Source organism: Nicotiana tomentosiformis, chromosome 10 (assembly GCF_000390325.3).
Source record: "Nicotiana tomentosiformis chromosome 10, ASM39032v3, whole genome shotgun sequence".
NCBI classification, from domain to species: Eukaryota; Viridiplantae; Streptophyta; class Magnoliopsida; order Solanales; family Solanaceae; genus Nicotiana; species Nicotiana tomentosiformis.
The window spans coordinates 64,757,965-64,830,053 of NC_090821.1; the positions used below are offsets into that span (position 1 = coordinate 64,757,965).

The 72,089-nt window shown below is 36.1% G+C and overlaps 1 protein-coding gene across 1 annotated transcript; it reads right to left on the bottom strand.

Annotated features, from left to right (window-relative positions):
- Positions 1-25,861: 25,861 nt before the first annotated feature.
- LOC104106280 (ACT domain-containing protein ACR4) lies at positions 25,862-29,253 on the bottom strand. The gene is made up of 8 exons (XM_009614784.4): positions 29,107-29,253; positions 28,527-28,602; positions 28,283-28,328; positions 28,072-28,186; positions 27,908-27,975; positions 26,973-27,566; positions 26,750-26,854; positions 25,862-26,370 (listed from the first exon to the last, which is right to left on the bottom strand). The coding sequence occupies exons 1-8, from the start codon at positions 29,108-29,110 to the stop codon at positions 26,029-26,031; spliced, it is 1,350 nt and encodes a 449-aa protein (XP_009613079.1). The 5' UTR covers positions 29,111-29,253; the 3' UTR covers positions 25,862-26,028.
- Positions 29,254-72,089: the final 42,836 nt, after the last annotated feature.

Genomic DNA, 72,089 nt, shown 5'->3' on the forward strand with positions numbered 1-72,089 from the left:
TCGACCCTATTTTTAGAAGTTTAATTACCTTATCTCTTACAAATGTGTGTTTTACCTCGGATTGAGGTCTTCTTTTTTGCTTCATCGGTTTGAACCTAGGGTCCAAGCTTAGCTGGTGCGTTGTTATCGATGGTGGGATCCCTGTCATGTCTAAATAGGACCAAGCAAAATAATCTATGTTATCAATAAGAAATTGAATAAGTTTTTGCCTGAGTTCGGGGGTTAACCCCATTCCCAGGTATACCTTTCTCTCGGGTAGACGTTCGATTAATATAATCTGCTCCAGTTCTTCGATCGTTGACTTTGTGGCATCGGAGTCGTCAGGGACGATGAGAGCTCGAGGTGTCGGAAACTCTTCCTCATTATCTTCTATTTCCTACTTCACCGATTCGGTCGAGACTGGTTGCTGTGATTGCTACTTGGTTTCTCGCCTATCTTTTGTGCTCGACTTTTCTGAGGATGATAACATTGGTATCAGTGTTATCTTATCGACCGCAAATATTTCCTTCACAACATGTGCTCCTCGTACACTGTCTTCACACCGTCCGACATAGGGAATTTCATCACTTGGTGTAGAGTCGAAGGCACTGCCCTCATATTGTGGATCCATGGTTTTTCGAGTAGGGCATTGTACCTCATATCGCCTTCGATTACGTGAAACTTGGTGTTTTGGATGGTTTCAGCTACATTTACGGGCAGAATAATTTCCCCTTTATTTGTTTTACTGGCCATATTAAAGCCGTTTAAGACCCGAGCTACGGGCACAACTTGATTTTGTAAACCGAGATTCTTCACTACCCAAGATCGGATGATATTCGTAGAGTTACCTGGATCCACTAAGACATGCTTAACTTTAACTTTATTTAATAGGATAGAAATTAGCAGAGCGTCATTGTGAGGTTGAGAGATGCCCTCGGCTTCTTCAATTCCGAATGATAAAGTGCCTTCGGGTACATAACCTCGAGTTCATTTTTCCCCTGCGGCCGATATCTTGCCGTATTTGAGCATGGGTCCCTGTGGAGTATCGACCCCACTGATGATATATGAATGATATATAGAGGTTCCTCTTGTTTATATTTTTTGCTGGCATCCCTTTCTCTAAAGTGATTCTTGGCTCGGTCACTGAGGAACTCTCGAAGGTGGCCCTCATTGAATAGACGGGCTACCTCATCTCTCAATTATTTGCAATCATCGGTCCTGTGGCCATGCGTACCATGATACTTGCACATCAAATTCGGGTTCCTTTGGGAAGGGTTGGTTTGCATGGGTCTGGGCCACCTAGTATCTTTGATTCTTCCGATCGTCGATATAATGCCCGATGCATCGATGCTGAAATTGTACTCTGATAGCTGAGGTGCTTCTATAGGATCAGCATATTTATCAAAGCCACTCTTGCTTATAAGCCCCCAAGAATTTTGTCCCCGATCATTCCTTTGATTGTTCCGAGCGGCATTGCGCGTTGACCCATTGTTCATTCGATTTGCCATGTACGGTTGATATCGGTCTCTGTTCGACCTTTGCTCTCTGTCGATGTCCATCTGGTTTTTAATAGCTGTCATGTTCTGATGCATGGATTCGGAAGGAGCTCCTAACTGGCCGTCTTCGACTCTAATTTTTGACTGATATCGATTGTGTACATCTGCCCAAGTTATTGCTGGATACTCGATCAAATTTTGCTTCAGCCGATGTGATGCTACTGAACTTTGTTCGTTCAACCCTTGGGTGAAAACTTGGACGGCTCAGTCATCTGTGACCGGTGGCAATTCCATGCGTTCCATTTGAAATCGGGACACGAACTCCCTCAGCATTTCATTACCTCTTTGTTTTACTTTGAAGAGGTCCGATTTCCTTGTTGCAACCTTTATGGCACCAGCATGTGCCTTTACAAACGAATCCGCTAACATGGCAAAAGAATCAATGGAATTTGGTGGCATATTATGATACCAAATCATCGCTCTCTTCGAGAGGGTCTCTTCGAACTTTTTCAATAACACAGATTCGATCTCATCGTCTTCCAAATCGTTACCCTTGATGGCACACGTGTAAGAGGTGACGTGTTCGTTGGGATCGGTCGTACCGTTATATTTGGGAATTTCGGGCATACGAAATTTTTTGGAGATTGGTTTTGGGGCTGCACTCGAGGGAAAAGGCTTTTGTACGAATTTTTTCGAATCCAGCCCTTTTATCATTAGTGGAACTCCCGGGATCTGATCGACCCTGGAATTATATGTTTCTATTTTTTTATCATTGGCTTCGACTCGTTTTGTGAGTTCCTCGAGCAGTTTAGTAATTTCGGGAGTAGTCCCCGATTCTTGCTCGTTTGACTTCACTGTGGCTGGCTCCGTTCTGTGGGTGATTTCTCGAAGTGGATTGGGCTCCGACCTGCTTTGTACCTGAGTTTGGCTCTGCAACTGAGCTATCGCTATTTGCTGGGCTTGTAATATCCCGAAGATCATCTGTAAGATGACTCCGATCTCCTCCACGTTATGGGTGTCTCGAGCTACGGATCGAGTACCGCCCTGAATGCTTTTTTTCGGTTCGGAATGTTGGTTCGCCTCAAGAGCCACTTGTGAATTGACATCTAGCAGTACTTCGACTCGAGCTTCGGTGACATCGTTAAGTGGCCTTCCGGCCCTGGGTATCAAGTTGTTGGTTTCATCTTGAAGGCCGACTTCGTGGTCAATAGGTAAAGTCATCAATCGAGGGTTTGCCATTGTTGATTCGAAATTGTAAACTGGTGTATATTGCAGATTTGTATCAAACAACCACTGTAACCCTTAGCCCCACGGTAGGCGCCAAACTGTTTACCCGAAAAATCGGATATAGTTGAATTTATTAGTAGTTCTAAGGATATGTGATATAGCTTGACATAAATCGTACGTAGAGGTGAAAATATTTAGACTCTTGGCTATAAAAACGAGATATGAATTATTGAATAAGAAGAGTGAGTATGCTAAGTAAAACAAGCTCAAGAGATTTATTCGTTAATAAGAGAAGTAGTCTTTTCTTATAATGTGCCGACCTTCCTGTGCTTACAAGAATTCTTCCTTTTATATTAGGGGGATCTTACTTTATTTACAATAAAAAATATATAATGGAGAACCCATAATGAATTGTCTCTTCCTCGATTCCCGCCAAGATTCTCTCCCCTAGTGTGGTTGCAACGACTCTTGTCTGCGAGCTCGATACTGACTCGAGCTCGGTATTGGGTCGAGCCCTCGGCCTTGGTTCGAGTTCGACATTCGGGGTGAGTGTTAATCGGCCTACGCGTCTCCGACTATCTTCATGTCACCTTGCAGTTCGATTTGGCCATGGGCTCGATAATGATACCGAGCCGACTTCTCAATCGGTCTTGGAGCTCGAAGCTTGTTTGTACTATCTTCGGAACTCATCTCGAAGTCTTACTTCAGTCGCTTACCATTTGAACTCGATCAAACGTACGAATGCCGAAATCTATTTCGATCGTATATAATCATATCTTATAATTCACTTATAGTGTAAAAAAATATTTATAGTATCAATGAATATAACTTAAATTATTTTAATTTTATTTCAAATCTCATTCATTTAAGACAAGAGATGTCGAATTTTAAGATCAACAATAACAAACCTAACTTAAATCATAAGTGGGGTCTGGAAGGGTAGAGACCTTAAGAAGATGGAGAGACTGTTTTCGGTAGATACTCGGTTCAAAGCAAATTTTAAGATCAATTAATGAAAATTTATTTGAAAGTTGAAATTATATTTGAACATGCATTTTACGGAAGAAAAAAAATAAATTAAAGTTTTGTGAGTGAAACTGATTATTCAACTTGAAATATTTCTCAAACTATTTTTTAAAATTTCAAATTCTCTATTTTAAAAATGAGATTCTTTCCGAATTCAATTTTGTGATAAGAATAACTATTGCTTCTGCTACTCTTTAATAATGATGATGATTGTGAGCTTAGACTATATTTATGTTTTTGAAATTGTTCAATAGTAGGAGTTGGCAACATTAGTAAGTAATATTCAATAATAAATTGAAAAAGCTTCTGTTCTTACAATTTATTGAGGTGCAAGAGGAAATAAGTAAGGATCTTCAATTATATTGTATTGTCAGGCTATTATGAATTGGGGTGATATGCGATCACCTTCGGGGTATGTGCATGGTAAAGTTACATAATGATTTGATGGCTTTGGAACGACTCTTGGCACGTTCGAGGATGAACGTATATTTAAGTGATGGAGAATGTACCGACCCAGCCGATCGTTTTGAAAATTTGCATTCCCTTCAGTAATTTGAAGTCTTGATTAGCTTCAGATGATGTATTATGACTAGTGTGAATCGTTGATTTTGGTTTTCGGGTGATTCAGTTGGAAGAATGATTCTCAACTAGGAACCTTAAAGTTGGAAGAGTTGACCAAGTTTGACTTTTGTATATTTAATCCCGGATCGGAGTTTTGATGACTCTGTGAGGTCTGGATGGTTATTCTTGACTTGGGCGGATGCCCGAATTTGCATTTGGATGTTTCTTGAAGGTTTTGTTGTTAACTGGTGTAACTTAGCAATTTGAAGGTTAGAATGTTCATAAGTCTGACTGGGAGTTGAATTTGATGATATTTCTGACTGGGAGTTGAATTTGATGATATCGGGCTCGGATTGTAGTTCCGAGAATTGGAATGGCTTTGTTTTGTCATTTGGGATTTGTGTGAACAGTTTGAGGTCATTCTGGATTGGTTTGATATGGTTCGACATGAGTTTTAGAAGTTGAAAGTTTAAAAGTTCATTAAGTTTCATTTGAGGTGTAATTCATGATTTTGATGCTGTTATGCATTATTTGAGGCCTCGAGTAGATGTGTATTATGTTATAGGACTTGTTGTTCTATTCGGACGGGGTCCCGAGGGGCTCGAGTGAGTTTCGGACGTGTTTCGAATTATTTCGTCTCATGTTTGCATTGCTGATTACAAGTGTTTCAGTTGTTCTTCGCGACCGCGAATATTAGGCCGCGATCGCGAAGTGATTCTTAGAGCTGGGTACCATTTCTTCTCCGCGTTCACGATAGAATGACCGCCTTCACGTTGTGTTAGGGCTGGTCTCCTTCGCGTTCACGTAGTGTTGGCTGAGCTGGGTAGGTCGATGGTTTACTCTTCACATTCACGATGTTCTTCCCGCGTTCGCATAGGTCTGTCAGCTATGTGCATAGTGTTTGCGAGGCTTGTGCCGCGAACGCGTAGAGTTAATTGAGGCACTGTAATTTTGTTCATCGCGAATGCGAGGATTATTCCGCGTTCGCGAAGGGATCACCTGGACAGTGTGTCACGACCCAAATATCCCTCCGAGTTACTTAAAAATATCCCTACTTTCCAGTTATTTAATATGAGATTTCTTAAGTTCTTAAACATCTTCCGATGTTCCATTAATAATACTTTGTTTCACAAATATTAAACTTTGATATTATGTGGTGTGTATCAAGATTATTTTTCAACCATTATATTTTCCAGCTATCAGCCTATCACTAAGTATAATACATAAGTCAAATTATTTCTTAAATCCTTATGTCTAAACATTTATCATCACAAAAGTAGAATGGATAAGGGTCAAATTGATATCAAAGTATTTGAAATTGTGCAACTTTATCTTTGGTTTAAATTTTAGTCCAAAATAATCTCATTTAAACCCTTCAACAAACAAGGATTTTAATAGATCCAAAATTATACCAGAGGATAAATTTGTTCGATTTAGAAAGACTCATCATTGCGGCATTAGTTCATTTAGTTTATGTCAGAGAAAGAGAAGAAACGCAGCAGAAGGTCAAAGAGAAATGGCTAAATTTTAAATGCAGTGCAAACTTTGACTAGTTTTAAATAGTACCATCAAAAGTGGTTATATGGTGTCATTTCAAAGTAAGACTGTGGGCACCCATACAGGCCGACTAATACCTTCCCTATTGATTTGGATAGAGGGCCGCTAGTCTACCAAGAAACTTATGAAGAATTAACCTAATAGCGCTTAAACTTAAAATAATCGGCGGATGTATAATACATGTATAATTTATATATAATATGTGTATAACAACCGTATATTCGGAAACAACCTCTCTACCCTTCGTGGTAGGGGGTAAAGTCTGCGTACAGACTCCTCTCCCCAGACCCATTAGTGGGATTTCACTGGGTCGTTGTTGTTGTTATTGTTGTATAACAGTATATAATATGTATATAATTTATATATTCCGGCTAAAAAAATAAATAGTGAATCTGCCTGGTTATTTGTATAAAGATCTCAAGAATTATGGACACTAGAAAACGTTCTTTTGGGCTTTAATTAATGGGTCAATAAACATCCCTTTGGACTATGTAAGATCAAACTGATGGAAGCCCAACCTAGCTGGATAAATCTGATGTAGTCAATAATTTGTACACCAAGGGAAAAAAAATCATTTGTATACCAAATTATGAGGTTTAGCTTTACCGGAATGCAATTCATAGTGTGGCATGGGGGTGTTCATAAAAACCCAAAAATCGAACCAAACCGACCAAAAAAATCGATACCTTTAGGTTTGTTTGGTTTTAGTTTTGAATTTTAAAAAATGATCAAGTTTTGTTTGGTTTTGGTTTTAATAAAAAAATAACGAAAAAAACCGAACCAAACCGACTATAGAAGTAGCTATTTAAATTTATTATTACACCTATATATATGTATATTTTTATATAAAATTTCTAAAATTCTATTGTACATATTAGTCGTTTATATTTTTAGTCTAGTTTTTTTTTTATTATAATAATCTAATTTTTTGCCTTTACATTCTAGTTTGATTAGTAGTTTTCTTTTGCTAAATACAAGAGTTTATTTCATGTAAAAATGATCAAATTTTAATTGAGTACTTAAATTATTCATCACTATTTGATTCAATTATCATCAATATATCTTGGTAAATGATAAATTTCTCAAAGAGCAATTAGTTTGATAGTGTTACGTTGAAAAAATATAGTCTCTAGAATATGTGTTTGGTAGTGTATGTCTCATATTTAAGAAAAAAACAGATAAATAACCGAAAAAATCGAAACCGAGCAAAACCAACAAAAATCGAATCGATAAAAAACTGACTTAATTGGTTTGGTTTGGTTTGGTTCCAATATTTGAAGAACCGACTTAGTTTGATTGATTTCTTTTTAGGAAAAAATCGATGCAAACCGAACCATTAACTCTATTGCAAAAGATTCACATTTAACAACGATCAAATTGCGGTAACATATTTTAATTTTAGTTGTTAATACACTAAAACTCTTAATGCAACATTGACAAGTCTTAATGCCTTTATACTTACAACTAGACAATAAGGTATATCTCATTTGCAATATATATATATAGAGAGATAGAGTTCAATATAGTAATTTTGATCAATATGAAACTTTCCACGGGTAAGAGGTGAGAAAATTTCAAGGGCTCCTAAATAGTAAATTAGTCGAGGCTACAACGTGACTTATGTAAAATTTGTAGTAGTACTGAACAAGGTGAAAGGTTGAAAAGAAAACAAGGTGAAAGGCAAATTAAACAAAAGCTAGTAGTATATGTTTATAAAAATTCCATTAAAGAATTAAATTACTCGTAGTTGCCTGAATTTTAAATATTACACTATAGTGAGAACGGCGTTGATACAATAATTAGTCCAAAGTAAAAACATAAAAAAGAAGAAGATAAATTTAGAGACGGATTTCGTTGAACCAGTGCTCCCTAAAGATTTTTAGTATTTATGGTGCCAAGTGATTTAAATTAACCATTTTTAAAATATACATATATACGTATACAAAATTTCTATCGAAATTTACAGAGTCCGATAACCTCTTAAATATTACATATATGTAGGTCCGCCTCAGGATAGACTCATAGACATAATATATAACCTTCAAACTATTACGATTCCCCTAATTTTTCCGAGTACTATTTCAGTATGGTTATAAATTAAGTAACGTATGTTTAAAGTATTGGGTTTTTTAATTAAAAATAGTGTGAATGGAAAATGGTGGGAAAAGAAATGAAGAGAAATGAAATTTTGAATTAATCCCTTTTACAAAGAAACTTTGTCCCTCATTGGATAGGAAGAGGAAAATTCTTGTGCTTTTATATATATATAAGCACTTCTTTTAGCTCTCAAAGAATTGAGAATAGAGTAAGCCTCGCGCCGTCATTGTTGCTTGCTCGGCTTGGCTTCGGATTTGGTTAATTATTTTGATTGATAATTATTTGGACCAAATTTATTTTCCATTTTCGTCATTTAATATTTTCTTTCCTAATATTTTTGCACGGAAAAAAAATATTAAATTCGCGGCATTATTTCCAACGGTCAAGTTCGCGACAAGCCATTCCGTTTAACAGAAATTATGTCGAATAGATACCCCTTCAAACGAACAGGCACCTTTGTACCTGTTGGGACTCAACTCTGTTGGCTATAAATAGAGAGGCTTAGCCTCATTTTTCACCACCGAAATCTGAAAATCTCTCCCCTCTATCTTCTGCATTGTTTTTTCAAAGCAAAAACATAACCATTTTGTGTGATTTGTAAGGGTGTCAATGGATATTTAAAAACCGACTAAACCGACCGAACACCGAATCGATTTTTAGGTTTCTTTTAATAAAACCGTAGGTTTTTATATAAATCTATAACCGTACCGATAATTAGGGTAGTTTTTTATTTTATGAAAATAAACCGAAAAAATACCGAACTATACCGAATAAATTTACAATGTGAAAAATATATTTATATATTAAGTTTAAAAATAGTAAAGCATTAAATTTTTTCTTGGGCCTTGGAATTATGAAACAGTTACAATCCAACAAATAATTAAACTCAAAATCCTAATTCCCAAACCTATTATGCTACTTCTATTGAAACTAAATTATTTCCAGCATCTTCACTAGCAAGACACAAGGTATTGTAGCGATTATGTGTAGCAAACTACAATGTATTGAATATGTTTCCTTTCGTATGATTTGGATTTATCTTTTTGAATTAATCTTCTATAGACTTTATTCTTGAATCCCAATTTGGTTAATATCTTTCCACTCGTGTGATTAATATTTTTTTTGTATTTGCTTAGCTTCTTTTACGATGTTGTAGAATAGTTGATGGACCTATACTCTAGCCATCTTTCATATTTTCTTAATTCATCACCTTTTAAACTGTAAAAATGTCTAGAGAGTTTTGCTAAGTCCTATAAAAGTACGTATGTTATTGCATTTTACTTCTACTAGGGACTTTTACATGATATTTAAAATAAATACCGAAAATTAACCGAACCGTACCGATTCCGAAGAGAAATTGACATAATTGGGATGGTTTTGAAAAGTCTAATTTTGGTTATACATAAGAGAATAACCGAAAATTGGTATGGTATAAATTTTATAAAATAACCGTCCAAACCGAACCACTGACACCCCTAGTGATTTGCTCCGCCATTTGAGTTTGTCGAAGTTCTGTGATTTGAAGTGCCGCTATCACATAATAGTTATTCCGTTCTATCTTGGGAGGAATTAATTCGAAACCTTGGACAACTGTGAGAAGATTAAATTTCTTAAGGATACACAAGAAATTTGTGAGCTCGAAATTTTTCTGTTTTGTTTTCTTAAACTAACGTTTCTGATTTTCTGGTTTTGAATACACAATACTAACAAGGTGCACTTATCAGCTATAAAGGTACTGATCGACCAATGCATGTGAAAACTTAAGTGTTGGAAAATAAAAGAATGAGATTGCATAAATTATTCATCCATGTGAGGCAAAGAATCAGTATTTTTTTAAATGAATTTACTTTGAAATAAACTTTACAAAAATCAGTATTAAAGGTTATTGTAGGATAGATAGGATCCCTTTCCCTAGAGGTCTTACGTGAATGAAAAAGACCTCATGAAAGGAAGCTACTTTCTTCTTACGTGACGCGAAATCTATAATTGGGGCTATAAAGTAAGTATTGAACATCGGATGAAAAATAAAAAATACTTTACGAGAATCAATCTTATATATTATTTCTTTAGGTTATTACCTTTTATCAGAAAAGAAACAATGAATCAGGGCAATGAAAATTTCGTATGGCATGTGATAGAGTGACTAATTAATTAGTCAGATCCTTACATTAAATTTCTACTGAACTTTGTGATCGGGATTTTGCAATCACTATATTCAGTTTATATTTTCTATGTAGTATTTGACCATTGACTGATGATTAATACAAGAACCACTAATTATCGATCTGAATCTTGGACGAATGATATTTTTTATGCAATTATCTGAGTATATTGTTGAAGAATATGCCCATGATTCTCAACTTATTACAATAAGATCAAAATGTTCACTTTTTAATTTAATAATTAGTATAATACAACAGACGGCAGACACACTGACTAGATGAAATATCTTCATATTTTTCACTGATAAATTCCTAGATTCTTTTCTTCTTCACGAGGTAGTTAATATTACTCCATCCGTTCACTTTTAATTGTTCAATATTATAAAAATAGATTTTCACTTTTACTTGATACTTTTAGAATATCAAGAGAAGATAATTTCTTTTTTCATGTTATACCCACAATATTAATTACTCACTTCATATCATTTTCTCGAATCCATTAAAAATATGGGTTCCTATATTGACTTCAACTAAATTTACAATAATTATTGCGTTCATAGTCAAATATTTATAGATATTTAGTGGATTTCTTAATATATAAACAGAGTTTGAGTAAAAACTATTGGGTTCCCGTGAACCCGTATGTCGAACTCCAAATCCGCCCCGAGTTTGCGTCGTACGCCGACTCTACCATTGACTATCGAGTTCGCACTACCTCTCGCCAACATAGATATCGCATAATTCTATCCACAAAACATAAATAGACAAGCAGAAATCTTTCGTGTTGTTCTCCTTCGTCCCTTCGTTTTCTGGAATTAATTTTCTTTCTTCTTTCTTTTATCTTTTAGTCCAATGACTTCCAAAGCGACCTTTCATAAAATTCTTCTTTTTTGTTATTTTTCGCTCGGTGTCTGCTATCTGCATTGAGGACCAACTATTTTAAATTCGCGCCGCATAAGACCCATTAAACAGAAAAGCGCTTTTTGCTATGATTTTTTCTAATCTCATTGCTCGATCCAAAACATCTAATTAAGGGTATGGAGGCCAGATCATATTCATCCTACCGGTACCTTAATAGTACTTGTTATAAAACCCTATTATACATGTTACCATATCTTAACCTATAGAACAAATGAATTTTTTTAATCTTAACCTACGAAGATTCCCTAATTAATCTGCTTTGCTACAAGATTCCAACTCTAATAAAGTTAATGGTTGTGTTTGATAACCCAATATACTAATACATCACAAGAGTGGTCCCAAATTCCATCTAAATTAAGAAAGAGGTTGGCTTATACCATCACCACATAAGCTAAGCATATAAGATACATACAAAGGCATTTAATCCCATCTGGCATTATCTGTATTGGCACCATAGGATAGGATGCCAAGTGGCAACACCCCACGTCACCATATATCCTTAAGTAGAGCACCAAATCGACAATGATGATTCAATGAATTTAGGTTATATACACTGACAACATAAAATTATTTTATAGGATTAATATAATTTAATCGAGCCGTGGAAGTAGTTATTAGTGTAATCGAGCCGTGGAAGTATTTACTAGTGTAATCAAGCCATGAAAGCAGCCATGAAAGCAGTCACTAATGTAATCGAGTCGTGGAAGCAGTCACTAATGCTTGTATTAGAGTAGAATGTCTACATCATATCTTTTGGATTCGGCCATTCCTCGAACCCTGCCTGAATATGAGATACTTTATGCATCACGCTCCCTTTTAGTGTAATTTAATCTATTATAGCGGTTAGTTATTTTTTATTAGATTATTAATTATTGTAATCATGGAGATTTACCTATATTTACTTTATAAGTGACATGATTGTGTAAATATTTTTACATTGTCGATGCAAAGAAACTTAATAGACGTTTGGACATAAGAATTATAAAATTTCAGAAAAAAGTAAAAATGGTATTTGAAAATTAGAGTTGTGTTGTTCATGAATATATTTTTTTGGCTGTTTCTGAATTTTGTGAATGATTTGAAGTGATAATTTTGATAAATAACTTTTTGAAGTTTTTCAAATTGCAACGACCCGACCGGTCGTTGTGAGTACTACAATCCCATTTTCTCATTTACTGCTCAAATTGGGCTTTACAGTTGTTGTGTGACTTGCCGGGGCAATTGGTTCGGGTCCGGTGAGGTTTTGGAATGAATTGGAACATTTAGTTCCAAGGTTTAAAGCTTAAGTTAAAATAGTGACAGGATATCGACTTATGTGTAAATGACTTCGGAATTTAATTTTGATGATTCCAATAACTCCGTATGGTAATTTTGGACTTAGTAGTATGTCCGGAAAATTATTTGGAAGTCCGTAGTGAAATTAGGCTTGAAATGCCGAAAGTTAAATTTTTGGAAAGATTGACCGGGGTTTGACTTTTTGATATCGGGGTCAAAATCCGATTCTGAAAATTTGAATACCTCCGTTATGTCATTTATAACTTGTGTGCAAAATTTGAGGTCAATCGGACGTGAATTGATAGGTTCCGGAATCGTTTGTAGAAACTAGAAATTTCAAAGTTCATTAGACTTGAATTGGGGTGTAATTCATGGTTTTAGCATTGTTTGAGGTGATTTGAGGGTTCGACTAATTCCGTATAATATTTTACAACTTGTCGGTATATTTGGTTGAGGTCCCGAGGGGTTCGGGTGAGTTCCGAAGGGTTAACAGATCATTTTAGGCCTTGGTGAGATTGTTGATATTTGTTGCTGCATTTTTCTGATTTTCTCTTTCGTACTCGCGAGTGGGCCCTCGCATTCGCGAAGAGTGTTTTCTGAGTATGAGGTTTTGTTCTTCGCGTTCGCGAAGGGGAGGACGCAAACGCGAAGGTAGGGTCTGTGTGTGCATCGCGAACGCATGAGAGGTGTCGCGTTCGCGAAGAGGAGTGAGGCGATTAGGGACCCCGGGTTCTTGTTCTACGCGTTCGCGAGGTGGCGGTCGCGTTCACGAAGGTGTGAGCTGGTAAAGCTTCGCGTTCGCGAAGCCGTGGTCGCGTTAGCGAAGGGTAAGATTTGCAAAGCTTCGCATTCGCGAAGAGTTAAATTTGTGGGCAATCGAGTTGTGCTTCGCGAATGCGAGGGACCTGTCGCGTTCGCGAAGAAGAGAGGCATGGACAGAAAGTTTAAGTTCAGAAAATGGGATATTTTCCATTTTTAACGATTTGGAACTCGGATTGAGGCAATGTTTGGGCGATTTTCAGAGGAAACAACAGGGTAAGTGTTCTTAACTCAATATTTATTAAATTACCCGAATCCATGGTTATTTTTATCATTTAATTGGTGAATTAAGTTGGAAAAGTTTGAAAACCCTCTTAGTTTAAATTGAGGATTTGAAGGCCGAGTTGTGGTCGGATTTGAGTAATTTTGATATGGTTGGACTCGTGGTTGAATGGGGGTTCGGATTTTGTAATTTTTACCGGATTCCGAGACGTGGGCCCCACGTGTGATTTTTGGGGTGCAATTTCGGATTTTTGGAAAATATTAGTATTTTGATATAAAATTAATTCCTATAATTTTTGTGGACTAAATCAAATTATTTTGACTAGATTCGAGCCGTTTGGAAGTTGATACGCGCATAATGGGATTTCTGGAGCATTGTTTAGCTTGCTCGGCATTGGATTTGGCTTGTTCGAGGTAAGTAACTCTTCTAATCTTGGAGTTGAGGGTATAAACCCTGAATATATATATTCTGTAAATTATTGAGAGGTGACGCACATGCTAGATGACGGGTGTGTGAGCGTGCACTATAGAAATTGTGACATAATTATTTCTGTGGAATTTTATAGTTAAATGATCTTGGCATTTTTCATGCGATTTTATGAGTTAAAAAAATTGAGCTGCAAAGCATATTAAAAATTATGTTGAGGCTATGTGCCAGTATTATTGGGACCCACAGAAGTTATATTATTGTGAAATATTTATTTTAAATTAAAAATTCATACTTAGTCATATTCATTTCATTGCATATCATATCTCAGTCTCTGTTGTTATTTATTGATACATCATATCATCATTTTTGGACTATTCTCATAATTTTGTGAGCCCATGAGAGAGATACTAGAGAGATTGATGACTGAGGGAGGCCGAAGGCCTGATTGTGAGGATATTTTTGGGATCGGGCTGTATGCCGCAGTAGGCCATGTTGGCTTTATATTTATTATACTATTGCACGTGAATTGTCCATGTAAATTCAGGTATTGATACCATAGCACGTGAGTTGTCCGCGTAGCACGTGAGTTGTCCGTGCGGATCCAAGTATTGATACCATAGCACGTGAGTTGTCCGTACGGATCCAAGTATTGATACCATAGCGCGTGAGTTGTCCGTGTAGTACGTGAGTTGACCGTGCAGATCCAGGGATTGATATTATGGCACGTGAGTTGTCCGTGCAACATGTGAGTTGTCCGAGCTTATAGCGCTTCGGCTGTAGGAGCCCCTCATGAGTCTGTACACACCCATAGTGAGCGCAGTCGACTATTAACAGGGATCGGGCTACACGCCGCAGAATGTATAATATTGCGCTGAGTGATTGAGTGTGTTGAACATAGTGAGAGAGAATGCGAGACAGTGAGATTGAGTACTCTGAGAGTGTGAGTACATGAGTATAATCGCTGAGATACATTGCATTGACATGCACATATGACATATATGCAGAGAGATGTATTTTTTCTCATGCTGTACGGTATCACATTATTCATGATTTCTCACGCATGTTGACAGATGTGCATTTGTTTTACACGGGTTATCAGGAAGGAAAATGAAACATATTGTTTATTATTGAAATAATTTTTGGAAAAAATTATTGTTCTTAAATTATTCATAGTTTTGGCAACTTCGGTAAACGATTTGGGTTTTCACTGATGTATTTGAAAGGAAGAAATATTATTTTTAAAATCATGATTTGGCTGAGCATTTTATCTCTGTGTTTCTTCTGGTATTATTTGCTTTATGTTGTTATGGACTGTTGTGGACTAGTTATTTTGGAGCCGGACTTGGTAGAAGCTCGTCACTGCTTTCAACCTACGGCTAGGTTTGTTACTTACTCAGTACATGGGGTCGGTTGTACTGATACTATACTTCTGCACATTGCGTGCAGATATTGGCTGTCGTTGTTGCTGTGCTCGATGGTTGTAGGATCTGAAGATGTACCTACGTTCCTGTTGTAGCTGCCTCTTGTTCAGGGTAGCCTTAGATTTATAAAAGCTCTGTTTATGTATTATTCAAACAAACTATGTATTTATTTCATTTTCGCTTTGTATACTCTATTCTTAGAAGCTCATGATTTGTACTACCAGTTCTTGGGGAGATGTATTGGTTTTAGATATTTTTTTTAATTAATTTCATTGGAATTGGATAGTTGGAAATTGGCTTACCTAACGGGTTGGGTTAGGTGCCATCACGACTAGTGGTATTTTGGGTCGTGACAAGGTGGTATTAGAGAACTAGGTTCATAGGTTCTACAAATCATGAGTAAGTGTCTAGTAGAGTCTTGCGGATCGGTATAATGACGTCCATACTTATCTTCGAGAGGCTACAGTGCATTTAGGATATATACTTCCCATCTTTCTTTCCTTATCGTGCGATATTGATTCAGCTTGAGACATAACTCTTTGAATTCCTTCCACGTATTCGTATGCGCACATGAGCGCTCAGTATCAGCTGTGCATCGCCGGCTTGTGATTCTATAGACGAGGTTCGAGATGTGTACTATGTGTTTTGGTGATGGACCAGTCTAGAGGACTTGAGGCCAAGTTTAGACCGCAACTTAAGCTCGGTAGTTTCTGTTGTGAGAACTTATACATTTGGACTCGTATGTCCGATAATGTCCCTACGAGTGGAATTTGTAGCTCGATGAGTGGCGGAATAGCGGTGTGATAGGTATGATGTGACCGCGGGATGTGTTAAGATGATTGGAATATGACGAGAAGTGTTTCCTTGAAATGTAAAGGAAAGGCCATTGGGTGCTTGATTTTCGATTTGCTATGACGAACAGTCTCGAGTAACGAATGTTTTGAAGGATCTTTCACATTGTTAAATTTTGGGACAGACCAAATTCTCATTTCTTGTTAATAAGTTTGGACTTGGAAAGATTTAATGATTGCGTAGAAATTGTGACTGCTAAAGGGTATAACAAGATACTAATTTAAGGTTAAGCAGGTGGGTTATCCCCTGCGGAGTAATCTACATAGGTTTATTCCTTATGACTTGAGTAGAGAGTTTCTTTTCTGTCTATGCGGCGTAGGTGTAGAGATTTGAATTTGAATCTGGCTGAGAAGGTTGACTTGATTGTCAGGAGAATAAATGCAAGCTTAGCGGCTGAATGGGGTATTTTTATGGTTGGCGTTACATGAGTTGGAAAAGAAGTTTCGTTGAACTGACGATAATATTATGACAGTAATAGAGTATGGGTATTGTGAATTATGGAGTGTTTTAATCTATGGCTTTGAGCCAAGTGGGGGAGCCTGCTATTGACAATTTGATTTCATGGTTAGGTGTTAAATTTTAATTTTGGTCTGAGGAATACTAGTATGTTGTTGGTTTCGGAGTAGTCACTACGATCAGGAATGGTGCTACGAGTATGCGAGTTGTGTAATATGTTGGTTGATCATATCCGTGTCTATAGTTATAGCTCGATGCAACTTGTTCGGACTTATACGGTGTGTAAATGTAAGATTTGTATCTTAAAAGAAATTCTAAAGGTTGAAAATTAAACTCCAAGGTTTATGGGTTAAGGATAAATTAATGATTTTCAGTTGTATTGTGTAGTCAAGCCTATGTGGAATAAGGTGACATCGGTTCACCCCCGAGTACGTGTGTGGTAATATGAAATAGTAATTTGATGGCTTGGAAATAACTCTTGGCGCGTTCGAGGACGAACGTATGTTTAAGTGGGGGAGAATGTAACGACCCGGCTGGTCATTTTGAGTACTACAACATTCCCCATTTACTACTCAAATTGGGCTTTACAGTTGTTGTGTGACTTTCCAGGGCAATTGGTTAGGGTACGGTGAGGTTTTGGAATGAATTGGAACACTTAGTTCCAAGGTTTAAAGCTTAAGTTAAAATAGTGACCGGATGTCGACTTATGTGTAAACGACCTCGGAATTTTATTCCGATGATTCCAATAGCTCCGTATGGTGATTTTGGACTTAGGAGCGTATCCGAAAAATTATTTGGAGGTCCGTAGTGGAATTAGGCTTGAAATGCCGAAAGTTGAATTTTTGGAAAGTTTGACCGGGGGGTTGATGTCACGACCCAAAATACCACCACAGTCGTCGTGATGGCACCTAGTCTCTAAGACTAGGTAAGCCGATTTTCATTACATTTCGAAGTCATTTTTTTTATAAACGAATCAACAACGGAAATAATTATAACAACCTCCCAAGACTGGTAGTACTGAGTCACGAACTATAACATAATACATGAAATGATCTCAATGATCGAATACTCAATACTGTTTGATTAAAAATTAACAGTAAAATAAAATGAACAGACTTCAAGGGACAGCGACGACCAAACAGCTCTACCTTGAATCTTTGCGATCACACTCTAACTCTGTCCGGTCCGATACCTCCAATACCTGGCTCTCCACAAAAATATGCAGCAGTGTAGTATGAGTACACCATGGTCGGTACCCAGTAAGTATCAAGACTAACCTCAGTGGAGTAGAAACGAGGTACAGTCAAGACACTCACTTGTTAAATAACCTGAACAACATAGCAGTATACAATAGTACTGGAAAACAACTAGCAATGATAACAACAAACTCAACCAGTGATATAACAACAAGGCAATAAGAACATCATAATTTTTACTCAGGCGAATAAGGAACACAAGTACAATCAACAAGTCAAGTCCTTCAAATATAAATCCTTTCACATATTATTCTTTAAGATTAATATCTTTCGAATATACTTCTTTTGAATAATTATCTTTCAAATATAATTCTTTTCAATAAATATATTTTCAAGTAAAAGTCACCATGTGACACCTCATTTCACAATCATAAAAATTACAAGTCTCAGCCCACTTTTATATTTTTCATGGCACCTCGTGCCCATATTTCTATCACCATCACACCGACAACTCACGTGTCAATAATAAAATCATCATATTTTTCTCCGGCACCTCATGCCCATATTATTTTTATAACTACACGGATAATTCACGTACAAAAATATCAATGTATATAAGATCCGCATGATCAATTTATTTTCAATAAAGTAAGGTTAAAAATCTTTAAATCAAGTAAGAAATCAACAAAAAGATAAGTTTATTTTAGAAATCGTTTGAGTGAGGAAATATGACATTTTCATTAAAATAAAGCATCAACTAAACTACTGATTTGGATATAGAATTTATTAAATTAAACATACTAAGAAATTTTCTTTTATTTAAAACAACTCAATCATCAAAAATAAGTACAACCGAAAAATACAAATTCTCAAAGTCTTGTACGAAAAAGTCAAGGTCAACACAATACATCAAGAAATATAAAACACTTAATATTAAGTCAAATAATACATAACGGAAAATACAAGAATTTACAAATTACGGAAAAAACAAAATAACTAAAGGCAAGTCCATCCATAGAAAATATCAACAAAAAGGCACTCCCGAAGTACCGCCTCGTAGTCCCAAAAGTAAATATGCAAGACAGGAGGGATCTCCCGGAATACCGTTCCGTAGTCCCAAAGTAAATGTGCAAGAGATTCTCCCGGAATACCGTCCTGTAGTCCCAAAGTAAATGTGCAGGGTAATCTCCCGGAATACCGTTCCGTAGTCCCAAAGTAAATGTGCAAGGGAATCTCCTGGAATACCATTCCGTAGTCCCAAAGTAAATGTGCAGGGGAATCTCCCGGAATACCGTTCCGTAGTCCCAAAGTAAATATGATTTCAACAACTGCACATCAAGTGCTCACATATCACAACTTGCCACAAAAATCAACAATACATTATTTTCCATAATAAGGAGCCCATGGCTCGACCATAATGTGTACAAAATCTTAACAAAAATATATTTTACATAAATTCAAGGTGGAAATCACACCAAATCATCATATAGAAATAATTTCAACAAACAAGGATCTAGGCATGACAAATAGAGGATTTAATAAGTGCCAATAATTTCCAATTTAATACATAAGGGCATCTAAGGATTTTTAATCAATGAAATTCGCACATATAAATCAAGTACGTACTCGTCACCTCGCGTACATGATTTTCAATTATACAATTTGCACATGAGACTCAATGCCTAAGGGGAAATTCCCCCACTCGAGGTTAAGCAAGACACTTACCTTTTTGAAGTTAGGCCGATATTCCAAAATTGCCTTCTTGCTTGAATTGACCTCCGGACGGCTCCAATATTTCTTGAGCCTTCCTTACATTACTACGAGGTTACGAAAATTCTAGCAACTTCAATCTATTTAGAAGCATAACAAAAGTGAACCATAATTAGGAAGATTTTCATGGTTTCAGCTCATTTGAGCATTTTATCAAACACTAGGTGTGCAAATTTGGTTACAAGGTTCTTCTACAAGATTTCTTTCATTCCACAACCCAATCTTTACTTAATTGATCTCAACAATCTTTCTACAAATCTTATTGGTACAATCATATATACATAATACTCTTACACCCAAGAATCATACTCCCAATCACCAATCTTTTACCCTAAACTCGAAATTAAAGACTAGGGGTTGAATCTTACCTCTTTGATGAAGATCTTGTGATTAGCTTCCTTGATTCTTGAAGATTGGATGATTAGAATGTTAAGTTTCCTCCTTCTCTCTCTAAAATGCTCTTATCTCTCTCTAAAACCCTCAGAAAAATACCCCAAAATAAGCCCCAAAGCTTATTTATCAAAATGGGGTCGGGTTATGAAAATAAAAAAATTAACCCTCCGAAAGCAGGCTTGCGGTCGCATAATGGACTGCAGAATGGGTATGCGGGCCGTCAAACTGATCGCAAAATTGGTGCCCAGAACTGGGCTCTTCTGGTCCATTCTGCGACCAGTTTGCGGCCGCAGAAGCAGTTTTGCGATCGCATAACTATTTTGCGATCGCATAATTGGTCGCAGAATTGTATTTTTTCAGCCTTTTGGTCATAACTTCTTGTAGAAATATCCAAATGACGAACGGTTTAAAGTGTTGAAAACTAGACACATAGACCTTTCGTTTGATAGGTAATACACTATATAACTCTTCATATCAAGAGAGGTATGCTCGTTTGAAATTAGGTCTTGTGCGAACTCACTTGAAACTTAGTCTATTATGAAATTTTCAACTTCAATATTCGATGCCGAAACCTATCGAATCAAGTCCGATTGACCTCAAATTTTGCACACAAGTCATAAGTGACATAACGGACCTATTCCAATTTCCAGAATTGGATTCCGACCTCGTTATCAAAAATTCAACCTTCGATCAAACTTTTCGAAAATCGTCTATTTTCCAACTTCCGCCAAAATGCGTCGAATTGTCCTACGGACTTCCAAATCCAAATCCGAACATGCGCCTAAGTCTAAAATCACCATACAAAACTATTGACATCATCAAAATTCTATTCCGAGGTCGTTTGCTCAAAAGTCAACTCTTTGGTCAAACTCTTTCTATTTAAGCTTCAAAATGAGAATTTCTCTTTCAATTAAATTCTAAATCTTCCGAAAATCAAACTCGACCACACCCGTGGGTCATAATACATATTATGAAGTTGCTCGGTACCTTAAGTCATTGAACGAGGCTTTAATTATTAAAACGACAAGTCGGGTCATTATAGTTGACTTTTTGATATCGGTGTCGGAATCCGATTTTGAAAATTTAAATAACTCCGTTATGTCATTTTATGACTTGTGTGTAAAATTTGAGTTCAATCGTATGTGAATTGATAAGTTTCGGAGTCATTTGTAGAAACTAAAAATTTCAAAGTTCATTAGGCTTGAATTGGGGTGTAATTCATGGTTTTAGCGTTGTTTGAGGTGATTTGAGGGTTCAACTAAATCCGTATGCTGTTTTAGGACTTGTCGGTATATTTTGTTGAGCTCCCGAGGGGCTCGGGTGAGTTCCGGGGGGTTAACGGATCATTTTTGACCTTTGGTGAGATTGCTGATATCTGTTGCTATATTTTTCTGATTTTCTCTTTCACGTTCGCGAGTGGGCCCTCGTGTTCGCAAAGAGTGTTTTCTGAGTGTGAGGTTTTGTTCTTCGCGTTCGCGAAGGGGAGGACACGAACGCGAAGGTAGGGTCTGTGCGCGCATCGTGAACGCATGAGAGGTGTCGCGTTCGCGAAGAGGAGTGAGGCGATTAGGGACCCCGGGTTCATGTTCTACGCGTTCGCGAGGTGGCGTTCGTGTTCGCGTTCGCGAAGGTCTGAGCTAGTAAAGCTTCGCGTTCGCGAAGCCGTGGTCGCGTTCGTGAAGGGTAAGATTTGCAAAGCTTCGCGTTCGCGAAGAGTTAAATTTGTGGGCAATCAGGTTGTGCTTCGCGAACGCGAGGGACCTGTCGCGTTCGCGAAGAAGAGAGGCCTGGATAGAAAGTTTAAGTTCAGAAAATGGGATATTTTTCATTTTTAACGATTTGGAACTCGGATTGAGGCAATTTTTGGGCAATTTTCAGAGAAAATAACGGGGTAAGTGTTCTTAACTCATTATTGGTTAAATTACCCGAATCTATGATTATTTTTATCATTTAATTGGTGAATTAAGTTGGAAAAGTTTGAAAACCCTCTTAGTTTAAATTGAGGATTTGAAGGCCGAGTTGTAGTCGGATTTGAGTAATTTTGGTATGGTTGGACTCGTGGTTGAATGGGGGTTCGGATTTATTAATTTTTACCAGATTCCGAGATGTGGGCCTCACAGGTGATTTTTGGGGTGCAATTTTGAATTTTTGGAAAATATTAGTATTTTGATATGGAATTAATTCCTATAATTTTTGTGGGCTGAATCAAATTATATTGACTAGATTCGAGCTGTTTGGAAGTTGATATGCGCATAATAGGATTTCTGGGGCATTGTTTAGCTTGCTCGACATTAGATTTGGCTTGTTCGAGGTAAGTAACTCTTCTAATCTTGGAGTTGAGGGTATAAACCCTGAATATATGTATTCTGTAAATTATTGGGAGGTGATGCACATGCTAGGTGACGGGCGTGTGAGCGTGCACTATAAAAATTGTGACATAATTATTTCTGTGGAATTTTGTAGTTAAATGACCTTGGCATTTTTCATGCGATTTTATGAGTTAAAGAAATTAAGCTGAAAAGCATATTAAAAATCATGTTGAGGCTATGTGACAGTATTATTGGGACCCACAGAGGTCATATTGTTGTGAAATATTTATTTTAGATTGAAAATTCATTCTCAGTCATATTTATTTCATTGTATATCATATCTCAGTCTTTGTTGTTATTTATTGATACATCATATCATTATTTTTGGACTATTCTCATGACATTGTGAGCCCATAAGAGAGAGAGACTGAAGAGATTGATGACTGAGGGAGGCCGAGGGCCTGATTGTGAGGATCTTTTTGGGATCGGGTTGCACGCCGCAGCAGGCCATGTTGGTTTTATATATATTATACTATTGCACGTGAGTTGTCCGTGCGGATCCAGGTATTGATACCATAGCGCGTGAGTTGTCCGCATAGCACGTGAGTTGTCCGTGCGAATCCAGGAATTAATACCATAGCGCGTGAGTTGTCCGTGTAGCACGTGAGTTGTCTGTGCGGATCCAGGTATTGATACTATAGCGCGTGAGTTGTCCGCGTAATATGTGAGTTGACCGTATGGATCCAGGGATTGATATTATGGCACGTGAGTTGTCCGTGCTTATAGCGCTTGGGCTGTAGGAGCCCCTCATGAGTCTGTACATACCCCAGTGAACGCAACCGACTATAAATAGGGATCGAGCTGCACACCGCAACATGTATTATATAGCGATGAGTGATTGAGTGTGCTGAACATAGTGAGAGAGAATGCGAGACAGTGAGATTGAGTACTCTGAGAGTGTGAGTACATGAGTACAATCTCTGAGATACATATGACATATATACATAGAGATGTGTTTTTCCTCATGCTGTACGGTATCACATTATTCATGATTTCTCACGCATGTTGACAGATCGGCATAGTGATGCATTTGTTTTACACGGGTTATCCGGAAGGAAAATGAAACATATTGTTTATTATTGAAATAATTTTTGAAAAAATTACTGTTCTCAAATTATTCATATTTTTGGCAACTTCGGCAAATGATTTGGGTTTTCACTAATGTATTTGAAAGGAAGAAATATTATTTTTGAAATCATGATTTGACTGAGCATTTTATCTCTGTGTTTCTTCTGGTATTATTTGCTTTATGTTGTTATGGACTGTTGTGGACTAGTGATTTTTGACCCGGCCTTGGTAGAAGCTCGTCACTGTTTTCAACCTACGGCTAGGTTTGTTACTTACTCAGTACATGGGGTCGGTTGTACTGATACTACACTTCTGTACATTGGGTGCAGATATTGGCTGTCGATGTTGCTGTGCTCGATGGTTGCAGGATATGAAGATGTACCTGCATTTCTGTTGTAGCTGCCTCTTGTTTAGGGTGGCCTTAGATTTATAAAAGCTCTGTTTATGTATTATTCAAACAGACTATGTATTTATTTCATTTTCGCTTTGTATACTCTATTCTTAGAAGCTCATGATTTGTACTACCAGTTCTTGGGGAGATGTATTAGTTTTAGATATTTTTTTTAATTAATTTCATTGGAATTGGATAGTTGGAAATTGGCTTACCTAATAGGTTGGATTAGGTGCCATCACGACTAGTGGGATTTTGGGTCGTGACAAAAATTTTCAAAAAATTTAAAATTCATCTTCAAGTAAAAATCAAAAATTTCATGGCCAAATACTAATTTCGAAAAAAAGTAATTTTTTTTTGTAAAAATGAATTCTTTTTTATGGCCAAACGGGCCTTAGACTCATTATGCAAAAGGTTAAACCGTTAAAGGAAAGGGAATTGAATTTCCTCCAAATTTTCCAAAAGGATATTGAATTTCATTTTCCTGATTGGATTGGAAGACCATTCTAAAAAAGGTGACTTCTCTATCATTTTTATCTTCTTTTTCCCATTTTACAAGTCTTGTTTAATTGTGTGCATTGGGGATTCAAACGACACCATTCCATATGCATTATTTGGTCAAAAGGAAATTCGATGAGATCACTTTCCAATTTGAGCTATCATCTTTTCACCCTATTTAAGGATCGGACCTTTCAGATTGGCAAAAGTGCCATGTATTTTTCATGTATTTCCTTTTCCTCCCTACTTTTGTTTTCATTTCATTGGGGTAACCATCAAAAGGTAGTATTTCTTTGGCTTATAACTTTTTTAAAATTGGAAAACCATTTTCATTTCTTTTTTAGGACAGACCAATTTTGTCCCTTTGTCTTTCTGGTTGAGGATTCACATAATTCTTTTTGTTTTTCTCATATCAATGGTGTCTGTGCCAAGTACTCGTAAGTTAACTATTTTAGGAGCACTAACTTGTAACCTCCAACAAGATTAAAGGCTCAATGTGAACAATTGACCTAATAGACAACATGACAAGCCCTTAGGTTTGAAATCCTTATCAATCTTCCAAAAGTGGGGATTAGTTACAAAAAATTTGTCAAAATGCCAAAATAGAGGAACCCCAATTTCAAGAAATAACCATTAACCAAGAAATGCACCAATAAGATTATATTAGAAGTAAGACCATTCATACACAACATTAATATAACAAATCAAAACTCTTCACAAGCCAAACCGTTAATAATCATGTGTCCTCTTCTTAAGGTTATTAAAAGAGTTTAACTAGTATACAATGATCGCTCAAGAACAAATTTTACATCATCAGATCACCTAAAAAATAATAACAAGCAACGTCCATAATTAAGTGAGAATAGTAATTTAAAAAATTAAGTAATTACAAGGTATGAGTTACAACATATTAAATACACTACTAACATAAAAATATTACTCCCTCTGTTCACTTTTACTTGGCATGTATACTAAAAATAGATTTTCATTTTTACTTGTCACTTTACGCATATCAAGAGAAAATAAATTTTTATTCCTGTTATACCCACAGTATTTATTACTCATTTCAAATCATTTTCTCAATTTCAATAAAATATGCATCAATTAATATGGGTATCATGATAAATTATGCATTTCATTTATTATTTCTTAAAGTCGTGAAAAGTCAAAACATGCCAAGTAAAAATAAAGAGAGAGAGTATCTACTATCAATGTATATATACTTCTAATCATTATTAAAATACTTGGACATGGATCTTGAGGAAGCATCTTAATAGTAAATTCATAATTAAGACTTATGATCTCACAAGCCGCCCCAATTAATTGGCCGACTAAACCAAGAAATTAGCTAGTCAAAGTTGGATGGCTCTAAGAATTTGAGAAAAATACTATATATCTAACAACAAACTACTTGAATATTTGACCATTCCAAGGTTCATTATTATTCTTCAAATTGTAGAAAACATCAAGAATCAAGTCAAATTCAAAACAGTTGTCACAAGAACCAAACATAGGACAAGAACAACTTCCTGCTAGTTGCTATCAACACAAATGAAAGGCCAGATTTGACTGTACAGCAATCAAGAAAGTAACATCTGCATAAAAGTATCAATTTTGACACGGATTTTCCGCAGCGAATTGCTAAATGATTCATGATTTTTCAATTAGCTTCAACTTGGTCAACAAGGTGTTGAATCCATTACCAAAAGAACAAAGCATAATATGATCAAGAATGTATATTTACAGACACTGGTAGTAATCAACTTTTGCTAATTAACCATCCCTAAAACCTAGAAAGAGCAAATGGGAATATACAATGGATGAGAACTATAGCTAGTGATTTCAAGAGTAGGATCTAACCAAACCAAAATTACAAAAGGATCTGGACTTGAACAAGCCACCAAAAAGGAACCTAGTTGGAGATTCTTGTTGAACTGGATTTAACTCTTCAGGATTGCCTTTCACTCGAAGTATCGTTTGTCCAATAGTTTGTCGAACAGATTCGATGATCTTAGCATCAACAGGGTACCCTGATGAATCGCTAACGTAGAATGTATTTAGAGCTTTGCCTGCTCTTGTTGTCACTTCTGCTCGGGTGACAGTGAGGCTATTCTCGCGGAATATTCTAGTAACATCAGATAGCAGCCCTACTCTGTCTGTGGTACATAATTCTAGCTTCAATCCCTGAACAAACACAAGGCAAAATGATCCTATTAGAAATGAAATCCTAAGCCTACAAGACAAGAAAAAGGCAGTATAAAATTGTCAAATACTAATATGACTCAGGGCAGTTAATTAAAATGTAAAATAAGACAACAGGAGAGACATAATCAGACAACTAATAGACAGATACAAAGTTAAGAAGCATATTTTAACTCAATAATACAATTAAACACAGTAGGATTCCCTCCTCTCTTTTTTCCCTTTGGCCTACCACAACAACAAACCTAGTGTAATCCCTTTTGGCCTAAGAGACCTATTAGTTATTACATGAAGGAGCTAAGCTAGAACTGAATAATTGAACCTAAAAAGATGTCTAAAATAAGTAAATCAGAGTTCTAACCTCGGATACTCTTCTTTCTATTGCTGCTTCAAGACATTGAATCACTCTTTGTCTTTCTGCATCTGATTTTACAGGAGATCCATCGATATGCCTTATGCAGTATTCCTTGAAATGCAACAAGAGTTTATCATTAAGTCCACAAACACAGAGATAGTAAAATTCAGGTAGGGGTAAAGCGATAAAACAATAAGAAATTTCTGAAATACATAGGAAAGTGTAGTACCTGGTAAGCTTCTGGTCCTTCAGTATCAACATTGCCATGGAAAACCACATACTGCATATCCGTCATAGTACAAATCGTATCAAACAGAAGTTTTGGTCTATCCTTGCACCGAATTGTCACTACAGAATAGTCCTTATCTTGCCAATTAACAACATTCACGTTCGGCCTTTCTTTATCATCTGATCCGTCACCCATTGCACGTTCATAGTCCCGGTCTGCAAACATCAACTGATGAAGCCTTCTTTCAGTATGAGTAACCCCGTGAGAAACCAACGTCTTAGCATCTCTTGATTTATTGCTACCCCTAAGTACATTACATAACAGTTTCTTGACCATAGTCAACCTCTCGAGGTCAGAAACTGCACCCCCGTTTTCGTCATCAGTAACTTGCATTATAGCTGCTGCTCGGGTGTTATGGGTCCACACTTCAGCATTCACCACATTGCATCGTAGGTTGGTAAGGACAGCACTTACTTCAGATAGTAGACCTGGTCTATCACTTCCAATTAACTCAATTGATGTGTGGTTCATTCCTGTAGTAACCCCAACTGATCTTCTCATAGAAGAGGCAAAACAAGAATCTGGACCAAGTGACTGAAAATTTAAACACCCCCAAAAAAGCAGTCAGCATCAGTATTAATAGATAAAAAGGGCAGCCCCGTGCACTAAGCTTCCGCTGTGCACGGGTCCAGGGAAGAGCCGGACCACAAGGGTCTATCGTACGCAGTTGTACCTTGCATTTCGGCAAAAGGCTGTTTCCACGGTCATGACCTTGGCAACAACTTTACGCAGTTGTACCCTGCATTTCTGCAAAAGGCTGTTTCCACGGTCGTGACCTTGGCAACTAACTTTAGCAGTTACGCTAAGGCTCCCTTTTCATCAATATTAATAGATATAAGCAAAAAATCCCAAATTGCACACAGACTACAACTCACCTTCATTATATAATCCAAGATCGGTTCTTCTGTAATTTTATTCCCTTCTTGATTAGTGACATTGAATACTGCCAACAGAGGACAACTCATTTAAATTCCATTTTCCAAATTGAAAGTAAAAATGCTATATTAAATGAGATAAAAAAAAGGTAAAAAGTTTTTACCATCCATGAACCAACCACCATCAGAGCAAATATAAGCCTTGGTAATAGTAAGGTTAAGATCAGTAAGAACTTGTACCACCTCAAGAAGTATACCATGTTTATTAGCACTATCCACCTGAATCAAGAAACCAAAGATTCACAAAATTAGAAAAAATCCCATCAAATTTCAAAATTTCAGAGTAAATCAAGACAACCAAAAACAAAACATTACCTGTATAACAGTAGCATTTTTGCAAGATTCATTGTCAATTACCACTCTGACAGAAATAACCAATGAAGTTGGAGTAAATGCTATGAATATTAAGATTGAAGTGACAGTTAAAGATTAAAAAAAAATAGCTTGGTGTACTAAACTCTCGCTATGCACGGGATCCGAGAAAAGACCGGACCACAAGTAAACAATATGGCTTGAACCCAGAAATAATAAAATTATTATTAATAATAATAACCAGTACCTTGGTGGATTCATTCTTCTAATAAATTTTTCATATTCATCATCCATTATGTTCTGAGAATAGCTCACAGTAGCTTCTGAGTAATAGGAAAAAAAATACAAGAAATGTCAGATAAATAAAGAGAATCAGTATTACCAATCACAAAGAAGATACTAGAACCTAAGAGTGAAGCAAGTAATTAACAATATTAAAAATAAAGCTAAGTAATTAAGAATTAAGACTAGCCCCCAAAAAAGACATAGCAACAAACACTTCAAAAATTGTAAAACATTTCAAAACACATACAAAGAAACATAAAACATACACAAATATCAAAATCCACCAAATCCCATAACAAAAAAAAAAAAAAAAAAAACTGAGAAAAGTTCCCTTTTTTTTTTTTTAAACTCAGAACTCAAGAGAACATGACTTAGAACAAAAGAACAAGATGACCCACAAACACAAAGACACTTATGTTTTCAAATTAAAAAAACAATATTTTTGGACCCCCATATGAAATCATAAGCTTTGGGAAGAACCAAAGAACATAGAAAGGAACAGAAAAAGAGAAAAGGGAGAAAAGAGCAGAAATGGCACGTACCCATTTCTGAGGATTGGTGGTGAATTGGGTCAGCGAGATTTTCTTGATTCTCTAAAAACAAGAGAGGGCTAAGCTTATGACTTATCAGAAGACCTCTCTCCGACCAACGATATGGAAAGTGAATCTTGACCAGTCCCCTATTATATAATACTCTAGTACTAGTAGAATCAAAAATAAAATTTTATTTTATTATTTCTAAATACATACATATACTATAATTGTGTGTATTTTTTCCTTATATGTAACACGCACCAAAATAAACAAGGTCACTATTGCGTTGGGATATGTAAGATTTTTATACTTTTAATCACAGGTATTAAGTTCGAGTTTCTAAAAATAAAAGTAAAAATAAAAATGGAGTAGGAAGGGATTCCCCTTTCAAGATTTTACGACAGAATTCTAATATTGGTATAGGACACTAGGTGAAAAACTAAAAGAAAAAAATTCTAAAAGTTGCAACCTTCTAAAATACCATACACACATGATACATTATATATGCGGGTTCGATCAAATCCATTAACTTTAGTCCAAATTTTATATTTATCTTAATAAATTTATTTAATATGTACAAATTAAAATAACTTATAATATCTAGAATTTCAAAAATCCAATAAAATTTAAATTGGCTCCGCTTTTGACCATACACATCTCAAAATTTTACATAAAATACTTTGCTTTCTTTTCCCCCTTTCTTTCATATGCATAAGAAAAAGATTTTTTTTTTTCAGGTTATATGTGTATTTAAGAAACTCTCACTTTCTGGCTTTCTAGTTTTAGTTCTTCTTCGAAATTCAGGTTTTAGTACTTAAAGAGAAAGTTCCCTAAATGAGGGTGGGGTGGGTGGGGTGGGGAAGGGTAGGAGGTGACTCGGCGTACTTTAACGTTTGGTCAGTGAAGTTTGGTGAAAGAGGGGGCAGGGTAGAGCTAAAATGCGCTGGCAGTAAAATGCACTAATTTATAGTACTACATTCTAGGGTCAATTTTCATAAAGTCAAAAAGACGCCTCCAAGGTTCGTGGAAATTTATATTCAACGGAGTAATAGAAAAAAAAAGAATATTAGGTTCGAACCTAATATACCAAGTCAAATTTAATTATAATTAGTTAATATGCACTTGAACTATAATTTGTGAATCTGAAAGTTAAGAGTACTCTATTTCTATTAAATTTTTGATTTTCGACTTCAAATACTTTTTATCAACTTCAATTCATATGTTGTTCATCCCTCTACTTAAGTTGGTCTAAAGTTTTTTTTTTACTAGAAAAATGACATTTAACTTCCAACTCCTATATTTTATAACGGCTGTTACATTAATGTTCTATTGGAAATTAATGACCTCTTGATTGGTGTAATGCTTCTATTTTCTTTCCCAGTTAATTAGTTATAAGCTCAATCTTAATTTAGAAGAAAAATAGATTAAGGAAAGTGATTGATTCTTATATGATCATGTCTAATGGGGTCACATGACCTTTAATTTTTAGTCCATCATTTTTTCTTAAATTGCACGTGACCCTTTGACATAAAGATGATAGCTAGTGAATATAATACTCATTAGTATAAGATACGATTAATTTTGTTGGATCCTAAACAAAGAACTAACAGAAATTTTGGATTGCGTAAAAGTACTCTAATACAGTAACTTGTTATTTGTGAACAATATAATAATATCAACTCTCAATAGTATATATATACACTAGGTACAAGTGATAAATACTTGTTGGTATTTAATGTTTGTACCAAACCAATCAATTTAACTATAGAAATTATCAAGGAATACATATTATTTGTTCATGGTTAAGTGTTAAAAACTAATACAAATAATAGCACATATCTTGTATTTATTAATTTGACATAAATATCAACGGGAAATATTATTTTTTTTGGGTCTAAGCCCTCAACAGTCCGTCTATGTCATGATATAGTTAAACCATTTGAAATATATTGGAATCGTATAAAAGGAAGAAGAAAATGAGAGAAGTAGGAAACTTGAAGTAAATGAGGCGAATTCAATATTTAAATTTTATTGGTTTAACTTTTAAGATTTTTAATATTGCACCTATTATATTTTTAAAGTTATGAGTTTATATCTACTACTATTTATTATGATTTATTGAATTTTCACCCATAAATTTATACTCTACGTTGAAAGTACTGATTCAGTTGAACCAGATAACTCTAAGCTCCGTCCACCCTCGAGGCAGATAGAACATAAAGAAGAATATTTATTCTCCCACATGTTTGATTTTAACATACAAAAAATAACAGAACAATGTATATAATTCGTATATGCAGGAGTATCTTTTTTCCTTCATTTGTAAATCAGATCCATTAGGTTTAAGTATGGGTATCTGAACTAAACTAACCTAGAACACGCGCATTGCATGGGAGATTCCCAATTAGCTAGTTCATATGGAAATTATTTTTTTTAATTCTAATACTTGTAGAAATAGTAAAAAAGGATAGTTCGGTGGAAAAAGCATCCCGCGTCCACGAAGAGTTCAGAAAAAGTCACATCCCAAGAGGTATGATGTACGCAATCTTCCCTAATACAAGCGTTAGTGCCTGATTCCACGGGTCGAACTCGTGAACTATTGGTCACTCGGAAACAATTATCGTTACTCCAAAGCACTCTTCCACATGAGTGATTGTAAAATTAAAATAACACCAACTTTAAATTATTAAGAAACTAAACAAAATTCTAGTCACCGTTCACTTTGCGTCTTTGCCCCTTAATCCTGCTAAAAGTCACCTTACTCCGCTCGCTAAAAGTTTCCCACATAGTCGTGTTTCTCCCGTTCCATTGCTACCCCCACAAAAATTAGTTAATCAACCTATATAAAATAGTGATTGACCACCAAGACACGTGGTGGTATGTACACAGGGGTATAAAGGAATTTTCGTAAGTGGTGTTGAAATAAAACTACAGTTTGCTTAAATATTCTTTTATAAAGTGAAATTTATCTGTCGATTCATTTACAAAAATTAATTCTAGGTCAGCTGTCTCTCGAAAACAACATTTCTAACTGCACAATGTAGGGTTAAGGTTCACTGGTTGATTTTGGTCATAAAGGGTAAGCGGTCACGGATTCAAACCTTCTTGAAATCTTCTTTTAGCAGTTAAAAGTGGGACGTTTTAAAAGAAAATAGAGGTTCGAGCCCTCAGCTTCTCCTGAAGAAATATGATGCAATTTCTAATGAGTAGCGCTTCTCCCACTTATGAACATAATGCGGCTTGAATTTGAATTAGTTAAATCAATAGATATCGAGTATCATATGGTTAAACCAAAACCAGAACAAATATGACTGAACTTGAGGATAAATATTTATATATAAAACATGTAATAAAAAAGCAAAAATTATAAAATTATATTCATCTGTAAGTAAAGAAATATCTTTGAATGGATTTGAGTGTCAGCACATGGTTTGAGCAGGGGCAATAGGTCAATATATGACTGCACAAAAATATAAGCATGTCTTACGGGGCATGCTTGTTGCCCTTATTGTCTCCTCTACCTTTGCACATGCTTTCCTCTGCCAACCCATATTTCCTCTTAACCCATCCCTCCTCCTTTTTTAATCTTTAATATTTTATTTTATTTGATTTTATGATTTTCTTTTTTGTGTGTAACAAATGTCTATATATTTATAGGTAGATTAGCTTCTCAGATACTCCATTTGTTAGGTAGCGAACAACCACGTAAAGTTATTTAAAAAGGGATTTCTCGGCGCACAAGATATACCGCTTTCCCGCAAGGTTAATTCGGGGAAGAGGCGTACCTCAAGGAATGTGTTGTAGACTGTCTACTGTAATACAAGCATTAGTGGTTTGCTTTCACGACTTGAAACCCTGACTATAGGTCACATGAGACAACTTTATCGTTGCTCTAAGGTTCTCCTTCCACCACATATGTTTGAACTCGGTATCTATACTGGTGGAAGATAGCAGGTATTCCTTGAAATTAATAGAGATGTGAGTAAATTGGTCAGGATGCCACAATTATAAAATGAAAAAATAAATAAATAAAAGAGTGGAGTATGGTGATATTCTGCACTATACTTGATACGATAACTTAAATTCTGAACTTTCTGCTTAAATGTACCATATAGCCACAATTACTATCCACACTCAAGTATTGAAAAGGGAATATATAATTGGCTCTCACTTTCTTCACCAGATTGTTTGTCCTTCTTTGCAATTTGAGGCTTTTTTATTTTATTTTATAGAAGTTACTATATCTTTTTCAGTCAATTAATCTAGTTATTTTACTTTTCCTTAGCAAATGTATTTGACGTTTAATACATATATATTTTATAACATTTTATGGGCTAAAAGATACACATCAAGTAAGATTTGATTATATTTAAGCTATCTCGGAGACTTGTAATGTAACATATAATAATATGTATAAGTAATTTAGATGCGCAAACAACAAATTAAACAATTTCAATTAAGGATAGAACTTACACACAAGCGCCTAGGGTGTCATTATCCAAATATTAAATTTTTGAATTCTGAATGCAGGTCAAGTGGGGGTGGCAAGAAAATCAGAGAAATTGTCTTACTCAGTTTTGTAACATATTGTAATTTTATTTAATTCTATTAGGATCTTATGGTCCATGAACTACTTTTGGACAATTTCTAGCTTGAGTAGTTACTTTCAATATTTCCTTTCTTTCAAAAATATAAAAGCCTGGATTTTATGAATAATGATTGCATATATCAGTTTTAATGTTTTAAGGCTGACAATACCTCAATCCAAATTGGATCTCTTCAAGTTGCCGTAGGGAAAATTCATCTACAACTTCTGTCTTCTTGTAAATGGGGTATAGCTAGAATTTCAGTTTATGATTTTTTTTTTATCAGTATCATTTTTACTTACTGAGTTTAGGATATGTTATTTATATATATTCAATAAAAAATTTAATATAAATACAAAGTTTGACCTAAAATTATTGGGTTATGTCGAAGCCATAACTCTAACTTCGCCCATGTTCATCCGATCTTCTTTGTTGGAAAACTATTTTTCCCGAGGAAGTCAAAATTATTTATATATATTGAATCCTCTTGACTTATTCGACTCACTTTCAATTCCTTCTTGTAAATGATGACTCTGCCAATAGGAGAGTAGGTTCTATCCCATTGCTATACACTACAAAATTATTTCCCACTAGAGCAAGACATTAGTTACAGAAAATCCTCCCTCCCAACAAAACCTGTCGCTTGTACAACATATGAAATGGAAAAGATTCCTCAGACAAAATAACATGTTATCCTTAAAAAGAGTTGACTAAAAAGTATTGTGGGAAAAAATGAAAGAGAAATTTCCCTTGTACATAAATAAACAGTTGCAAAGCTCAAGGTGTAGGACACAAACATATACAAACACCCACAAAAGTCCCACAAGAAACATGATACTTTGCCTTCCATTCACCATAGGAATTTAAATTATTCCTCAATTGGAGAAGGAAATTAAAGCGGATATGGAGATTGGGTGTTTTCCACCTTGCTAGGAAGTGTCAATAATGGAGGTAATATATTGATATATCTATACCATAATGGGCACTTTAAAATGTGGCTAGCATTTTGCATTAATTAATATGCTAGCATTTTGCATTGTTGAACTAAACCAAACAGTCGTTCATCTAATTTTTTAAACTAAAAATAGCCGGCATATATATAATATATATAAATTTTTTATATAATATGCGTATAATTGGTGTATAAATAGTTTTATTTTCAAAGAGATCACAACTTTCAAGTGATTTTCATAATCAACCTTGGCTTTTAGGATTGAATGACATGCACTACTTAGGTGATGCCTAGGTGATAAAAGTACCTTTCATGATATTGGATTTGGAAACATAGGTCTTTTACTATAAACTCATCGAAGCAATGTACCAAATTAACAAGAAAGAAAAAGAAGGAGAAAAGAAAGAGCAAATGAGTGATATATTCAACCATAACTCAATAGAAAAACAGATAGTGTATGTAGATCATAGTCTACCCTAAATTTGTCTGTTTTAGACTAAAAAAAGGGCTTGTAGCAAACCATTAACCTAGAGATATGAAGATTCAAATCATAAAAAAGAAGTTATAAGTATTAGTCTAGCTCTATCTATTAAAAAAAAGTTTAAAATAAGAAGGGAAGAACTATTTGTCTAGCTAGGTCAAAACCTAGGTATATATTTGAACTTTATTAACTGAAATTAACTACTCATACATAAAAATATACTCATAGATTCATATCATCATTAATTTATCTCTACACTTAAGATTACTATTTATATTATAGTAACAAAGAATTATTTAAAAATGCTAGATCTTGAAATATACACCAACGCACGTGACTCGTACCAGTTTTTTTAGCAGACCTTTTTCTTAAGTTTTCACGTTGTTCTGTTCCTTTCTTCTTTTTCTCACCTTCAACTCCTGGCTGTTCGTACTGGTCAAGGGACATACTAGATTTGTTGAAAAAGTGCCAGCTCATCCTCCACGTTAGAAAGCCAAGAAGTGACGTGTCATTGTCTGTAATTTCAGGCATCATCGTTTTTCTTTTCAGAATATTTTCCTTGCTTTAAAGGAAAGCCACAAATATTGAAAGTTGACAATTATTTCTCAAATACTAATCTAAACTCAACTTTTTTACAAAATCATTTTCCTTAAAGGGGAAAAAAAAAACATTTCCGAAAACCAATTGTTTTTTGAGAAATTGACCAAACCCAAACCCAAATTATACATATTTTACATGAAACTGGTAGATAAATTACAATCGAATTTATAAAAGATTAAGGTGTTATCATGATTTGAAACTTCAACTAACCCTGGCTAATTCCTTCTAAAATTAAGCAATCTCCAATCTTTTTTGGGCCCTATGTACTGATGTATAGTATCCTTACTTAAACAGTTAAACAGAAGAAAGTGCACGAACATAAAATTGAAAAGATGATATTAGGAGCCCGTTTGGCCATGAAAAGTTTTTCAATTTTTTTACAAAGTTTTTTACTTTTTTCGAAATCAATGTTTGGCTATAAAATTTTAAATTTTCACTTGAAAATAAATTTTGGGATTTTTCAAAAATTTAAAATACTCCAAAAAGCTATTTTTCAAAAATTTTACTCAGATAACTCACAAAATTCAAAAACAACCCAAAATTATATTTATGTCCAAACACAACTCTAAAATTTTCAAACACCATTTTCACTTGAAAAAAAAATTCACTTTTTTTTGAAATTTTACAATTCTTCTGTCCAATCGCCCACTAAATTTCTCTCACATTTACCAAATGACATTTTCTATTTCGAATTACTACCACATTTATTTTTTATTTCAACCATTTTTCTCTACCCTTTCCAAAAATAAAACTTCAGAAAAGTTTCGATAGACCAATACGTGAAAAATTAATCGATAGAGTTCTTCTTCAAAGGACGTGTGGTAGTTTTCAATTAAACTGATAAATTAATGATTAATATTCTATATGAAACATCACTAACAGTTTGTACATTTGTTATAATATTTCAGTCGTATAATTGATGTAGTAATGACGCAAAGAAAATAACAGCTTTCGAAAAGCACGAGGGTTTAACTTAAGATCAAATAATAGCTCACATGAACTACATGCATGAGTGCTTAACCTAAATCACTAATTGGCAATTTAAAAGGCTAATGCAAAGTCTCATAAACCAATAATTGGCTCACAACAAACACGAGGGTACTTTTAAATATCTCAAACATATATTGCTCAATCTGGGAGTTACATTATTGATTTTGCATATCGATTTCTTCTAAATTAAAGTTGTAGATAGCTACATATGAATTATTAATTTTTTCAAGAAAAGTAGCTGTCTCAACTAAGTATGCATAATAATTTCACATGACTTGTTTCTGATTTGTATTGGATTACTGAGGAAACTTTTATTACAAGCTAAGCAAGGTGTGTTTAGTGTTTCTAACTCTTCAAAATAACATATCATGATTTCCATGCACTAGCTAAGATTTTAAAATTATTTTCATATTTTGTAGGTTTACTTATTATATTACTTTATCATCAAGAGACAAGTTATAATCAAGGATTAATATTACTCTAAGAATTAACTCAATGGAGCTTGGTTCAAGTATCATATATATATATATATATATATATATATATATATATTGAACCATGTATATTGGAATTCTAAGCCTTTTCATGTTTTTAGTATAACTCATCTTGTATTCATAACTCACTGAATTGACTAATGTAGTTTCGCGCTACTAGTAGGATTTCGCCCTAAAGGGAAAAATACTCCTTAGCAGGATTTCTGATTTATTCAAATGATTCGAACCTGAAATCTCTGGTTAAATATATACCGATCATATCCATCCCACGACACCAAGTCCCTCACTTATGGTCTAAATATTTTTCATTAATTCTGTCAAACTAAATACATATATGGAGAACTAAAGGATTAAATTCATGTAACACACACACACACAACATGTTATTCTGTGAAAGTAACAGAAAAGATACTCTTAACTTTTGTTCCCCCCCTAGTTTTGTACATATGGTTGTTACATAAATGGGAAAGGAGAAACCAAATCTGATGATATCCATTTTGTGTCCCTGTTATAAATAGATAAGAGAAGTTAATTTGTGCCAAATTTCAAGAGAACCATTAGACAGTAGATAAAGGGAATGCGGTCCCCTTCTCCTTTCCGCCGAGTGTTGAGACTTGAGAGTGACACTCATGAAATAAAAAAATAACTCAATATTGTATTCAAAAAATATATAACAGAAAATTTTAATTTATATTGTGTTATATAAGTAATTTGTTTGACAAAATATATACTAAAAGCTAGTGGTGGTGGAAGTGGCAGTGATGTGCTCCTAAGGTCATGACTCTTGATGGTCATGGTTGACAGAGGCGGATCCAGGATTTTTACTCTATGAGTTCAATATTTGAGTTTTTTTAGTATTAAATTCATTATATTTTTGAAGTTATGAGTTTATAGTTACTATTTTTAAATTATGCTACGCATCAAAAGTATTGGGTTCAAATGAACCTAATACCATAATGCTGGAAACGCCCCCGGTGGTTGGTGAAGGTAGCCGGTACGTAGTCTCGGTTGTGTAGTGGTGGCTGATACTAGTTGTAAAATGGCAGGGCAGAGGTAGTATATAACACGTGGGTTCGGCAAAATCGATTATTTTTGGGTTCAGACTCGTATTTATATTAAAAATTAAATTCAAAATCTAATTACTAGTAATTGAAGATATATTTTAAAATCAGAACTCAAATCTTGATTCGACCAATAAAAACTTTATTTACATTAGACTTCGAATATCTTTAAAGAGTGTCCATTATTCGTACCTCAAGTTGAAGAATTTTCTTGCCAATCACCAACACCAGCTGTAACTAGGCCACATTCACACACCTTCCCTTTCCCGTTTAGTCCCCACAAAATCTGAGATTCAGATTCATGCGAGGATATCATCTACTCTCATCATAAGGTCGTACTTCTTACAATTTTACGTGCCGATATTTGAATTTCGAGAGTCAAACAAACTTTTTTTTTAGTTGTAGTTTTATCCTATGTCTTTTAAATATTTTAAATTCTTAATTATTTGACTTGTAATACTTTTTACGTAGTTTTCAAATATGTAAATATCATTTTAAATTATTTTAAAGATTTTATGTATGAATTCACGATTAAAATCAAGAAATTTGACTCTCAAATTTCGATCTATAACACATAGTTGGGACATAGGGAGTAATATTTTTTACATAACGATGATTTTCGGATTAGCTTGTGTGTATTTAGACTAATTTCACTTGATACTTGATATCTTCCAATAGGTTAGATATATCGAATAACTTTATTCACCAAAACTTATACCGATAAAAAGAAATAAAGTAATATTTGTCTTATTATCATGGATCCTAGCCAACCCTAAATGTGAGAAGGATCACTTAAATATTATCCTACGAGTCTCAAATATTCGTTACTTCACTTTGTCAAGTTTTATTTATTATATTTTTATGCCCTATTTAAATTGTCTATTACCAGTTAAATTGACTAATTTGTGAGATAAAATTTGTCCTAATTTGTGAGATAAAATTTGTCCTAAGTAGATTCACCATTTGGATATAACATGTAGAGACTAAAAAAAAAGGTACTATAGATTCACCTAATAAATGTGACATCGATTTTCGTTCCTACAGTAGATTGTTTCAGTATACATAAGAAGAGAGTTGCCTTCGTACTTTTGATACGGATAAAATTTCTATTCAAAATTTCGGAAAAAAAAGTCTAGTAATTTGTTTTTCTCTCGATTATATTCAAAAAACGAATATCTTCAGCTAGCACTCAGAAATGGAAAATATTCCTCATAAAAAATAAATTTTATCCTTTAAAAGAGTAGAATAACTTCTCCTACATACATATTAATAGCAATTAGTTTATTGCCGATTTTAAACATACAACTTATTTGGAATTTTTTTCAAAGAACCAGCTTATTTGGAATACCCATTAAGTTTTTAGTACCTCCTTTCAAGGTAGTTTCGTTGTTATCTTCACAAGCTTGTTTGACTAGATATTGCTTAACTTAATAAACATTTGAATTAAATTTCCAAGAAATTTGTTTTACAAAACCAAGATATACCCATGAAATGCAATAATTATAAAAAAAAGAAGAAGAAATATCCATGAAATGTACTACGAATAATTATCAAAAAGAAAAAGGACGAAACTAAAGACCAGATGAGTGATATATTAATTCAACCCTAACTCATTAGAAAATTAAGAGACAAAAGTAGATCATGGAGGATACACTTATAAATTTATCTTTATTTTGTTTTCACTCGGTATTCAGTATGTTTCCTATTTTTGCATGCTTGCTTGGAATCGAGAATCTATCGAAAATAGTCTTACCTGCACAAGGTAAGAGTTTGCGTATTCACTACTCTTCCTAAATCTCACTTGTGAGATTATACTGAATTTGATGTTATTATTGTTGTTATTCGATATGTTCCCTATTAATGGTAATTTCATACTTAATGCTAAAATAAGAAACCTTTAGTTAAGAGGAGTATTTATCACTCCACTACCATATTTGGGTAGCCCTAATAAATTTATGTGTTCACATTTAAAAATGGTCTAAGACCAAAATGTTAACCTAATTATAAAGGACATGCATGACAAAAAAGTTGTTAAAAGGGAACTTTAGATCGCATGATCTAGGCCTCTAGATAGATCAAATCCTATATATGAATTTGAAGTATTAAAATTAAGCACTTTGTTCAAAGAAAGTTACTCCACTACTATCTTTTCCATTTTAATTGTATTTTCTTTTACCATATTACTTAATTAAGAAGAGATAATTAAAAATATATATTATTAATCTGTGTTCGAAAAATAATTTCTATAGATAAAAATAAACCAGAAACAGAAAAAAGAATAGAATAAGAAGAATAAAAAAATTCGAGACCAACAGAAAAATGTGTTTCCTTGAGGAATTTAATCCTCTCACTGTTGTTCAATGTTATTGGATTAATTCCTCCCAAGATAAAATAGAAAAACTATTTGTAATACCGGCAATGGAAATTACAGAACTTCGTCGACCTTAATAAACGACATTAAACCACACTGGTGCTTACATTTTGCTTTGGAAAATAATGTAGAAATACAGAAGTGTAACGACCTGGCCGGTCATTTTAAGTATTATAACCCCATTTTCCTATTTACTTCTCAAATTGTACTTTACAGTTATTGTGTGAATTGCCGGGGTAATTGGTTCGGGTCTAGTGAGATTTTGGAAGGAATTAGAACACTTAGTTCCAAGGTTTAAAGCTTAAGTTAAAATAGTGACCGAATGCGGACTTATGTATAAACGACCTCGGATTCGAATTTTGATGATTCCAGTAGCTCCGTATGGTGATTTTGGATTTAGGAGCGTGTTCGAAAAAATTATTTGGAGGTCCGTAGTGAAATTTGGCTTGAATTGCCGAAAGTTGAATTTTTGGGAAGTTTGACCGGGGGTTTGACTTTTTAATATCTGGGTCGAAATCCGATTCCGAAAATTTGAATAGGTCTGTAATGTGAAATATGACTTGTGTGCAAAATTTGAGGTCAATCAGACGTGATTTGATAGGTTTCAGCGTCGTTTGTAGAATTTGAAAATTTATTAGGCTTGAATCTGTGTGTAGTTCGTATTTTTGAGGTTGTTAGGTATGATTTGAGGCCTCGAGTAGGTCCTTGTTATGTTATGGAACTTGTTGGTATGTTCGGACGGGGACCCGAGGGCCTCGGGTGAGTTTCAGATGGTTAACGGATTGATTTTTGAATTTGGAAGACTGCTCGAACTGAAGCCTTCTGGTGTAATCGCACCTGTGAAAAAGTAGTGGCAGGTGCGAGCTCGCAAGTGCGAGCAGGGGTGCACTGAAGCGAGGTGCGCATGTGCGGAAGGTGCTTCGCAGGTGCGCAATCGCACCTGCGCGAGAAGGAGCGCATATGCGGGCAGAGGGCTGTGAGGCATTGGTCGTAGGTGCGAGGGAAAATTCCGCACCTGCGTGAGCGCAGATGCAGACGAATGCACGCAGAAGCGGAAACTGGGCAGGCGAGTGGAGTCTACAAATGTGACGTTTTGCTCGCACAAGCGGATGCGCAAATTTTGTCCGCAGATGCAGAAATCGCTGGGGCAGAACCTTAAAATTCCAGGGTTCAACATTTTCACCCATTTTCGAATTTTGGAGCTCAGGTTGGGCGATTTTGGAGAAGAAATTTTCCACACAACTTGGGGTAAGTGTTCTTAACCCCCTTGTGATTATATTCCATGAATTAATCTTCATTTTTGGTGTAAGATTATTGAATCTTCAAGAGAAATAGAAGGAAATTTTTAATAATGTCACAAAAAGAATTTTTCAAGTTTGAATACCGATTTGGAGTCGGATTTGAGTGAAATTAGTATGGTTGAACTTGTAATTAGATGGATTATCGTATTTTATGAGTTTCGTCGGATTTTGAGATATGGGCCCCACAGATAATGTTTGGGGCATAATTTCGGATTTTTATGGAAAATATTAGCATTTTGATATGGAATTAATTTCTATAAATTGTGTGGACTGAATCAAATTAATTGTTACTAGATTTGAGCCGTTCGGGAGTTGATACATACATAATAGGATTTTTGGAGCATTGTTTAACTTGCTCGACATTGGATTCGGCTTGTTCGAGGTAAGTAACTCTTCTAATCTTGGAGTTGAGGGAATGAACCCTGAATATATGTATTTTGTGAATTGTTGGGAGGTGATGCACATGCTAGGTAACGGGCGTGTGGGCGTGCACTGTAGAAATTTTAACATAATTTTTTCTCTGGAAATTTTATAGTTAAATAATCTTGGCATATTTCATGTGATTTTATGTGTTAAAGAAATTGAGCTGAAAAGCATATTAAAATTCATGTTGAGGCTATGTGTCAGTATTATTGGGACCCACAGAGGTCATATTGCTGTGAATTATTTTGTTAAATTGGAAATTCATACTCAGTCATATTCATTTCTTTGCATATCATATCTCAGTCTCTGTTGTTATTTATTAATACATCATATCATCATTTTGGGCTATTCTTCATGATATTGTGAGCCCGAGAGACTGGAGAGATTGATGACTGAGTGAGGCCGAGGGCCTGATTTGTGAGGATATTTATGGGATCGGGCTGCACGCCGCAACATGTTGCATATTTATGGGATCGGGCTGCATGCCGCAACATGTTGCATATTTATGGGATCGGGCTGCACGCCGTAGCATGTTTGATATCGGTCGAGGGCCTGATTGTTAGGAAGAGTGTGGATCGGGGCTGCCCGCCTGCAGCATACTTTATTATTATAGCAAATGAGTTGTCTGTACAGCACGTGAGTTGTCCGTGCAGATTATAGCGCTTGGGCTGAAGGAGCCCCTCCGGAGTCTGTACACACCCCAAGTGAGCGCAGGTACCTACTAAGTGCGAGTGCCGAGTGCTGAGTGAGTGGGAGGCATGAGTGACTGGGAGGCATGAGTGATTGTGAGGTATGCCCGAGTGACTGTGAGGTTTGCCCGAGGGGCTATTTATGATTTTATCAATGAGTTGCATCACATTGGAATGCACACATGACATACATGCATAGAGGGGTATTTTCTCACGTTGTACTACATCACATCATTCATGATTTCTCACACATTTTTACAGATGGGCATAGTGATGTATTTGTTTTACACGGGTTATCCGGAAGGAAAATGAAACATCTTATTTATTATTGAAAAGATTTTTGGGAGAAATTATTGTTTTCAAACTATTCATATTTTTGGCAACTTCGGCAAACGATTTGAGTTTTTACTGATGTATTTGAAAGGAAGAACTATTATTTTTAAAATCATGATTTGGCTGAGCATTTTATCTCTGAGTTACTTCTGGTATTATTTGCTTTATGTTATTATGGACTGTTGTGGACTATTGGTTATGAACCCGACCTTGGTAGAAGCTCGTCACTACTTTCAACCTATGGCTAGGTTTGTTACTTACTCAGTACATGGGGTCGGTTGTACTGATACTACACTTCTGCACATTGCGTGCAGATATTGGCTGTTGTTATTGCGGTGCTCGATGGTTGTGGGACTTGAAGATGTACCTGCGTTTCTGTTGTAGCTGCCTCTTGTTTAGGGTAGCCTTACATTTATAAAAACTCTGTTTATGTATTATTCAAACAGACTATGTATTTATTTTATTTTCGCTTTGTATACTCTATTCTTAGAAGCTCATGATTTGTACTACCAGTTCTTGGGGATTGCACAAGATTAAGACCTTTATTTACTTAAATTGCTTTAATAATTATTATTGAAATTGGATAGTTAGTAATTGGCTTACCTAACAGGATGAGTTAGGTGCCATCGTGACTAGTTGAATTTTGGATCGTGACAAGGTGATATCATAGCACTAGGTTCATAGGTTCTACAAATCATGAGCAAGTGTCTAGTAGAGTCTTGCGGATCGGTATGATGACGTCCATACATATCTTCGAGAGGCTACAGGACATTTAGGATATATACTTCCCATCTTTCTTTCCTTATCATGCGAGATTGATTCCGCTTGAGACATAACTCTTTGAATTTCTTCCACGTATTCGTATGCGCACATGAGCGCTCGGTATCAGCTGTGCATCGCCGGCTTGTGATTTTATGAACGAGGTTCAAGATGTGTATTCTGTGTTTTGGTGATGGGCCAGTCTGGAGGACTTGAGGCCAGGTTTAGACCGCAGCTTAGGCTCGGTAGCACCAGTTGTAACCTGTACATTTGGACTCATATATTTGGTAATATTCCTATGAGTGGAAGTTGTGGCTCGATGAGCTGTGGAATGGCTTTGTGATGAGTATGATATAAATGCGGGATGTGTTAAGACGATATGAATATGACGAGAAGTGTTTCCTTGAAATGTAAAGGAAAGGCCATTGGGTGCTTGATTTTCGAATTGATGTGGCGTACAGTCTCCACTATGAATGTTTTGAAGGATCTTTCCCATTGTTAAATTTTGGGGTAAAACTAAATTCTCACATCTGGTTAATGAGTTTGGACTCAGATAGACTAAGTGATTGTATAGTAATTGTGAATGCGAAAAGGTATAACAAGATACCAAATTGAGGCTAAGCAGGTGAATTATTCCATGTGGAGTAATCTACGTAAGAGTATTCCTTATGATGTGAGTAGAGAGTTTCTTTTCTGCCGACAGGGTGTATGGGTGGAGGTTTGAATCTGAATTTGGTTGAGAAAGTTGACTTGTGTGTTAAGAGGATGAATACGAGCTTAGCGGATGATTGAGGTATTTTTATGGTTGGCGTTGTATGAACTTAGGAAGAAGTTTTGTTGGACTGACTATGGCATTATGGCAGTAAGAGAGTATTGGTATTGTGAGTTATGGAATGTTTTAATATATGGCTTTGAGCCAAGTGGGGGAGTCTGCTATTGACAATTTGATTTTATGGTTAGGTGTTAAATTTTAATTTTGGTCTGAGGCATACTTGTGGCTTAGCTATGACTTGCAGAAGTTGAGATCGAGGATGACTCAAATAAAGAAATTCCTGGTTAAGGATTAAATTGCACGTATGAGTATATAAAATTCATGGGATGAGTGAGTTATTATTGGTGAATGACGTAGTACGCACGGAGTATGAATTTGATTGGGGTATTAGAGTAGAGTTACTTCTTTGAGTGTTATTGTGCTAATGGGGCACGTGTCTTTTGACCTATTTGGGCGGTGCAATTAGATTTGAGCAAAGTGGGTAACTCCCGAGAAAAATCCAATAGGTTTGAGAATTATATATAGCAATTGAGAATGTTTTCGGACTTATGTATGGATAAAATCCGAGATTTGCGTTTGATGATGCCTGGACTTGCGGGAATTCTATATGACTATGGATTCTATATTTTTGTATAATGAAGGTAAGAAGAACAATTTCAAATTCACATAAGGTATTCTCACAGTGAGTGTTATAGTTGTGGTATTTTTGAAGGTGCTTAAGAAGAATACAATTGCTTATGGGACGTAGGGCGTTGTGGTTCTATGCTAAGGTTTGTAGGGTGAGTTGTGGTTAAAGATCATGGTATTTTAGCAAGAAGAAGTATCAGTCTGATGACAAATTCGGAAGGGACTCGGAGAAAATAGGACAACTGGGTAGTAGGTTGGATCAGTATGGTAATAGATATGATCGGTTCTTTGGGTGCTTATGATGTGGGGGTTTTCTACAGGTGCTTTGTGGCAATACACCTGGACTTGACGACCTGCGTGACTTGGTCGAGTTAGAGGAATTTAGTTTTAAGGGCTTGATTATGTGCAAATGGATTCCAAAGTATTCTTGATGATTTCTACCGGTGTGGAGAACGTGTTGTGTATTGTGATTTCCTCCTGGAAAGAAGCAAGAGAAAGATTTCTAACTAAAATGGTATGTAAATAATTGGTGACTCAAAGTTGATAATAAGATTCTTGTGCTTTTCACATAATGGCAAGATAGATGTTATGTGTTGTACGAAAGCTAGATTTTCATGTACAAGGTGGCAGTACAGTCTTGAAGAGAAGGTAACGAATGTTGGACAACATAGGCAGGTTCAAATAACTAGAGGAATACTATTACTACTTGGTGTTGTATGAGAAAGGGGCGGACTTCAGAAGGCGCATTGTATTTTGACTTACAGATGTATAAATTAGTATTGCGGTACTCACATGGTTGATAGACTGTTGATATTCAAATTTTTTCAAGTGGCACGGAAGAACTTTTAAAGTATTTCTCGTGGAATGATCGTGCATGAGAGAGGTATTAGGCATTCGGGCGGTGGGGATGGAATCAAATATAGTGATTCGCGTGTTCTATGGATTTGGAGATTGGGAATTCTCAGGAGCAGATTGTTTCATGGTTGTGGACTGTAAAGTTATGGCCGGAGCTAGCCAGATGATAGAATGTGTTATGATTCAGTCATTATGGATTTTTGGAAGAATTTTTATCTATTTGTGGGTAACCCGAGTTCATTTGGCAGTACATTGGTAGGCCCAATTAAGATGTGTATTCTACACCGAGCCGAAATTGTTGGCTCCATACTGCTATTGTTGAGGGATGTGTCATTCGGGTGATGTTGAGCTTATTTGTATTCTGAGATGATCTGTAAGTTACTCCTTTATGCTATGAGGAGTTATGATTCATTGGTTATGTGCACAGATGGTGCGGTTCTAATTGAGCTTTATAGTGGAATTGCGTAATAGTTATGTTCTTTCAGGTTTTGTGTGGCATTTTTGTCATTTGCCTCTCCGTGGTTATTGATTTTGAGTAGGGTAGCTCGGGGTATATAATATGGACCAACGTTTGGATGGGGACACCTATTGCAGTTGAGCTATGTTAAGGTATGAACCTTGTGTTAGAATCGGGTGATGGTTCTACGGTGTATGATGAATTTTCAGTGTTTCGTTGTGGCGGTACTTGTTAATCTTGCGAGGCAGTTCTTTCATTTGAGTCATTTTCATGACTGAGTACATTTGAATTGTTGCATATTAGTGCACGGATGGCATGGGCTTTAGCTCTGAGTTATATTGGTATGGCATATCCGTGGAATAGTTGTGTTTAGTAATATAAGGTCATTGGACCTAGAATGGGTACTATCAGGTTCGATTACGGTATGTTTGGAAGTATAATATTGAAAGTCGGCTCAGAAAGGGATTATGGTTCTGGTTGGGGCGAGAGGGCTCCATGACTTGTTGATCTGGTAAGTGGTCATGAAATTTCGCCTGTTTCTTTTATTATCAACAGTGTACGAAGGTTTTGGGATGAGGTTTGGTTCGATATGGGTTTAATACTAGTATGTAGTTGGTTTTGGAGTAGTCACTGCAATCAGGAATGGTGCTACGAGCATGCGAGTTGTGTAATATGTTAGGTGATTATGTTCGTGGTTATGGTGATAGTTATGACTTAATACAACTTGTTCAAACTCATAAAGTGTGTAAATGTAAGATTCGTGTCTTGAAAGAAATTCTAAAGGTTGGAAATTAAATTCCAAGGTTTATGGGCTAGAGTTAAATTGATGAATTCAGTTGGATTGTGTTGTCAAGCCTATATAGAATAGGGTGATGTGGGTTCACCCCCGGGTATGTGTGTGGTAAGATGGAACATTGATTTGATGGCTTGGAAACAACTCTTGGAACATTCGAGGATGAACGTATGTTTAAGAGGGGGAGAATGTAACGACCCGACCAGTAGTTTTGAGTATTACAACACTGTTTCCCCATTTACTTATCAAATTATACTTTACAGTTGTTGTGTGAATTGCCGGGGTAATTGGTTCGGGTCCAATGAGGATTTGGAAGGAATTGGAACACTTAGTTCCAAGGTTTAAAGCTTAAGTTAAAATAGTGACCAGATGCAGACTTATATGTAAACGACCTCAGATTCGAATTTTGACGATTCCAATAGCTCCGTATGGTGATTTTGTACTTAGGAGCATGTCCGAAAAATTATTTGAAGGTCCGTAGTGAAATTTGGCTTGAATTGCCGAAAGTTTAATTTTTGGGAAGTTTGACCAGGGGTTTGACTTTTTGATATCGAGGTCGGAATCCGATTCTTGAAATTTGAATAGGTTTGTAATGTGAAATGACTTGTGTGCAAAATTTGAGGTCAATCGGACGTGATTTGATAGGTTTCGGGGTCGTTTGTAGAATTTGGAAATTTGGAATTTTATTAGGCTTGAATCCGTGTGTAGTTCGTATTTTTGAGGTTGTTAGGTATGATTTGAGGTCACGAGTAGGTCCGTGTTATGTTATGTAACTTGTTGGTATGTTCGGACGGGGACCCGAGGGCCTATGGTGAGTTTCGGACGGTTAACAGATTGATTTTTGAATTTGGAAGACTGCTGGAACTGAAGCCTTCCGGTGTAATCGCACCTGCGGAAAAGTAGTCGCAGGTGCGAGCTTGCAAGTGCGAGCAGGGGTGTGCTGAAGCAAGGTGCGCATGTGCGAAAGGTGCTTCGCAGGTGCGGAATCGCACCTACGCGAGAAGGAGCGCATATGTGGGCGGAGGGATGTGAGGCATTGGTCGCAGGTTCGAGGGAAAATTCTACACCTGCGTGAGCGCAAATGCGGACGAATGCACGCAGAAGTGGAAACTGGGCAGGCGAGTGGAGTCCGCAAATACGACGTTTTGCTCGCACAAGAGGATGCGCAGGTGCGCAAATTTTGTCTGCAGATGCGGAAATCGCTGGGGCAGAACCTTAAAATTCGAGGGTTCAACATTTTTACCCATTTTCGGATTTTGGAGCTCGGGTTAGGCGATTTTGGAAAGGAAATTTTTCACACAACTTGGGCTAAGTGTTCTTAACTCCCTTGTGATTATATTCCATGAATTAATCTTCATTTTTGGTGTAAGATTATTGAATCTTCAACAGAAATAGAAGGAAATTTTAATAATGTCACAAAATAATTTTTTCAAGTTTGAATACCGATTTGGAGTCGGATTTGAGTAAAATTAGTATGGTTGAACTTGTAATTGGATGGGTTGTCGTATTTTATGAGTTTCGTCGGATTTCGAGATATGGGCCCCACGGGTAATGTTTGGGGCGTAATTTCGGATTTTTGTGGAAAATATTAGCATTTTGATATGGAATTAATTTCTATAAATTATGTGGACTGAATCAAATTAATTGTTACTAGATTCGAGCCGTTCGGGAGTTGATACGCGCATAATGGGATTTCTAGAGCATTGTTTAGCTTGCTCTATATTGGATTCGGCTTGTTCGAGTTAAGTAACTCTTCTAATCTTGGAGTTGAGGGTATGAACGATGAATATATGTATTTTGTGAATTTTTGGGAGGTGACGCACATGCTAGGTGACGGGCTTGTGGGCGTGCACTGTAGAAATTATGACATATTTGTTTATGTAAAAATTTTATAGTTAAATAATCTTGGCATTTTTCATGCGGTTTTATGTGTTAAAGAAATTGAGCTGAAAAGCATATTATAATTCATGTTGAGGCTATGTGCCAGAATTATTAGGTCCCACAGAGGTCATATTGCTGTGAATTATTGTGTTAAATTGAAAATTCATACTCAGTCATATTCATTTTATTGCATATCATATCTCACTCTCTGTTGTTATTTATTGATACATCATATCATCATTTTGGGCTATTCTTCATGTCATTGTGTGCCCGAGAGACTGGAGAGATTGATGACTGAGTGAGGCCGAGGGCCTGATTTGTAAGGATATTTTATGGGATCGAGCTGCATGCCGCAGCATGTTGCATATTTATGGGATCGGGCTGCACGTCGCAGCATGTTGCATATTTATGGGATCGGGCTGCATGCCGCAGCATGTTTGATATCGGTCGAGGGCTTGATTGTGAGGATGAGTGTGGATCGGGGCTGCCCGCCTGCAACATACTTTATTATTATAGCACGTGAGTTGTCCGTGCAGATTATAGTGCTTGGGCTGAAGGAGCCCCTCCGGAGTCTGTACACACCCCAGTGAGCGCAGGTACCTACTGAGTGCGAGTGCCGAGTGTCAAGTGCTGAGTGTCTGGGAGGCGTGAGTGATTGTAAGGTATGCTTGAGTGGCAAGAGTGATTGTAAGGTATGCCCGAGTGGCACGAGTGACTGTGAGGTCTGCCCGAGGGGCTGTATATGAGTGATATTCTGCCCTAGGGGCTGTTTATGATTTTATCAATGAGTTGCATCGCATTGGAAGGCACACATGACATACAGGCATAGAGAGGTATTTCCTCATGCTGTACTACATCACATCATTCATGATTTCTCACACATTTTTACAGATGGGCATAGTGATGTATTTTTTTTACACGGGTTATCCGGAAGGAAAATGAAACATTTTATTTATTATTGAAAATATTTTTGGGAGAAATTATTGTTTTCAAACTATTTATATTTTTGGCAACTTCGGCAAACGATTTGGGTTTTCACTGATATATTTGAAAGGAAGAACTATTATTTTTGAAATTATAATTTGGCTGAGCATTTTATCTCTGAGTTACTTCTGGTATTATTTGCTTTATGTTATTATGGACTGTTGTGGACTATTGGTTATGAACCCGACCTTGGTAGAAGCTCGTCACTACTTTTAACCTACGGCTATGTTTGTTACTTACTCAGTACATGGGGTCGGTTGTACTGATACTACACATCTGCACATTGCGTGCAGATGTTGGCTGTTGTTGTTGCTGTGCTCGGTGGTTGCGGGACTTGAAGATGTACATGCGTTCATGTTGTAGCTGCCTCTTGTTCAGGGTAGCCTTACATTTATAAAAGCTCTATTTATGTATTATTAAAACAGACTATGTATTTATTTCATTTCCGCTTTGTATACTATATTCTTAGAAGCTCATGATTTGTACTACTAGTTCTTGGGGATTGTACAAGATTAAGATCTTTATTCACTTAAATTTCTTTAATAATTATTATTAAAATGAGATAGTTAGTAAATGGCTTACCTAACGGGGTGTATTAGGTGCCATCACGACTAGTTAGATTTTGGGTCGTGACAAGAAGAGAGAGGGAGAGTTTGTAGATTTTCAGTGGTGAAAAAATGTGGCTATTTCTCTATATATATAGCCAACGATTTGGGTTTCAACACGTGCCAAGATACCTGTTTGTTTGAGGAGGTATCTGTTCGCTAGAAATTAAATTTATGTTAGGCGCGAATCTGACCGTTGGAAAAATTACCGTTGCAAATTTTGGATTAAAAATTTCGCGAAAAAAATATAAGAAAAGAAAATAAATAACGAAAAATGGAAAATAATTTGGTAAGCCAAAGCCGAGCATAATGACAACGCGCGAGACACCACTTCTTCTCAACTCTTTTAAGAGCTAGAAAATGTATTTTTCTATATAAGCACAAAGATTTTCTTTCCGTTTTGCGACAAGGGACAGATTGCATTAGTAAAATGAACCCTTCAAACTTTTTGTTTCCTCCAAATCTTTTTCCTCCATTTTCCGTTAACACTTCTTTGTTAAATTAGATAAAACCCAACAATATATTTGTTTAATATTTTCCGACGAAGTATATGGAACCATGCGTTGACTTTTTCTGTTGTTGTGAAATAGAATAAAAGAGAAAACAAAGGTTATAGTAATATATAAAGCATTCCGTTTAAACAAGGGACATTATTTCAAAAAAAATTGATTCTAGAGGAAACAATTACTACTATTTTTAGAACATAAAAAATACATTTCAAAAAGACTTGAAAATAGTAGGAATCCCAAATACAAACAAAGGAGATCATATTTTAAAAAAAGGATAATTGAGCTTTTTAGGATCCAATGCAACATGAGACAATAGTTTTTGTTTTTGGTAATTATGAGACCATTGTTTAATGTATCAATTCTTTCTTTAAACCTCGTGGAATCATCATTTTGAAGAAGAGGGCCTTAACGAGAAAATAATAATTTCTTGTGACTCGTCAATTTAAATCTAAGAAAATGATCTTATCTCATATATTTTATGTATAGCTCTTTTATTTTATTTTACACTAATCTCTTGTAAAAAGGATTACATAAATAAAAACATAGTGAACCATAAAATCGATCTCTCAGGACGTAAGCTCCACTAATTAGAGGATTTGGAGGTTCGTTGAATAAGTAATTTGCTGATCCTACAGCATTTAAGTTAATTATTCTAGTGTTACTTCTCCTTTTTATTTCTAAATGGATTATGTACCTAACTATGTTTAATTATGTTGAATCTTCTCAAATATTAGATTAGTCGTACAGCAACGTCTTGAATTCAGTTTCCTTAGGGTGTAAATGGATATTTTAAAACCAATCGTACTGAATCATATCGAACCGATTATTATGTGTCTTTTAATAAAATTATATATTTTCATATAAATTTACGACCGTAAAAAAAAAAGGCAGTCCGTTGCACTAAGCTCCCGCTATGCGCGGGGTCCGGGGAAGGGCCCGACCACAATGATCTAAAAATATAATTAGAGTATATTTTTAATTTTATAAAAATAAATTGAAAAATACCTAATCATAACAAATAAATTTATATATGAAAAATATATTTTATATATTAATTAGTTTAAAAATGATAAGGCATTACTATTTTTTCATGGGCCCTGTGATTATGAAAACGGTTACAAGACAACAAGTAATTAAAACTCAAAATTTTAACTCCCATACCTATTTTGTTAATACTCCTCTTGAAGCTAAATTTATTCCATCATCTTGAGTAGCAAGGCAACAAGATATTCCACCGATTACGAGTAGAAAATTATAATTTTTTGAGTATGTTTCCTCTCGTATGATTTAGATTTTTCTTTTTGAATACTTAATCTTCTATAGACTATATTAGTGAGTCCCAACTTGATTAATATCTTTCCGCTCGTTTGATTTTTATTTCTCTTGTCTTTGCTTAATTTCTTTTACGCTGCTGTAGAATAGTGGGATGTATCTCTACTCTGGTCATCTCTCATGATTTCTTGATTCGTCACCTTTTAAACAGTAAAAATGTGTAGAGAATTTTACCAATCCTATACAAGTACGTTTTCTAACTCTACTAGCGACTTTTACATGACATTTAAAAAATATCAAAAGTTAATCTAACTGTATCGATGCCAAAGAGAAACTTAGGTAATTGGAGCGGTTTTGAAAAATCTAATTTTGATTATACAAAATAAAGTAATTAAAAAAATTGATATAATACCAATTTTCTAAAATAACAAACCCAATCGAACTCTTGACCTCCCTAGTTTCCCCTTTTGCTTTCACATGCATGTTCTAGTTCTAATTTTTCATACATAACAGAGCATCATATCACATCAACGACACAACAATTTAAAATAAAACTGTAATAATTTACTGATATTATAAAGAATATTATAAAATAAAAATTATAAAGTAAATAAATCGATGACAGGTATAAATAGAGATTGATATATTATTCAACTTCAAATTCATGTACCTAATGAACTGAAATCTCTTCTATTTATGGAAGAAAGGAAGCTGTTGTGTAAGCTGCTATTGTACCAGATATAGATAACCTTCTATCGGGGGTAATATTTATCTATAACGGAGTACCGAAAAGATAAGCTTCTTCAGGAGGCCTATTTCCTATAGAGTACTAGATAGATAAACATATTTACGACGGAGTCCCATTTGGATAAGGTTCTTCAGGAAGATTATTTACAATGGAGTACTAAATGAATATCCATAATATAATATATTTATAACACTCCCCCTTGAATGTTCATTAAAAGATAATGTACCGCATTAAAACCTTACTAGGAAAAATCTCGTGAAAAAAATTCTAGTGAAGGAAAAAGAGTACACATATCTAGTAATACGCATTACTAGCTGCCTCATTAAAAATCTAATAAGGAAAACCCTATGGGAAAAATCTTAGTAAGGAAAAAAGAGTACAACGCGTATTTTACTCCCCCTGATGAAAACTTTGTTTCAAATATTTGAGTCTCTGCATTCCATCTTGTATAGTATCTTCTCAAAAGTTGAAGTTGGTAAAGATTTAGTGAATAAATCTGTTGGATTGTCACTTGAACGGATTGTTGTACATCGATATTGTCACGACCCAAACCGTAGGACCGCGACGGGCACCCGGTGCCTAACTCAACCGAGTACCAACGTAACATATCCTTCTTATAATACTCTCATAGGTAAGTGAACCGGAAAGGCCGTCATGAGATAACTAGAATTAAACATAGGAGAATACTCGACATTGGATGACCCAACATGATATAGAAGTTTATGCATGCGACATACGGGCCTATAAGGCCGATATGATCATTTGTATACTCAAAACATAGGACGACAAGGCCATATAAGTATCCATATGCATGACATCTGTCTACAAGCCTATACGAGTACATAAATATCATAAAGTTTGACATATGGCCCCGCCATACCAATCAATATATGTCTAAATCATACTGACTAGATAGGCTACTTTGGAGCAAGTGGAGTGTACCAACACCTTCCGATGAGCTGATAGCCTACTAAGAGGACTTTCAACCTGTCTATCGGGAACTGCAGGTATGAAACGCAGCGTCCCCAGGCGAAAGGGACGTCAGTACAAATAAAGTACCGAGTATGTAAGGCATGACAGTAGTATATAAAAGACGTGAATAAAGCATAGAGTAAAGAACTCAACCTGTAATTCTGAATAGCTCTGTGAATCATGAAAAATTTATAATGTCATGCATATGAGTATAAATGCCATACCATGCATATGTATATGCGTACATAACATCATCAAGCCTCTGAGGGTATTCCATCATATCATCTTAGCCACTGTGGGCGAAATTATCAACGTATACCAGATGATCAGGTGGTGGTGCGTATATAACGCCATAACATTTCCCTCATACCCCATATACATATACTATATGTGTATATAACGCCATCTGGTCATGGATCAATATACATCTATAAATGAATGCAGTGCATAATAAAATAAGTCAATAAGATCTCTCGGAATGTCATGAGACCCATCAACAGACGATATGATAGTAGGACATATGGGGAATCAAGAACATAGGTAACCCTAGTACTTCTAGGAATAGAATTATTTGTAAAAGTTGCGTGCTTACTCGTTTCATCGCATCATATGGATCATGCCAAAAGGAAGAAGGTTTAGCCTTAATATACTTTAACTCCATTGAGTCCTTAATACCTTCCAAGCAATTCTTCAAACAACTCAACTCAATCTACCATAGCATAAGGAGATTCAAAATCAGTGTTGAGTAAAGGCTAAGTCTACAACTTAAACTAGTAGCTCGTTTATGTAAATTTGGGCAGCATCTCCCCTGTAATAAGAGCCTCCTCCAATATCATATACCAACAATGACCAGAGAAATCCAGCAATACATAATTATCAATAATAAGACACCATATAACAGCAACAAGTCACAACTACTTCACGACGAGCTATAAGCCCAATTAGAATCTGTATACCCCATATCACCCCTTATAGACTTCTTAATTTAACTTACTAGTATAATTAACATGATAATGAAGTCATTCATCAATGATTCCATCCTTATACCATATATTTATAACAAAGAAAATAATCCACAACTCCAATTATCCTCAATTAACGACTTTATTCACTAGTTCATGTCTAGTCCATCCATTTAACTTAATCAATGTCAATATAACCTTAATCACATGCAAGAACACAATATACATACCTCCTACAGTAGCTTCAAGTCGAAATCCAAGTTATATTTAGATTACAACAGCCCTAAATGGTAATACAACACCATATAAGTGACTTAAGCTAATCTCAAGTTTCGTATGCTTCTTTCACCAATTCACTTGATAAACATATAGTCATGCATAACAACAGAAACCATATCATAATCAAGTTATTTTTTCCATTTTCCATCCATTTATAGTTCATGGAAACAACCTTTCCAAAACAGTCCATTAAAGCCCATAACATCTCAAACTATTTCAAGTCTCCTCTTGTAGTATTTTGCTCAAATAATGCAACCAACACACAAATAACTTTAAGTACATATAGTAGGATTTTATACTCACCTTAAATAATAGAAACAATATGAAATTTCAGCCAAGCACAACCCACAACCATCCTCAACAACACCACAACACTATAGGTGTTGTATTCTCTTCTTGAATCAACTTTTGGTATTCAAGTTGGTGTGTAAACACTTGTAGTTCGCCTTGAAAATATAATATATATGAAGAAGGGAATGATTATCACCTTAATCAACAAGAAAAATACGAAATCTGATATTACTTAGATTTGAAGAACCCTCTAAAACAGCCACAAGACGAAGAACTACGATTTAGCAAGCACCATGGGATTTCTAGCATTGGGGATTCATGTTTTCATCTTAGGTTCTCACCCTAGAATCATGGAGGAAACATTGGAGATCATTTAGGAGGATTTAGGAACTGTTTTGGACCTGAAACATAAGTTAAAACGACTGAGAATTGACTTAAATACAAGTTGAAATTTTTCTCCGACTTTGTGGGTCCCATGGGTGCTGCTTGTCCCGTCTCGCAGAAATGCGAATATCTCTCTACTTCGATATCGTATCGACGAACGGTTAAATGAGTTAGAAACTAGACTTAAATACCTTAAATTTGGTATATAATATGTCCCAAAAAGACATCATAAAACTTACGAAATGTATTGTTCAAAAAGCTTCATTACAAGGCAAATCCTTAGTCGTTTTTTCCGCAACTTAAATTCGATTTTTTTCAAACTTTATATTTTACATTCAAACATCATATATAGTCATATCATGACTTTTTTAGATCATGATTAAAAAGTCTCATATTCATCTTAACTTACTTAAGACTTCAATAAACCTTTCTTATCCTTATAGAAGGATTTCATCCTTTTTGAGCTTACATTAGATAATCCTATAATGACAGTGACGTCTAAAGTACGGGGTGTAACATGTCCCCTTAGAAATATTTGTCCCTGAATGATAACTCTTAAAGGCTTGCGAAAATGGGACGTAACATCATTAAATCACTTTATATACTTTCAAAGAGGATCTCATTTTCAAGCGTACATCAATTGACTTATGACATACTTTCACGTACAAAAACATGGGGTGTAACAGATATTACCATTTTTATGGAGATCATGTGTGAAGAATAACTTTGGTAAAATGTGCTTCACTATATCTCATTTTATGAATCCTCCCTTTAATTGGGCTACGTATGCAGCATTGTCTTCGTATAATATTATGATTTTTTTAATCACATTTCAACCCACATTTTTCTCGAATAAAATGAATCACTGATCTTAACCATACGCATTCCTTACTCGCTTCATGAATAGCTATTATCTCAGCATGATTTGAAGAAGTAACAACAATAGATTTCTTTGTGAAGCACCAAGATATGACAGTACCTCCACATGTAAACACATACCCGATTTAAGATCGAGCTTTATGGGGATCGGATAAATAACCTGCATCTTCATAACCACTATGATCTGCACTACCTTTGTTAGCATTAGCAAGTTACATAAGTGCACCAATTGCACTGAGATAGAGTATTTCAGGATCAAGGAGTTCCTCATCCTCTTCTGGAGGTCGGAACGGATCCTTATTCGCTTCAAGTGATCGAACACCCATTGGTGTACTTAGTGGGTGCGCTTTGTCTATGTAAAAACGTTTAAAGACCCTTTCTATATAGGCATATTGATGGATAAAGATCTCGTATGCTAAATATTCAATTTCCAGACTAAGACAAAATTTGATTTTTTCAAGATCTTTCATCTCAAATTCTTTCTTAAGATATTCAGTTGCCTTTTGGAGCTCCTCTGGAGTTCCAACAAGATTTATGTCATCAACATAAATAGCAAGTATAACAAATTCTGATGCTATTTTCTTTATAAAAATACATGGACAAATAACATCATTTATGTAACCTCTTTCAGCAAATATGCATTGAGGCGATTATATTCCATGCTCCCAGATTGATTTAAACCGTACAAAGATCTTTGTAATCTGATTGAGTACATTTCATGATACTTTGAACTATATGCTTCAGGCATTTTAAATCCTTCAGTGATCTTCATATATACTTAATCAAATGAGTCATATAGGTTATGACTTGCATTTAGATGGCATGACGTCTTCAGGTGTCTGGACTACATGTCTGATCCTCACAATATTTTATAATATTATGTACTATATTATATCAAATATATCGTCGACGATCATTTTGTATCGGTTCCTAAGCAACAAAACTTGTTGAGATATTATCACTTTCTTTATTTTCAGGTACCTGAACTTCTTCTGAATTTCATGAAATGTTATGCCTTGGGATCTTCTAGAGCTCATTTCCTCCTCATTATGATAATTTGCTCCTATCATTTTTCAAGGATTGTTACCTTTGGAACCGATCGGTTTACTATGCTTCATGCGTGCAATAAACTTTAATAGGAGCATTTGTAGCTGAAATATGATATTTAATTTTAGATCAACAAATGCTTTTGGTATTTGACTTGAATTATTTTCTAAGTGAGGATCATATTAATGATATTCGATTCATATAGCATATTTTTTAGCTGTTTATTCCATCCCCCAAATGTTAGAAAAACTAACACATATCCCAAATTGTCTTTGAAAAACCTATCTTTGTGCATTATGGTAGATAAATTAATCATATACCACACATCAAACGTTATTGGATAGTAAAAATATTTGATTTCTGATTCTAAACTAATTGTGAGGAAAGGACTTATCATATTTTGTTGGTCTAATGCATACAAGTGCTGATGTATGCAATATAGAAAATCTTAGACCAACACATGAGGCTTTGTTCTCATAAACAACAGTTAAGCCATTAATAGAAGGGTATTCAATGCTAAATTAGCTTGGATATAAACCAGCATCATCAAGATGAGCTATCTTGATTTCATAATCTGAAAATTATGCTCTTAATTGAGAAAAGCAATTTCAAATGCCAAACTACAGGTTGACAATAAACACACATGTAACCATCTCATATATGCATCTATAAGTAATTTACATGATAAGTGAATGAGCCTATATTCACCTTTTATATATTCTAGAATTCATGGGTCTTAGTCCCAACTTTAGCTAGTATAATCAATTTATTATGAGAACAAACAACACAAGAGAATTCTTAAGGAATTTTCTAGTTCTTCAGTATATGCTTATCTGAATTCTCAAATAGCTCATTTAAAAATGGCAATTGAAAGCTTCAAGTTTATCATGGCATGTGCTATCTCTTACTAAGCTTCTGGTTTACTATGGCATAAACTTTTGCATTAGTAAACTTCTGATTTACTGTGGCTACTTTTGTATCAACGAATTTCTGATTTACTGTAGCTACTTTTGCCTCAGTAAAACTTCTGATTTACTGTGATTTCTTTTGCATTAGTAAACTTCTTGTTTACTGTGATACATGATATAGAACAAATTAAAGAATAAGGCGGGTCACTTCTCACATACATATTATTTTACCTCATATGATTGTAGAAACATGAAGATTTTCAATCTTCCAATCATTTGTAGTCTCAATATGATAGCCATTTGTATTAGTAAACTTCAGGTTTACTACAACATATGTTTTGACCATAATCATATAATATGAATGACATATTTGTCTATAAGCTCTTCGAGAGCTTTTATTTATTATCTACAATCTAATATTTATCGGACACTACTGGTGTCATGTGTCTTCTAGACAAATAACTAGATCTTCAGGAGTTGTTGATACATTTTGTACTATCAAATATTGCTTAGACACTTCTGGTATCATGAGAGAAAATTATAATCAAATAAACAATATAAAACAATTGTTTAAGCACAAGAAAATACCTCTTCATAATATTTTCCTACTTTAGGAGGAAATTTCAATTGTGTTACTTCTTCATGAGCAAATTTAAAATACGAAATATTGAGTATATATTCTCTCAATCACATTAACTCTTTTGGAGGTTAATTATAATATATTTACATCAAGAGCGCGTTCATATTTATGGCTTTATTAATATTGTCACATTCACTTCAGGGAATAGATTAATATTTATCAAAAAATTTCATCCTTCAGGAAATCGAACATAATTATCTGAACGCACATTAATCACATCAAATTGTGATGTTTCAACCTCTTTTAAAATATTTATTACTTCAGGAGCAAATCGAGGCGTGCATGTAATATAGAGAATATTTCTCTAGCTTATCTTTAATTGTAACCATAGAAAGCCTAAATTATTATTTCTGGTGGTCATAGGCATATACCACTTCTGGTGGTTAACAAAATTTAGTTATAATGAGATATACGAAACATAACGACTTCTGTTGGTTGTATATTTCTTACAAACTCTGTTGGAGTTTAAGTGGATCTAACAATGTTATCCACTTTGTAATCCTTTATTAAGATAATTATGATGAAAACAAATACCAAAATAGGTAATGTATACGTAACATATAACCAAGCAAGCGATGATAAAGATATGAAAATATAAGCAAAAGGCTCAAATTAATTTACGCAAATTTGGCCACTCCAGATGTAAGTGATATCTACATCATTACTGCCAAGAAGAAAAACTCACCACCTCAAGGATATAATCTGCCTTATGATGCTCGGAATGAACAAGATCTAACCACGGACATAAGAGCGTCGCCTTACATCGGAGATGAATACTAAAATAGAAATTAAATTCGAAGTAAGTGCTCAAAATGGCAGAGTCTCGTGCTGATAACGTGTTATAAAATAAAAACTGTAAAATAAATAAATCGAAGACATGTATAGAGAGAGATTGATATATTATTCAACTTCAAACTCATGTACATAATGAACTGAAATTTCTTCTATTTATAGAAGAAAGGAAGATGTTGTGTAAGCTGCTATTGCAAGCTGCTGTGTAAGCTGCTATTGTACCGGATATAAATAATCTTCTACCAGAAGTAATATTTATCCATAACGGAGTACCGAAAGGATAAGCTTCTTCAGGAGGCAATAGAGTACTAAATAGATAAGCATATTTACGACAGAGTTCCATATGGATAAGTTTCTTAAGAAAACTTATTTATAGCGAAGTATTAAATGAACATTCCTAATATAATATATTTATAACAAGAAAGTGTTTTAATTTTATCAAGTATAGAATAATTTTTAATTATGGTTGGTCTTGGAAATTACACCGACACACGTGACTCGTGCCAGTTTATTTGCAGACCCTTTGTTGTACGTATTAACTGTTGAATCATGATATTTTTCTTTTCAACTGGCTTTTCGGATTGGTAAAAGAGTGATCAGTGGAGATTTTCTTTCATATACCAACGTCATCATCCACGTCAGAAAGCTAAAACTAGGCGAGCCACTGATCTGAAATTTTATCATTTCTCTTTTATGTTTTTCCTTGCTTTTTAAGTAAAGCAACAAATAAATAAGTACAAATAAGTACGTGTGTGCGCATGGGCCTATTGAGATTTATTAGTTCAGAGGTTGGTATATATGATTGAGAAAATGATTATCTATAGCCTCTCAAAATTTTAATAACTCATATTTTTTTTCATTGACACGAAATATTTCCGGTACAAATATATTATATCTAATAATTCGAAATATTTATTTTGTATATTTTTTGTATAATGACAGTCTATTTTATATATATTTTGTATAATGACAGTCTATTGTATATTTTTTGTATAGTGACAGTCTATTTTGTATATTTTTTGACAGTCTACTTTGTATATATTTTGTATAGTGACAGTCTATTTTGAATATATTTTGTATAGTGACAATCTATTTAGTATATTTTTTGTATAGTGACAGTCTATTTTGTATTTATTTCAACGTTATGCATAATCGATATTCAGTGATATCCAGGTTTTTCTTTTTCATCTCCATATACAAGCGCACACTCATTTTTTGTATAATGACAGTCTATTTTGTATCTATTTTGTATAGTGACAGTCTATTTAGTATATTTTTTTGTATAACGACGGTCTATTTTGTATTTATTTCAACGTTATGCACAATGGATATTCAGTGATATTCAGGTTTTTCTTTTTCATCTCCATATACAAGCGCACACTCATTTCTTGTATAGTGACATTTTATTTTGTATATATTTTATATAGTGACAGTCTATTTTAGTATATTTTTTGTATAGTGATAGTATATTGTATATAAATGAAATTTGCTCAATTAATTTCAGGAAACAGTTTTTGTTGAATTTGGTATTCTTCAAAGTATTTTAAACAAAACAACAACTACTATCTACTACGTATCAATCCTTATCTATTTGAGACAGTTGTATGACTCCTATTATACATTTCGCTCAAATAATATGATGATTTTTAAAATACAACAAGTATTTATTAACTTATAAAAATACATCAACGAAACCTAAAGTTTGAAGTCACTGACATTGCGTCGTGCCTCTTTTTTGTTTTTAGAATTTTTTTTTAAATATTAAAGCTGATCATTTCCTTTTTTCAATTCGATAAAATATTATTATTTTGGGATATTTGATATCCAAGAACATTCTTGGAGTAATTCATCACATCGGACAAACGAAATCAAGTACTGGGTAAAGAATTGAAAGGCACTTGTGATAATAACGTTATTTCATATCCAACAATTGCAAAAGCCACAAGCGGTTTTAATAACAATAAAAAAACTGATTTTACATATCATTGGTGGAAGATTGGAACGACTCAATGGCAATAAAATCTACCGCATTCGAGCAAATTTAGGCTAGCCATTATAATTTATTTGGGGTTATAAATTGTATGGCTTAATTCATGGCTAGCGAATGATAATTGTTTCCACCGACAGGCTACAAATGAAGATATCTGCTAATTCCGCCCACTAAAACAATATTTAGTATGTAACTACCTCTTTTTCAGTAAGAATTGCACGTGGCGTCCTATTTGATCGCCTCCATTTAATCTGTACTCACTTTTTATTTATTTTTTAATTAGTACCCAAAGTTTAGACAACTTCAGGCCTTTTTTCTCATTCTCCTCCTCCTCCTTCTTCGTAAATTTATATGGTATTTATGAGCATATTTTAAGGTAGTTTATGGTATTTTACAATGGTGAACTACTGTGACATTTTATTTTTTTACTATTGCTTAGGGCCTCTTCTTCTTTTTAATTGCAAAATAAAATTGTTAGATTTATTGTTGTTTTGACAAATTGATTATTGGGATTTGTTCTTGATGAGATTTGGAGGTTATGTTTCAATTTTGAGCTCATGTGGAGTAGATTTAGGTGTTAAGTCGTGTATTGGATTGTTAGAAATTGAAGAACAAATTTTTGTTTTTGAGCAATTTGCACTTCAGACCTATTTGGTCTTAAGTGCATGAGAACATTGGTTGCACTTCGGGCCTATTTGGCTTTAAGTGCATGAAAATATTGGTTGCACTCCAGATCTATTTGGCCTTAAGTGCATCTGAAGTGCAACTTTTTCACTTCGGACCTATTCGACCTTAAGTGCATGAAAACATTAGTTGCATTTAAGACCTATTTGGCCTTAAGTGTATTTGCAGTGCAATTTTTACTTCAGACCTATTTGCCTTAAGTGCATGAAAATGTTTATTGTAGTGTGATGACCCAAAATATCATCATTAAATTTAATAATTAATTCTGTGTTCTAAGACCTCGAAAAACACTATTTATCATTGCTCGACTTGTCTGCGCAGTCCGTAAAATTTTTCGGAAAGTCTTTATGTGAAAATTGATTAAAATATAAATTAGAGCTTTAAAACTCAACTGAGTTGACTTTGGTCAACATTTTGAGCAAACGGACTCGGATCAGTGTTTTGACAGTTTCGGTAGGTCCATATCGTGATTTGAAACTTGGGCGTATGCCCGGAATCAAATTCCGAGGTCCCTTGCCCGAGATATAAAATTTTGATGAAAAATTAAAAGTTTAAGTTCAAATAGTGACCGGATATCGAATTTTGTGCAAACGAGCCCGGAATAGAATTTTGATGACTACAACAGCTCGGAATTTTATTTGAAAGTCCGTAGTGAAATTAGGCTTGAAATGGCTAAAATAGAAATTTAAAGTTTGGAAGTTTGACCGGGGAGTTGACTTTTTGATATCGGGGTCAAAATCCAGTTTTGAAAATTTTTACGGCTCCGTTATGTCATTTATGACTTGTGTGCAAAATTTGAGGTCAATCAGACTTAATTTGATAGGTTTCGACATCGAATGTAGAAGTTGAAAATTTTAAGTTTTATTAAGCTTGAATTGGAGCATAATTCGTGGTTTTAGCGTCGTTGTATGTGATTTGAATTTAAAATAAGTTCGTATGATATTTTAGGACTTGTTGGTATATTTGATTGAGGTCCCGAGGGCCTCGGGTGAGTTTCGGATAGTTAACATATAAAAAATGGGACTTAAACAGCTGCTGCAAAAGCTGCTGCAAATTTTCTTCTGCTGTGCAATCGAGCCCAAAAATCGAAAGCAGGCTCGAGATCTATGATCGAAGGAAGGCTCGAGGGCCTTGATCAAAGGCAAGACTCGAGGGCCATGATCGAAGGCAAACTAGAAGGCCAGTGATCGAAGGCCCAGGATCGAAGGCTATGACCAAGGCCATAAAGATCGAAGGCCATAAAGATCGAAGCCATGATCGATAGTCAGGATCGATGGCTGTGATCGAGCCCCAGGGTCGAGGGCCATGATCGAAGGCCATGACCGAGGTCTATGATCAAGGACCATGATCGGACTCCCCATGATCGGACCCCATGATCGTACTCCCCATGATCGGACTCCCCTTAATCGGACTTTCCATGATCGGACTCCTATGATCGAGGTCCAGGATCGGACCCCATGATCGAGGTTACCCTGGACAGATCTGTAAGTTATAAAAACAGGGGGGGTTTCGCCCCATTCGCCATTTTTAACAACTTGGAGCTTGAGCAGAGGCGATTTTTGATATATTTTCAATAAAAAACATTGGGGTAAGTATTCTTAACTCAATCTTGGTTATAAGTCACAAGCAAGTTTAGTAGATTCTTGCGGATCGGTACAGAGACGTCTGTACTTATCTTCGAGAGGCTATGAAACTGTTAGAAAATATTCATTTCTTTGATTCCTTATCGTACGCATTTGTTGACTTCAAAGTTTTGAACCATTGTCTTTCTATTCTCGCACAGATGGTGAGTACACGCACAACTGGATCCGATGATCAGATGCTCGTGCCCCCTGTTAGAGCCGCAAGAGGCCGGGGTCGGGGCAGAGGCCGAGGCCGAGGAAGACCACGTGATGCAGCCAGAGCACCTGCACGAGCTGCTGCACCAGAGCCACCAGTAGCTCCAGTTGGAGAGCAGGCACCTGAGACGCCTGTCGCTACTCCTGCACTTCAGGAGACTCTTGCCCAGTTTTTGAGCATGTTTGGCACTCTAGCTCAGGCAGGGTTAATTCCACTTGCTCTTGCCACATCTCAGGTCGGGGGAGGAGCACAGACTCCCGCCGCCCGTACTCCAGAACCACGGGCCCAAGTTGACCATGGCCCAAAGGTTATTCCAGTGCAGCCAGTTGTCCCAGTTCGACCTGAGATTAGGACAACAGTTTCAGAAGGAGAGCCGCTCAGGCTCGAGAGGTACAAGAAGTACCACCCTCCCACTTTCAGCGGTTTAGCTTCAGAGGATGCTCAGGGATTTCTGAAAGAATGTCACCGTATCCTTCGTACTATGGGTATTGTGGATTCCAGTGGGGTTTCTTTCACGACATTCCAGTTTAGAGGAGCAGCCTACCAGTGGTGGCGGGCATATGAGTTGGATAGTCCCACTGAGGCACCTTCACTCACTTGGACTCAATTTTCAGATATGTTCTTAAGGGAGTATGTTCCTCAGAGTCTTAGAGATGCATGGCGCGCAGAGTTTGAGCAGTTGCGCCAGGGTTCTATGACTGTGTCAGAATATGCGGTCCGATTCAGTGATTTGGCTAGGCATGCACCAACCTTAGTTGCTACTGTTCGAGAGCGAGTTCGCAGATTTATTGAGAGTCTTCACCCTAGTATCAGATACAGTATGGCCCGAGAGCTGGAGATGGACATCACATACCAACAGGTGGTGTCAATTGCTAGGAGATTGGAAGGTATGCAGACTCGGGAGAGGGAAGAGAGGGAAGCTAAGAGACCCCGGGATTCTGGCACATATAATAATTCTCGTGCCCCAGTTGCAGCCCATCATGGTAGAGGTTATGTGAGCCGTCCTATTCATTCAGCACTTCCAGCTTCTAGTAGTATTCCGGCTGTTCCCAGACCTCAGGTTCCATATTATGAACCGCCAGTGTCTTCTGTACCTCCTGTACGGGGTTCTTTGAGCGGACAGTCTAGACGATCATGCCCGAGCCAGTCCCAGCAGCCACGTCCTCCGAGGGCTTGCTTTGAGTGTGGTGACACTCGTCATATCATGAGGGATTTCCCCAGACTTAGGAGGGGTGCACCTCCACGAATTTCTCAGGCCCCACCTATTCCACAGGGCCCTCAGGCTTCTCAGGCCATGATTACTACACCAATTGCCACTCCACCTGCACAGCCAGCTAGAGGTGGAGGTCGGACATGTAGAGGTCGCCCTAGAGGGGGAGGCCAGGCCATATATTATGCCCTTCCTACTAGGACAGATGCCGTTTCATTCGATTCTATTATCACATGTATTATTTCGGTCTGTCATAGAGATGCATCAGTATTATTTGATCCAAGCTCCACTTATTCTTATGTGTCATCTTATTTTGCCTCGTATTTGGGCGTATCACGTGATTTCTTGAGTTCTTCTGTATATGTATCTACACCCGTGGGTGAATCTATTATTGTGGACCGTATGTATCGGTCGTGTTTAATTATTATCAGTGGTTTTGAGACTAGGGCTGATTATTATTGCTCAGTATGGTGGATTTTGATATTATTTTGGGCATGGACTGGTTGTCGCCCTATCATGCTATTCTTGATTATTACGCCAAGACGGTGACGTTGGCTATGCCAGGTCTACCGCGGCTAGAGTGGAGAGGTACCTCGGATCATGTCCCTAGCAGGGTTGTTTCATTTCTTAAAGCTCAACGAATGGTTGAGAAGGGATGTGATGCGTATCTGGCCTATGTAAGAGATGTTAGTATTGATACTCCTACCGTGCTGTCAGTTCCTATAGTAAGAGATTTTCCCGATGTATTTTCAGCGGATCTTCCGGGTATGCCACCCGACATGGATATTGATTTTGGCATTGATTTGTTACCGGGCACTCAACCCATTTCTATTCCACCATACCGTATGGCCCCAGCAGAGTTGAAAGTATTAAAAGAACAGTTACATGAATTGCTGGATAAGGGCTTTATTCGGCCCAGTGTATTGCCTTGGGGTGCTCCTATCTTATTTGTAAAGAAGTAACATGGTTCTATGTGGATGCGTATTGATTACCGCCAACTGAATAAGGTTATATTGAAGAGCCGGTATTCATTGCCACGTATTGATGACCTATTTGATCAGCTTCAGGGTGCCAGAGTGTTTTCTAAGATCGACTTGCGTTCAGGCTATCATCAGTTGAAGATTTGGGAGTCAGATATCTCGAAGACTGCTTTCAGGACTCGGTATGGTCATTACGAGTTCCTTGTGATGTCTTTTGGGCTGACCAACGCCCCAACAACATTTATGCACTTAATGAATAGTGTATTTCAGCCTATCTTGATTCTTACGTCATAGTGTTTATTGATGACATTCTGGTGTATTCCCGGAGTTGGGAAGATCATGAACAACACCTGAGGACTATGCTTCAGATTTTGAGAGAAAAGAAGTTATATGTAAAATTTTCAAAGTGTGAATTTTGGCTTGATTCAGTGGGATTTTTGGGTCATATAGTTTCGTGCGAGGGAATCAAGGTAGATCTGAAGAAGATTGAAGCAGTGCAGAGTTGGTCCAGACCGTCCTCAGTTATGAAAATCCGGAGTTTCCTTGGTTTGGCAGGGTATTATCGCCGATTTGTAAAGGGTTTCTCTTCTATTGTTGCATCTATGACCAAATTGACCTAGAAGGGTGCTCCGTTCAGGTGGACCCAAGAATGTGAGGAGAGCTTCCAAAATCTCAAGACGGCTTTGACTACAGCCCCAGTATTGGTATTACCTACAGGTTCAGGGTCTGATATTGTGTATTGTGATGCATCACGTATTGGTCTCGGTGCAGTGTTGATGCAAGACGGTAGGGTGATTGCCTACGCGTCCAGACTGTTAAAGGTGCACGAGATAATTTATTTTGTACACGACCTTGAGTTAGCGGTTATTATTCATGCCTTAAAGATTTGGCGGCATTACTTATATGGTGTCCATTGCGAGGTCTACACTGATCATTGGAGTCTACAACATCTGTTTAAACAGAAGGATCTTAATTTGCGGCAGCAGAGATAGTTGGAGTTGCTTAAAGATTATGATATCACTATTCTCTATCATCCCGGGAAGGCCAATGTAGTGGCCGATGCCTTGAGTCGTAAGGCGGAGAGTTTGGGCAACTTAGCATATTTAACGGTAGCAGAGAGGCCTTTAGCCTTGGATGTTCAGGCCTTGGCCAACTAGTTTGTTAGACTGGATGTTTCCGAGCCGAGCCGAGTTTTGGCTTGTATGGTTTCTCAGTCTTCTTTTTATGATCGTATCAGGGAGCGTCAATATGATGACCCCCCATCTACTTATCCTTAAGGATACAATTCAGCACAGTGATGCCAAGGAAGTCACTATTGGAGATGATGATGTATTACGGATGCAGGGTAGGCTATGTGTGCCTAATGTAGATGGTTTACGTGAGTTGATTCTCCAGGAGGCTCATAGTTCGCGGTACTCCATTCATCCGGGTGTTGCAAAGATGTATCAAGACTTGAGACAACACTATTGGTGGAGGCGGATGAAGAAAGACATAGTGGAGTATGTAGCTCGGTGTCTAAATTGTCAACAGGTGAAATATGAGCATCAGCGACCGGGTGGATTGTTTCAGAAGCTAGAGATTCCAGAATGGAAATGGGAGAGGATCACTATGGATTTCGTTGTTGGGCTCCCATGAACTTAGAGGAAGTTCGATGCAGCTTGGTTATTGTGGATAGATTGACCAAGTCAACTCATTTCATTCCTTTGGTTACTACTTACTCTTCAGAGCAGCTGGCTCAGGTCTATATTCGTGAGATTATTAGACTCTATGGCGTACCGGTATCTATCATCTCTGACCGGGGTACGCAGTTTACATCACGGTTCTAGAGGGCAGTATAACATGAGTTGGGTACTCGGGTAGAGTTGAGTACAACATTTCACCCTCAGACAGACGAGCAGTCCGAACGCACTATTCGGATACTGGAGGATATGCTTCGTGTGTGTGTGATAGATTTTGGGGGTGCTTGGGATCAGTTCTTACCACTTGCGGAGTTTGCTTACAACAACAGTTATCAGTCGAGCATTCAGATGGCTCCGTATGAGGCCTTGTATGGTAGGCGGTGCCGGTCTCTAGTGGGTTGCTTCGAACCGGGCGAGGTTAGGCTATTGGGTACAGACTTAGTTCAGGATGCCTTGGAAAAGGTTAAGTTGATTCAGGATCGACTTCGTACATCCCAATCCAGACAGAAGAGTTATGCAGATCGAAAGGTTTGTGATGTTGCATTCATGTTGGTGAGCAGGTATTGCTCCGGGTTTCGCCTATGAAGGGTGTGATGAGGTTCGGGAAGAAGGGCAAGTTGAGCCCTAGGTATATTGGGCCTTTTGAGATTCTTGAGAGAGTTAGAGAGGTGGCTTACAGACTTGCACTACCACCTAGTCTTTCTGCGGTTCATCCGGTATTCCATGTTTCTCTGCTTAAGAAATATAACGGCGATTCGTCTCATGTGTTAGACTTCAGTTCGGTTCAGTTGGACAAGGATCTATCTTATGTTGAGGAACCAGTGGCTATTTTAGATAGGCAGGTTCGAAAGCTGAGGTCAAAGAACATTGCTTCCGTGAAGGTTCTGTGGAGGGGTCATCCGGTCAAGGAGGCGACTTGGGAGACCGAGCATAATATGCACAGCCGTTATTCAAACTTATTCACCAACTCAGGTACATTTTCTAACTCCATTCGAGGACGAACGTTTGTTTTAGAGGTGGAGAATGTAATGACCCAAAATGTCATCTTTAAATTTAATAATTAATTTTGTGTTCTAAGACCTAAAATTTTTTTATTCCTCGACTTGCATGTGCAATCCGTAAAATTTTCCGGAAAGTCTTTATGTGAAAAATAGATTAAAATGTGAATTAGAGCTTAAAAACTCAACTGAATTTACTTTGGTCAACATTTTAAGTAAACGGATTCGGATCAGTATTTTGATAGTTCCGGTAGGTCCGTATCATAATTTGGAACTTAGGCGTATGCTCGAAATCAAATTCCGAGGTCCCTGGCCCGAGATATAGAATTTTGATGAAACATTAAAAGTTTAAGTTTAAATAGTTACCGGATTAGAATTTTGATAATTCCAACAGCTCCGTATGGTGATTTTGAACTTAAGAGCGTGATCGGAATTTTATTTGGAAGTCCGTAGTGAAATTAGGCTTGAAACGACTAAAATAGGAATTTAAAGTTTGGAAGTTAGACCGGGGAGTTGACTTTTTGATATCGGGGTCGGAATCCAGTTCTGAAAATTTTTACAGCTTCGTTATGTCATTTATGACTTGTGTCCAAAATTTAAGGTCAATCGGACTTAATTTGATAGGTTTCGACATCGAATGTAGAAGTTGGAAATTTTAAGTTTTATTAAGTTTGAATTGGAGCATAATTCGTGGTTTTAGCATCGTTTTATGTGATTTGAGATTTCAAATAAGTTCGTATGATATATTAGGACTTGTTGGTATATTTGATTGAGGTCCCGAGGGCCTCGGATGAGTTTCGGATGGTTAACGGATAAAAAATGGGACTTAAATAGCTGCTGCAAATTTTCTTCTGCTGTGCAATCGAGCCCAAAAATCGAAGGCCAGAAATCGAGCCCAGAAATCAAGCCCAGAAATCGAGCCGAGGATCGAAGGCTGGCTCGAGATCCATGATCGAAGGTAGGCTCGAGAGCCATGATCGAAGGCAAGGCTCAAGGGCCATGATTGAAGGTAAGCTCGAAGGCCAGTGATCGAATGCCCAGGATCGAGGGCTATGACCAAGGCCAGTGATCTAAGGCCATAAAGATCGAAGCCATGATCGATAGCCAAGATCGATGGCTGTGATCGAGCCCCAGGGTCGAGGGCCATGATCGAAGGCCATGACCGAGGTCTATGATCGAGGACCATGATCGGACTCCCCGAGGTCTTTAAATTTGCTTGACCTTTTCCTGCTAATTATTTTACCTGTTTAGTTGGAACTTGGTTTCTTTTATTCTGTGCATTATTTGAAAGGCCAAATACCTATACGGCCACTTAAACTTGGCTCCAGTTTCCATTTTGACACTTTAACTAAGCCCATTACCTATTGAACACTTTAACCCAAATCAAAGTATGCCTATTGAACACAAAAAACTTAGTCCCAAAAAATAAAACAAATGTGTGAAGCTCCAACGTGCTTATGTGGAAATATAATCAATGAAAAGATGCCAGATCATTAAAACATACCACATCAGTAAAAAAAAGCCATGCTGTTATTTTTTGGTTGTAAAAAAGCCATTGGACCTTACTCGTCGTTGTTCATCTTCTCCACTCCCATTGTTGGTCATCCTCTTTTCCCCTCCCCCGTTCTTCTTCTCCTTTCGTTCATAGGCCCTTCGCTCGTCGGGATCAAATCTAAAATTGATAGTCGGGCAAATCATTTTTGTTTTTGAATTTCTTTGCAGTAACAACAAAAAATTTCAGATCTAGGTTGAAAGAAGATGGCGAAGCTGAAGAAGATGGTGAGCGGAATCTGGAAAAGTTGAAAAATAATGGATAGAATTTGGAGAAAATCAGTCATTGGCGTATTTATTTTGCCCAAATTTGTTGTTGGAGAAAAAATATTCTTCTGTCCTTCTTTTGTCACAGTTCAGAAGC

What these genes read in the sequence shown, in the direction of transcription:
- LOC104106280 (XM_009614784.4), bottom strand. An exon ending in AAGGACCAGAAGCTTACCAG is followed by an intron (nt 26,855 to 26,972) that starts GTACTACACTTT and finishes TTGCATTTCAAG; the next exon opens with GAATACTGCATAAGGCATAT. An exon ending in TAGAAAGAAGAGTATCCGAG is followed by an intron (nt 26,371 to 26,749) that starts GTTAGAACTCTG and finishes GTGTTTGTTCAG; the next exon opens with GGATTGAAGCTAGAATTATG.